This window comes from Takifugu flavidus, chromosome 22, assembly GCF_003711565.1.
Source record: "Takifugu flavidus isolate HTHZ2018 chromosome 22, ASM371156v2, whole genome shotgun sequence".
NCBI classification, from domain to species: domain Eukaryota; kingdom Metazoa; phylum Chordata; class Actinopteri; order Tetraodontiformes; family Tetraodontidae; genus Takifugu; species Takifugu flavidus.
In genome coordinates this window covers 8,839,934-8,898,883 of record NC_079541.1, presented here as the reverse complement: position 1 = coordinate 8,898,883, position 58,950 = coordinate 8,839,934, and the positions used below count along the sequence as shown (strand labels likewise).

The 58,950-nt window shown below is 44.4% G+C and overlaps 5 protein-coding genes and 1 long non-coding RNA gene across 6 annotated transcripts; 3 read left to right on the top strand and 3 right to left on the bottom strand.

The window, feature by feature from the left end:
• Positions 1-947: 947 nt before the first annotated feature.
• On the top strand, positions 948-15,560 carry slc26a5 (solute carrier family 26 member 5). Its single transcript, XM_057022133.1, has 18 exons — positions 948-1,097; positions 1,686-1,908; positions 2,564-2,703; positions 2,903-3,013; positions 8,260-8,441; positions 8,607-8,771; positions 8,873-9,108; positions 9,183-9,330; positions 12,230-12,343; positions 12,415-12,492; positions 12,869-12,964; positions 13,079-13,185; positions 13,306-13,372; positions 13,449-13,541; positions 13,998-14,081; positions 14,172-14,360; positions 14,438-14,492; positions 14,986-15,560. Exons 2-18 carry the CDS (start codon positions 1,769-1,771, stop codon positions 15,129-15,131), a joined length of 2,151 nt encoding a protein of 716 aa, XP_056878113.1. The 5' UTR covers positions 948-1,097; positions 1,686-1,768; the 3' UTR covers positions 15,132-15,560.
• Positions 15,561-15,947: 387 nt separating this feature from the next.
• On the bottom strand, positions 15,948-18,975 carry psmc2 (proteasome 26S subunit, ATPase 2). The gene is made up of 12 exons (XM_057022137.1): positions 18,726-18,975; positions 18,427-18,464; positions 18,256-18,337; positions 17,933-18,032; positions 17,650-17,781; positions 17,487-17,559; positions 17,220-17,315; positions 16,982-17,146; positions 16,821-16,908; positions 16,530-16,732; positions 16,343-16,439; positions 15,948-16,165 (listed from the first exon to the last, which is right to left on the bottom strand). The coding sequence occupies exons 1-12, from the start codon at positions 18,793-18,795 to the stop codon at positions 16,008-16,010; spliced, it is 1,302 nt and encodes a 433-aa protein (XP_056878117.1). The 5' UTR covers positions 18,796-18,975; the 3' UTR covers positions 15,948-16,007.
• A 137-nt stretch (positions 18,976-19,112) lies between these two features.
• dnajc2 (DnaJ (Hsp40) homolog, subfamily C, member 2) lies at positions 19,113-26,051 on the top strand. The gene is made up of 16 exons (XM_057022134.1): positions 19,113-19,331; positions 20,024-20,214; positions 20,344-20,419; positions 20,507-20,605; positions 20,709-20,931; positions 21,012-21,077; positions 23,340-23,431; positions 23,508-23,629; positions 23,782-23,931; positions 23,997-24,085; positions 24,252-24,321; positions 24,397-24,581; positions 25,162-25,262; positions 25,443-25,550; positions 25,635-25,795; positions 25,901-26,051. The coding sequence occupies exons 1-16, from the start codon at positions 19,277-19,279 to the stop codon at positions 25,967-25,969; spliced, it is 1,857 nt and encodes a 618-aa protein (XP_056878114.1). The 5' UTR covers positions 19,113-19,276; the 3' UTR covers positions 25,970-26,051.
• On the bottom strand, positions 25,817-31,127 carry pmpcb (peptidase, mitochondrial processing subunit beta). Its single transcript, XM_057022136.1, has 13 exons — positions 30,973-31,127; positions 30,558-30,695; positions 30,313-30,399; positions 29,088-29,217; positions 28,724-28,922; positions 28,571-28,650; positions 28,351-28,463; positions 27,462-27,605; positions 27,046-27,206; positions 26,891-26,976; positions 26,720-26,808; positions 26,428-26,503; positions 25,817-26,173 (listed from the first exon to the last, which is right to left on the bottom strand). The coding sequence occupies exons 1-13, from the start codon at positions 31,054-31,056 to the stop codon at positions 26,109-26,111; spliced, it is 1,452 nt and encodes a 483-aa protein (XP_056878116.1). The 5' UTR covers positions 31,057-31,127; the 3' UTR covers positions 25,817-26,108.
• Positions 31,128-31,338: 211 nt separating this feature from the next.
• On the top strand, positions 31,339-33,159 carry phax (phosphorylated adaptor for RNA export). The gene is made up of 2 exons (XM_057022138.1): positions 31,339-31,514; positions 31,662-33,159. Exon 2 carries the CDS (start codon positions 31,669-31,671, stop codon positions 32,824-32,826), a length of 1,158 nt encoding a protein of 385 aa, XP_056878118.1. The 5' UTR covers positions 31,339-31,514; positions 31,662-31,668; the 3' UTR covers positions 32,827-33,159.
• A 4,443-nt stretch (positions 33,160-37,602) lies between these two features.
• On the bottom strand, positions 37,603-40,042 carry LOC130519244 (uncharacterized). The gene is made up of 4 exons (XR_008948270.1): positions 39,898-40,042; positions 39,382-39,539; positions 39,150-39,242; positions 37,603-38,505 (listed from the first exon to the last, which is right to left on the bottom strand). It is a non-coding gene; the product is annotated as an uncharacterized LOC130519244 (long non-coding RNA).
• Between the last annotated feature and the right edge of the window lie 18,908 nt (positions 40,043-58,950).

Here is a 58,950-nt window from a genome sequence, read left to right as displayed (position 1 = left end):
ACCGCTGTCTGACCCATTAACATTGTATTATTATGTTGTATTGCAAGCTATTGGCGTTAAATCCGGATACCTCATCTTCCAGAAGGGGGCAGTATTGGGCAGCTTTTATGTGCTTTGCCCCAGCCAAGACGATAAAAGTAGTGAATGAAAGAATGGCGTTTCGAAATTTGTAAGATCGGTACGGTGCACTAGAGATCAATACATGGCATGTACCGCTAGAACAAACGAAGCATACCAAAAAAGAAAAAAATAAACTGTCCACATTAGAAAGTCCAAATTGTTCATTAAATGACATCAAAATATCCTCAGAGTAAAAACTTAAAACAAAAAAAACAGGCGTTTGAGGCAGACAGGTACGTGCCACTAAATTAAAGAGGGATGACACATGTAATGACACTAAAATAGTGGCACGTAACAATATGTGCCGCTGGCGGAGCGGTACGTACAAAATCCCACTTTGAGATCTCGGCACTGCTGTATTGGGCAACAACTTAGTTTATCCTAAAATTTGATAAGATGCAAGAAAAGGGTTTAGCTTTACACTATCATTTTCAAACTTGGTACGGATGGGGAACTTATTCCCGGAAACCACCACGGGGTCCCGTGACCTCATTGCGTCATAGTGCGACATTTCCGTTTTCTTTGTCTATCTACCGGTGATGCTCGAGTAGCACAAAACGCTCACTTCGACGTTTTATTAAAACCCAAAAAACTATTTTCTTTAGTATAAATAACCGTTCCGAAACCTTATGGATTACTTAAGTGATATGAGTGCGTTCTAAAGTTCTATTGCTACTATTTATTTTTATTCTTCATTTAAAAAACACGCTGAACTGCATGTTTAAATTTTTATTGAAATAGAATTATGATAAATATATAAATATACGTGTGTAAGCGCGCGCGTGTGCGCGCGTGTGTTCGCGCAACGAAACACAGAGAGCGCATGCGTAAGAATTTTACTTAAGAATCCTGTCGCCATACGATCTCTGCGCTGTCATTAACATTAGTTGCTATCTGTCCTGTTGGGGCGACTCTGACTGTCGTCTTTGGAAATTAAGCCGGCATCATTTTAAGAACGGAGCTGCGATTGCACGGAGGTAAAAGATCTACCTTTAAAACAGTTAGTGTGAGCAGTAATTCTGGGAGCTATCAAAGAAGCCTCCCTTTTCACTGTGGGTAGTTCATCACATTCAAACTCGTACCAATAATGTCATTTACATTACATTAGTAACAGTATATCAGTTTTGATGCACACTGACTTTAATAGCAATAAACTCTAATCAAAGGTATTATCCATTATATCTATATGCAACGTAAATTGCACATCGACTTACATGTATTACTTTATGATCAATGCCAGTGGGCTTTGATCATAAAGCAACCTCTACCTCTATAGTGCGTAACCTTGTCTTTTTACAAGTATCAACCTCAAGTTTTTGAGGTTCTTTCTTGTTAGCAATTCACATCTTTCTCTAAAAGTGTCTTGATGATCTAATCCGAATCAGCCTATAATCTGTGAACATCTATATGACATATAGTTATGTACATAAATTAGAACGTAACAAATGACATGTATCTCTGATACCTACCTAGAATATTAATCATAAAAGTAAATTATACGCAATTAAATTGTGCACAGAAACCAACATTTTAAGACATTTGTTTTCTGCTGTTTCCTTATTTAGATTGCATTTGAATCCATCAGAGAAATGACATAGAAGAAAATTTTATTCTTCAAAAAAAACAAGTTGGCACTCCGGTTCCTGCTATGGAAGAAGAGGATTCAGAATCTCAGTTGATGTACAGGATTGAGCGGCCGGTTTATGATGAAGCTTTCCTCCGGTCGCAGCTATTGCACCACAGACTCAAGTCCACCACACTCTGGAAGAGGCTTCTTAAACATTTCCAGTAAGTTTGAATTGTCCTTGTTCTCTGGTTACTGTGACACGGAATAACAAATGAATGGCCCCCAACAATTTGGTTTGAATCAGTTGTTCTCATTGTTCGAATTCAGTCGCCCTTAAATATTTAGTAATGGAAGTTGTGCCCTAATTTTCAGTGTGGAATGTTTATTGTACAGGTTTTTGATTTGAACTGGCACTCTTCGCCCAGAGTGCCTCACGATAAAATATATTACAGATTTGAGCATGTAAAAAAAAGCCTGAATGTTGCGTAATCGGTTATGCTTTAACTTATTATAATTCCTTCTGTCAGACTCTAGTCTTTGAGAAGTGATATTTCTCCATTTTCCCAAGGAAATTGCTGAAAGAAGTGTATTTTCCCCCAATGTTTATCCATAAAGATGTCAGTGTTTTGGCTATACAAGTGATTAGGGAGCATAAATAAAGACAACTTAACACAGTATTCTGAAAACATTCTTTAGATTGGCTCCAGGGTGGATTTTTGAATTTATTCTTGTAATTAATTGAATCCCTTAACTGCCCTTAAAAGTAAATTCAGGTTATTTTAGACACAGATACAAATAAACAATTGATGATGCACATAGAATCTGTAGTGTTTAACCCTAATATCTGTTTTTATAAACCCTTTGTTCCTTGCATAGGTGCTCTTCAGAGAAGGCTAAAGCAACAGTTCTGAACTTCCTGCCCGTTCTGAAATGGCTGCCATCCTACCCAGTCAAACAGTATTTGTTTTCTGATGTGGTCTCTGGTCTGAGCACAGGAGTTGTGCAGCTCCCACAAGGTGAGTGTTCTACAAACACTGATCGTAGTGGGAAAATGTTGCTTTTAATGACTGGTCCCAGCCCCGCCAGCTGGGCTCAATAAAACTGCTGCTTTACTTAACCAGCTTCACACTGGGTCTGTTTGGATATCTCAGAGGCTCTTGAGATTACGACACAGAAACAGTTTATTTACCTCTCCCTTGGTCTTTTTCTCTGTAGGTCTCGCCTATGCAATGCTAGCTGCTGTGCCTCCTGTTTATGGTCTGTATTCCTCATTCTACCCAGTAATGCTCTACATGTTCTTTGGTACATCCAGACACATATCCATTGGTAAGAAACTGAGTTTAAAACATTACTTTTAATCACATCCTAACCCCCTGAATAGAACTATTAAAAAACAGGATCTCATAATTATAAAAGAATTCTGCTTGGCTGCCTAACGTACAGTGTCTAATACGCAGATCAGCCTTTTCTGACCTCATGTTGACCTGACAACTCAACAAATCCATTTAATTCCTGACCTTTTTGATGTTTTACTCTTTTGTAATTGAATTGAAATAGGGCAACATCCCAAATTTCAGTTCAAATTACAGTTTTCAATAACTGATTAGGCACTCAAAATTAATCGAGCCTCCAAAGGTAACAGAACCTTGTAAGGTGACCTTGAGATCCTTGAAAGTTGACTATAAAATAAGATGTATGGTAATGGTGATAGTAAAAAATATGTATTTTAAAATAAGAATATTATTAGTAAATAAAACTAACAAACATAATGAACATGTTTTATATCTATCTGTCTGTCTGTCTGTCTGTCTGTCTGTCTGTCTGTCTGTCTGTCTGTCTGTCTGTCTGTCTGTCTATCTATCTATCTATCTATCTATCTATCTATCTATCTATCTATCTATCTATCTCATCATACTTTCATCTCCAAAGAAATGTCATTATATGTGATTCCCTTCATGTAATGTATACTGGAAACCATTTCATTCCGAGGCCCACTGTGGAATTTTGGATGCCATCGTTGTAAATTTCCAGGAAGCTGATGTGTACTGTGGTAAAAGAAAAAAAAAATCAGGAAATTGCAAAATGTGTGATTTGGAGGCTGTATTCAACAAGTATAGGTGGTACTGTATAAAGAACACACTAACTACTCGACTCCTTTACTATATATTACATTAAATGGCTAAAATATAGCTAAACTCAATAATTATGGGTTAACTGGCATTAAAAACTTTAAGCTCTAAAAACCTGTGTTCAATTTTCAGATTTTAAATTCTCTAGAAAATAGGATACTTATACTATTTACAGGAACTTGTGTTTTAAAGTTGTCATTCTACCAAACTAAAGATGAGGGTACACACAATGTTTTGTGTGGCAAAAAGACTATCTGCATTAAGCAAAGAGCTGATTTGCCATGAGTAAAAAGCTGCAGGCATCACTGCATCTGCCAAAGGTTTCACCTGGAGATGGCTTAAACTTTAGCAGCTTGAGAGGACATTAGAGTAACTGGCTGGTTGAGCTTTGTTCCCGTTGACGCTGCAGTAAAATCAGTCCATAATTCTGACATTATGGTGTCTGACAAAAGGAAAAGAGTGTCTAAATGACAAGTGTGTAACCAGATCCCAATAAACTAACATGAAATGGTCCATCCATCCATCCATCCATTCTCTACCGCTTATCCGGGTCGGGTCGCGGGGGTAGCAGCCTAAGGAGAGAAGCCCAGACTTCCCTCTCCCCAGCCACCTCATCCAGCTCATCCGGAGGGATCCCCAGGCGTTCCCAGGCCAGTCGAGAGACATAGTCTCTCCAACGTGTCCTGGGTCTCCCCGGGGGTCTCCTACCGGAGGGACATGCCCTGAACACCTCACCAGGGAGGCGTCCAGGGGGCATCCTGACTAGATGCCCAAGCCACCCCATCTGGCTCCTCTCAACGCGGAGGAGCAGTGACTCTACTCCGAGCTCCTCCCGGATGGCAGAGCTTCTCACCCTATCTCTAAGGGAGAGCCCAGCCACCCTACGGAGGAAGCTCATTTCAGCCGCTTGTACCCGTGATCTTGTTCTTTCGGTCATGACCCAAAGCTCATGACCATAGGTGAGGGTAGGAACGAAGATCGACCGGTAAATCGAGAGCTTCGCCTTTCGGCTCAGCTCTCTCTTCACCACAACGGACCGGTGCAGAGTCCGCATTACTGTGGACGCCACACCGATCCGCCTGTCGATCTCCCGCTCCATTCTTCCCCCACTCGTGAACAAGACCCCGAGGTACTTAAACTCCTCCACTTGGGGCAGGATCTCCTCCTTTACCCGGAGAAGGCACTCCACCTTTTTCCGGTCGAGAACCATGGCCTCGGATTTGGAGGTGCTGATTCTCATCCCAGCCGCTTCACAGGCGGCGGCGAACCGATCCAGTGATAGTTGGAGGTCACGGGCCGATGGAGCCAACAGGACCACATCGTCCGCAAAAAGCAGAGACGCGATCCTGAGGTCACCAAACCAGATCCCCTCAACACCATGACTGCACCTAGAAATTCTGTCCATAAAAATTATGAACAGAATCGGTGACAAAGGGCAGCCCTGGCGGAGGCCAACCCTCACCGGAAACGAGTTCGACTTACTGCCAGCAATTCGGACCAAACTCTGGCACCGATCGTACAGGGAGCGGACAGCCCGTATCAGCGGGCCCGACACCCCATACTCTCGGAGGACCCCCCACAGGACCCCCCGAGGGACACGGTCGAATGCCTTCTCCAAGTCCACAAAACACATGTGGACTGGTTGGGCAAACTCCCATGCACCCTCGAAGACCCTGCTGAGGGTGTAGAGCTGGTCCACTGTTCCACGCCCAGGACGAAAACCACATTGCTCCTCCTGAATCCGAGGTTCGACTATCCGGCGGACCCTCCTCTCCAGTACCCCTGAATAGACCTTACCAGGGAGGCTGAGGAGTGTGATCCCCCTATAGTTGGAACACACCCTCCAGTCCCCCTTCTTAAAAAGAGGGACTACCACCCCGGTCTGCCAATCCAGCGGCACTGCCCCCGATGTCCACGCGATGTTGCAGAGTCGAGTCAACCACGACAGCCCTACAACATCCAGAGCCTTAAGGGACTCTGGGCGGATCTCATCCACCCCCGGGGCCTTGCCACCGAGGAGTTTTTTAACTACCTCGGCAACTTCAGCCCCGGAGATACAAGAGCCCATCTCCAGGTCCCCAGGCCCTACTTCCTCACTGGAAGGCGTGTTGGTGGGATTGAGGAGGTCCTCGAAGTATTCCTTCCACCGATCCACAACATCCCGAGTTGAGGTCAGCAGCACACCATCACCACTATACACAGTGTTGACAGTGCACTGCTTCCCCCTCCTCAGACGCCGGATGGTGGTCCAGAACCTTTTCGAGGCCGTCCGAAAGTCGTTCTCCATGGCCTCACCGAACTCTTCCCATGCCCGAGTTTTTGCCTCGGCAACCGCCGTAGCTGCACTCCGCTTGGCACGCCGGTACCCATCTGCTGCCTCAGGAGTCCCACAGGCCAGTAAGGCCCGATACGACTCCTTCTTCAGCTTGACGGCATCCCTCACCGCTGGTGTCCACCAGCGGGTTCGGGCATTGCCGCCACGACAGGCACCAACCACCTTGCGGCCACAGCACCGGTCAGCTGCCTCAACAATGGAGGCACGGAACACGGTCCACTCGGACTCAATGTCCCCCGCCTCCCCCGGGACATGGTCAAAGCTCTCCCGGAGGCGTGAGTTGAAGCTTCTTCTGACAGGGGACTCTGCCAGGCGTTCCCAGCAGACCCTCACAACACGTTTGGGCCTGCCAGGTCTGTCCGGCATCCTTCCCCACCATCGGAGCCAACTCACCACCAGGTGGTGATCAGTTGACAGCTCCGCCCCTCTCTTCACCCGAGTGTCCAGTACATGCGGCCGCAAATCCGATGACACAACCACAAAGTCGATCATCGATCTGCGGCCTAAGGCGTCCTGGTGCCAAGTGCACATGTGGACGCCTTTATGTCTGAACAAGGTGTTCGTTATGGACAATCTGAGACGAGCACAGAAGTCCAATAACAAAACACCACTCGGGTTCAGATCAGGGGGGCCGTTCTTCCCAATCACACCTCTCCAGGTCACACTGTCATTGCCAACGTGAGCATTGAAGTCACCCAGGAGGACGAGGGAGCCCCCAGAAGGGGCACTCTCCAGCACTCCCTCTAAGGACTCCAAAAAGGGTGGATACGCTGAACTGCTGTTTGGACCATAGGCACAAACAACAGTCAGGATCCGTCCCCCCACCCGAAGGCGAAGGGAGGCTACCCTCTCATCCACCGGGGTAAACTCCAATACACAGGCACTGAGCTGGGGAGCAACCAGAATTGCCACCCCTGCCCGTCGCCTCTCGCCATCGGCAACTCCAGAGTGGTAGAGAGTCCAACCCCTCTCAAGAAGACTGGTTCCAGAGCCCTTGCCGTGCGTCGAGGTGAGGCCAACTATATCTAGTCGGAACTTCTCAACCTCGCGCACCAACTCAGGCTCCTTTCCCACCAGAGAGGTGACATTCCATGTCCCTAGAGCCAGTTTGTGCAGCCGGGAATCAGACCGCCAAGGTCCCTGCCTCCGGCTGCTACCCAAAACACAATGCACCCGACCCCCTTGGCCCCTCCTGCAGGTGGTGAGCCCACGGGAAGGGGGTTCCATGTTGCCTCTTCGGGCTGCGCCCGGCCGGACTCCATGGGCAGAGGTCCGGCCACCAGGCGCTCGCCAACGTGCCCCACCCCCAGGCCTGGCTCCAGGAGGGGGCCCCGGTGACCCGCATCCGGGCAAGGGAAACTTGGCACCAATGTTGTTCAGCATCATTAGGGGGTGAAATGAAATGGTATTTACTGTAATGGGATAGTAGGAGGATGACCATAACAGGTTAGCAAAGAAGCTACCAGTTGGAAACAGACAGTACTTGACTGCATGTTCTGGATGGTAAATTGGTGGCTGAAAAGCCAGTTTTTCCTGTCGCTAGTTGATTTCAGTGATAAAGAGGCGAGTGTGCATTGACTAGCGCAAATATGAATAGCATTTGCCCCCGAAACAAGACTTTGCTCAGAGAGAGACAATGTCCACTATTTTTTTAATCTTTTTTCTTTTTCCAGAGAGCATGCTGCTTTCCAAAATCTGCACCAGGAATAGATCTGTGAACCCCCCCCCCATTATCCTTTTAGGCCACAAATGGTCCTGGTGACTTGTGAAATAAGTGTAAAAAAATGACACTTATTTCAATTCCAATTAGAAGCAAAACTGAAACCTAATATAACAGAAACAAGTAAAACACTCCTGTGGATAAGTCTATCTCTGACATGAAGGTGAATCGCTGTGTGTCTGCTTCAAACATGCCTTCTATAAATAGTCAAATGGCAAGGGAAAGGCTCGGTTACAGCTCAAGCACAGTTTAGATACATACATTACAATAGAATCATATAAAATACACAGGACACACTGTAAATCCCACAGGCAGCTAAGCCTGAGATAGGAGGTTCTTACAATAATTTAGCTTTGATAAGATGTAAGAACTGTTTGTGTGTTTGCAGGTACCTTTGCAGTGATAAGTCTGATGATTGGTGGTGTTGCAATGAGGGAGGCCCCTGATTCAATGTTTTATATCCTGGGTGCCAATGGTACCAACTCTTCTTTAATCCTGGACAAAACAGCACGGGATACCAGACGGGTACAGGTGGCCGTCGCGCTCACAACCCTGGTGGGACTAATTCAGGTCGGTCTCAGAATGTTCCACCCATCCAGCATGGAAAACTGCCTCACGTTCCTTCTCAAACCACCAAATTTATCCGGTGGATGTGTGGCGAACGGTTGCCGCAGCCACGCTCCAACTGATGTTCTCAAAACAAAACTCTCCTCTCTCTGTTTTCTTCTGTAACAGTTGGCCTTTGGCCTTCTTAGGTTCGGCTTTGTGGCTATTTATCTTACAGAGCCCTTGATCCGGGGCTTCACCACGGCAGCCTCCATTCACGTTTGTGTCTCCCAGTTAAAATACCTGCTGGGGGTGAGAACGCGACGCTTCAGTGGACCCTTGTCTGCTATTTACGTGAGTTCAAAGCAGAAACCTTCCTATCCTTCTCGGATCTTGTCTACTTTTTAGATGAATAACCGTATGATAACATGCAACACTGTCCTGAATCGTCCCAGAGCTTCACGGCAGTGGTCGGTGACATCACCAGCACCAATGTGGCCACTGTCATCTTGGGTCTTGGGTGTCTCGTCGTCCTGTATGTGATCAAAGACCTCAATGAACGCTTTAAAAAGAAATTGCCCATACCCATTCCTGGAGAAATGGTCATCGTCATTGTGTCGACTGGAATCTCCTACGGTCTGTCATTATCGAGCGACTATAATGTGGATGTAGTCGGGAATATTCCAACTGGGTAGGCTGCTACCAAAGTTCCATTTCTTTCTTCCCCTTATTCTTTTTCTTCATTCGTTTCTCATGTGTTGTTAGGCTTCTCCCTCCCACAATCCCAGAGTTCTCTCTGATGCCACATTTGCTCGCAGACTCCTTTGCTGTAGCGATTGTGGGATTCTCAATGGGCATCTCTCTTTCCAAGATCTTCGCCTTGAAGCATGGCTACAGTGTGGACGGCAACCAGGTCAGCGAGAGTGTGTGTGATAAGGATAGAGGGCAGCAAGTGAGACATTTAACCTTTGAAACATTAAACATTATCGGTGAAAGCAAAATATTGTAACATTTGCAGTAGATATGGGTACATTTAAATCTTTTCTATATCAGATAAAAATCCAATCTTAATTTATACAGCCTCTGTTACAATCAAAATGGTCTCTCGGCACTTTTATAGAGCCCTCTGGGTTCAAGTCATGACTCTGGTTGTCCCAAAATGCGCTCCATTTTAGAATTATGCTAGCCACTGTGGTCTTGGTGGGAATGTTGGTGCAAGAGAATATTTCCCCGATATCCCGCTTCCACTTTGGCATTTTCTAGGTTGAGTAGAACATGCATAAATAAATGCCCAGAAAGTGAAAACGTCAGTACACTCGTTTATTTTCCATTACTGTGGCGAACAAGTGTCAGGCTGCTGCTTCTGAACATTATGGAATAACAGAACAGAAAGAAAAGTTGCATTAATGAGGCTTTCAAGATCACCAGGACAGCCGAGGATAGCTGGTTCTTCCTAAGTGTCCTCAGGAAGAAGAGGCGCTGGTGAGCCTTCTTGATGATGCTGGAGGTGTTTGTGGTCCAGGACAGGTCCTCTGAGATGTGGGTCCCCAGGAACTTGAAGCTGGAAACATGCTCGACGGCCATCCCGTTGATGTGGATGGGGTCCTGTGTGCCTCCTCTTGCCTTCCTGAAGTCCACGATGAGCTCCTTGGTCTTGCTGGTGTTGAGGACCAAGTTATTGTTAGCGCACCATGTGGTCAGGCGCTCTACCTCCTCTCTGTAGGCTGTCTCGTCGTTGTTTCTGATGAGACCGATCACCGTTGTGTCGTCTGCAAACTTGATGATGGAGTTGGATCCATGTACAGGTCTGCAGTCGTGGGTGAATAGAGAGTAGAGGAACGGGCTCAGCACACAGCCTTGTGGCACACCGGTGCTGAGTGTGATGGTGGTGGAGCGGCTGTGACCTGACCTAACATGCTGTGGTCTGTCGGTCAGGAAGTCCAGAGTCCAGTTGCAGAGGGAGGGGTTGATGCCCAGGTCTCCAAGTTTGGTGATCAGCTTGGAGGGGATGACGGTGTTGAAAGCTGAGCTGAAATCAGCAAACAGCAATCGTGCGTAAGTGTTCGTGTTGTCCAGGTGTGTGAGCAGAGTGCAGTGCTATGGAGACTGCATCATCTATGCTCCTGTTGCTGCGGTAGGCAAGCTGGTGTGGATCGAGTGTGGTTGGGAGGCAGTCCTTCAGGTGAGCCAGGACCAGCCGCTCGAAGCACCTCATTATGATGGGGGTGAGTGCTACCGGGCGGCAGTCATTGAGGCAGGTCGGTCTGGAATGCTTCGGAACTGGGACGATAGTTGTGGCCTTGAAGCAAGACGGGACCACTGCGTGGGCGAGGGACAGATTGAAGATGTCCGTAAAAATCCCGGCGAGCTGTTCTGCGCACGCCCTGAGCACACGTCCAGGGATGCCATCAGGACCAGCAGCCTTGCGTGGATTGATCCGGCTGAGGGCTGTGTAGACGGCGGTAGATGATAGTGTGATGGGTTGGTGGTCTGCTGGGAGAGGGGTCCTAGTGGCAGTGTCCTTGTCGTCCTTTTCGAAGCGAGCATAGAAGGTATTAAGCTCGTTCAGGAAGGTGGTGTCCATGACTGTGGGGCTGGAGTTGTTGGGTTTGTAGTCGGTGATGGCCTGGATGCCTTGCCACATACGCCTGGGGTCAGAGCTGGAAAAGTGACCCTCAATCTTGCGTTTGTAGGTGTGCTTGGCCTTTTTGATGCCCCTCCTCAGGTTAGCCCTGGCTGTGCTGTAGGCCTGGGCTTCTCCTGATCTGAAGGCAGTGTTGCGCGCCTTCAGCAGGAGCCGCACCTCCTTGTTCATCCATGGCTTCTGATTGGGGTATGTGGTGATCCGCTTCGTGGTGGTTATGCTGTCGATGGTGGTGGTGATGTGGTCCAGAACAGTGGAGGTGAAATTGTCAATGTCGGTGTGTGTGTGTGAGCCACAGCTGCCCTGGGGCGTAAACATACTCCAGTCCGTGTGTTGAAACCTGTCCTGGAGTACGGAGTCTGCTCCCGCCGGCCACACCTTGATGGTCTTCATTGATGGCCTGACGCGGTTGATGAGGGGTGAATACTTGGGGGTGAGGAACAAAGAAAGGTGGTCTGATTGTCCTAGGTGGGGGAGGGGTGTTGCCGTATAGGCACCAGCCATGTTTGTGTAGACATGGTCCAGAGTTTTGTTTCCTCTTGTATTGCAGGAAACATGTTGGTGGAATTTTGGAAGCACAGTTTTTAAGTTTGAATGATTGAAGTCACCCGCAACAATAAATGCAGCCTCCGGGTGGGCGGACTGTTGTTGGCTAATAGCCGCATGAAGTTCATTCATCGCAAGAGTGGCATTAGCATCCGGGGGAATGTAAGCTGCTGTTATGATGACGGATGTGAATTCCCGAGACAGATAAAACGGTCTACATTTAACCATTAAAAATTCCACGTTGGCTGAGCAGTGTCTCCTCAGAGTAACAGAGTCGGTGCACCATGTCTATATAGCATTACATAGCATTATATAGCATTATATAGCAAAATTGTCTCTAGGTAGAGGAGAGAATCAGCATAAATCATGCAAATACATTAATTACAAGATGTCAGTGTAAGCATTGAGTGGGTCAACGGGGTCAGAGGTCAGCAGGTCAGCGTACAGCTATGAAGTCAGTGATACCTGTAGATGGATATTGGGGGGGGGGGGTTCATAACATCATAATGTCTCTATATTAACCTTTCTTGTTCTATCCTGAATATTATGGAATGATATGTTGGGCATCAAACCTGGATCTAATGCAATTGCTGTACCACTAAGCGGCATGTTTTTATTCCAGGAACTGATTGCTTTTGGTCTCTGTAACTTCATCAGTTCTTTCTTCCAAACCTTTGCCATCACTTGTTCAATGTCGAGGAGCCTGGTGCAGGAGAGCACTGGTGGCAAGACACAGGTACCAAGCAAGATCAGCGCGTCCACCTGACTCTCTCTACGAAAGCGAGACATGCTATGTTCATCTTTCAGATTGCCGGACTGCTGTCATCTATCGTGGTGCTTCTGGTCATAGTGGCCATTGGCTTTGTCTTCCAGCCACTGCCTCAGGTAGGTAGTGCCGATGATGCAATTCGGAAGCTCAGTGTCGTAGCTCAAAGTCATGAATGGATTGTAATGACATATTCATGAAATATTAATAACGGGCCAAGAAAGATCCCATGGTGATTTTCTTGATTCCGGGAGGAATTTTGATCTTCCGAAGATGGTAGGTGATGATCGAGGCCAAGAGGCTTTCAGCTTACTGTGTTATGCCACCATACACGCACGCACAATACTGTGGATGTAATTTAAAGAAAGACAACTCAGATCTCGCTCCATGTGACTTGATTCTGATCGGAAATATAGTCTATAATCTGCTGCCTCCGTGAGCGATCCTTTCACTGAGGCTTTTCTAAAACGTTTCTTTGGTTTTTTTTGGCCACAGACTGCATTGGCAGCCATCATCATCGTCAACCTTGTGGGAATGTTCAAACAGTTCAAAGACATTTCTGTTCTGTGGAGGATCAGCAAAATCGAACTGGTTGGTCTGCGTCCGTCTGTTTATGACCGCATCCGTTAATCAGCAAAGAATCCTTAGCAACTACATCTGTTAATAAGGATTTTTACAGATCTACTTCCTGTTTTACTCCCTCAGGCCATCTGGCTAGTAGCCTTTGTAGCATCGGTGTTATTGGGGCTGGATTATGGTCTTCTGGTAGCCATCACATTCGCCTTAATGACAGTCATCTACAGAACACAAAGGTACTATTGAGATAAAAGGTGTGTTATCAGTTACCACCCCCCCCCAAAGGAAATAAAATGTAGTGGTGGTGCTCATCATAAACATGAATATACGGTAAGAAGTTTATTTTTGTTTTCCAGCCCTGAATCTGCCATTCTGGGACACATTCCTGGCACTGGTTTGCACTTTGATGTCGAATATGAAGAGGTGAGCTTGTCTGACCACAACCTGTGAGAGTCACGCTGAATCGGTCTAAAGTTCCGCCTGTTGATTTTGCTGCCAGGCTGTCGAATATGAGGGGATCAAGATTTTCCACTTCAGCTCACCAATCTACTTCGCTAACAGCGACCTTTATGTTACTACTCTGAAAGAGAAGGTAATTCCACCCCTTGTGTCTCTACTCACCAAGAGTTCATTAGTCACAGCAGTAAAGATCACTGTTACCAAACAAACCAGAACTATCACAATCTGGGGCTGCTAAGATTTTAACTAATTTGGGAAATCAATAAAATTAAAAAATCTCAATGTCATATATGGTCCCGGAGCTCCCGTCTTTGATGGGGCTTGTAAGGGTTGGAGCTTCCGAGTCGTCAAACTTACTTTATAATCCAATCACCAGACATGGGATAGTCTTATGATAGTTAAGCCATCGGATCAGTATCCAGACAGGAACATGCGGTTTGTGTTAGATGACTAATGCTGTGTAATTGTTGAAGGATCCACTGTCTTTAAATATCAGTAGAAATAAATGTCACAGGTTTATTATAATAAAGATGCTAAAAAGGATACAAACAGGTTTAAGTGACATTACTGCTGCCTCATGTGTTTCCAGACGGGTGTAAACCCTGAACTGTTACAGGCCAAGAGAAAAACCTTGAAAAAACACAGCACTCCATCACTGAAAAGGCGTGCCCAGGTAAAGGCTGCGCTGTCCGGTCGCACACATACATAGACTTTGTCGATGCTCCAGATATGCAGATGAGATTGTGCTATACTTTTTGGCCAGTTAACAGAGCAAAGTGAGACATCCAATACTCTGTCACCTAACCACATATTGGAGGAGAATGGGAACAGTCAGGTTGAGGATGCACTTGCGTCAGACTCTGGGGAGGGCTTTGGGCCCGTCCACTCTATCATTCTGGACTGGACGCTGGTTTGCTTCATTGACTCTGTGGGAGCTAAAGCCATCAAACAGGTTCAGCCGCACACTCAGGAATGCATTTGTGATCGTTGATGTTCAGGAATTTGGTCAGTCACTCACTTTCTCCACAGGTCATTAAGGAATATGCCGGTGTTGACATAAATTTGGTCATAGCTGGCTGCAGCAGTAAGTAAGGTTTTTCTTCCAAATATTCCTGCTGTGAAAAAAATACTAAGCTTATCCTAGCTTTACTAGCCTACACTTACTGGCCTGGATGATTATTTTTTCCCCATTTTTAAGGTACCTCTTCAACTGAATTGGTTATTGTAGTAATCAATAAATAACTTGTCATTGTTCAAGGTTTTTTTTTAGTAAATTTGAAAGGCCAAAATTGTAATGAGGTCATCTAGTGCGCCAGACGATTGCATCCCTGTCAAATCAGGTTTCCTTTTTTTGTTTACATATCAGTCTAATAAAAACAGAAGTGGGACATTTATTGTATTTTTAGTAATGCCCATAGAATGTGTATGCTAGCAACAAATGAATCAATGAAAAGGCTTGTTTCACTTTGATTTGCTAAATATGTACATGTACAGGTCAAGAATGGCTCACAATAAATTCAAAGCAGTGAACTATGAACTAACTTCTGTTGTGTTTGATGTGTCCTTCTGCCTTTTAGGAATCCTACTGTCTCAACTCGATGCCTTAGAGTTCTTCACCGGGCTGGTGACGGAGCAGACGGTGTTCCCAACCATTAATGACGCAGTGCTGAGATGTCAGAAGTCTTACTGGGAAGCAACTCAAACCGTTGAATCCAGCGTCTGACCTTTGTGTCGGTGCACAGGCAGATACAAGCTAGTTTGGAAGCTTTTATCCGGTCAGATTCTCAGGATTGTCCAACAGGCGTCCTCACCACTGTGAATTTCTGCACAGTTGATTGTAAAAGCTGTTATGTAAGTTCTCCCTGCCAAGAGATTTCATAGTTCTATGTTGAAGATGTACTGAATCTCCTGTGATCTCTTTCAACATAGATATTTTGTTAGTCAATCATTTTGAACAAAGTCTCCTGTATGTTTGTTTGTAACGGATCAGCTGTAACTTAACTGTTAGCTTTACGGTGTTCATGTTGCTGTCTGAATACCAATTTAGTACTGTACACCGTGTCATTGTTAATATTACCCCTATAATACATTGGATGTGTTTACACTGTGTCTGGCTAAGAAACAGCAGAGCTGAACTCAACATCCCGTTTATTGGGGATCAGTTTCCACTGTGAATGTTCCAAATATTTGTATGAAAACAATGTAACTAATACAAAACAATCTATCAATTTAACAGTTGAGTAGAAATAATGGAATTACTCTTTAAGGCATTAACAAAAGAGTAACCTACCGGTAATCTGGTTAGGAAAATGTCTTTATTGACTTGCTATATACAGCAGAAAGTGGTCACCTTTTAATTTCCAGCAGTCTCTTGCAGCTGGTTTGTTTTGCTGGGCTGCAGAGCACATGGTACACACATAGCTTGTGTTAATGAGAGCTTAGGGGAAAGTATTCTTTTTCACCTTTGTTGCTGAAAGGAAAATTCTCCTAAGTCGTGACAAGTACAAGCGGCTACAAGTAATCAAGCGGCCAGGCTCAATCAAGGAATAAAGTTTTCTTTAATGAACAACGATGAATTTTGACAGTAAAAGCCACACATTTAGTTGTATGTCATGTATCTGGGGGTGGCGCTGAACTTGGCGTAGGACTTTATGACTTTGTTGACAGCCTCAAGGAAGTCTTTCTCGGTTGCGATCTTCCTGCGGGCTCTGATGGCGAACATGCCGGCCTCCGTGCACACACTGCGGATCTCCGCACCTGAAAAACACAGCAAACTCTACTTTCAAGGAAATGCTGGGGACATGTTCGTCATGGGGCAAATATTCAGTTTTCGCTTTAGAAGAGTCTAAAAAGGTTGTGGTTGACGTGCAATACGCCACGAAATTCGGAGGATTCGGACAGGAGAAAAAAAATGGCTGGGACTGTTTAGCTTACCGGTGCTATTGGGACACAGGCGAGCCAGCAGCTCGAAACGAATATCCCTCTCCACACTCATAGAGCGAGCATGGATCTTAAAGATGTGTGTGCGACCCTGTGACATGAAAACAAAGGAAGCCAAAGGTTCATAATGACAAAAGCAACGTCAATCAGATTTGTGAGCATATATCTTGTAGACTTTCACCTCTAGATCAGGTAGGCTGAACTCAATCTTCCTGTCTAGACGTCCAGGTCTCATGAGGGCTGGGTCAAGAGTGTCAGGTCTATTGGTAGCCATCAGAACTTTAATGTTGCCTCGTGGGTCAAAGCCATCCAGCTGATTGATGAGTTCCAACATAGTCCTTTGGACCTCATTGTCTCCACCAGCACCATCATCAAAACGAGCTCCTGAAGAGTTCAAACCCGAAAGAAAACTATTAGCTAATTGCGACAAATATCTCTAAAGCAGGATGTAAGTACAAGGGTTCAGACTTGCCTCCAATAGCATCAATTTCATCAAAGAAAATAAGACAGGCCTTCTTGGTCCTTGCCATCTCAAACAGCTCACGCACCATCCTGGCTCCCTACAACAGATTTTCACATTCTGAAGGCCTTATACGATAGAATAAATGCAATTATAATATTCTTCACACTCACCTCCCCCACATATTTCTGAACCAGCTCAGAGCCAATGACTCTAATGAAGCAGGCATCTGTGCGGTTGGCCACAGCGCGAGCACACAGGGTTTTTCCTGTGCCAGGTGGCCCAAACAGCAGCACGCCTTTTGGAGGCTCGATACCAAGGTTGACAAACCGCTCAGGCTGGCGAGTGGCAGAAAAGAACATTAAAAATTCAAAGTGGAAAGGCGATGATTGGGTCAATTTTAACACTCACGTGAAGGAGGGGGGTCTCAACCACTTCCCTGAGCTTCTCAATCTGCTCTTTACATCCACCAACATCACTGTAAGTCACATCTGGCTTTTCCTCTACCTACAAAAAAAATAATTCTTTAATTTGAGAAACTGTACGGAATATGTTATTGTTTCTCAATGTACAAAAAAATCCTCAAACCAAAACAGCACCAGGTCTGTTCTGTTCATAAGAACCCAAAAGATACATTCAAAAATAAAAGACCTTTCCATTTGCCGAAACTATTCATACCTGCATCATAGTGACTGTTGGGTCAATCTTGGGAGGCAGAGGAATATGAATCTGATATTTGTTTCTGTCAACACTGAAAGAACAAATATACCTTAGCAAGTAGTTTCCCTCAAAAGAAAAGCTGACACTTTAAACCCAACGTAAGGCAAGTTACGTAACTCACCCAACTCTCATTCCCTCTTCAATGTCAGTAGGAGCCACCTGATCACTCAGGTCCACCACGAACTTTGCAAACTGTTTGACATTGATTATGTATTTCGGGTCCTCAGAGTCTGCATTGATAATCTTTGTGCATCTGTAAAATAAAACAAATATTTTGTAAATAGGAAGGGGCTTTAGAAAAACACGTTCACTAGGTTACACATGCAGCTTTGTGTGTAAGATGCAGAAATTAGTTGTGTAAAACAAGACATTGGAGACCTAATATGACCAAATATTTCATTTACCTTGCTACTTGCAGCGGCTGTTCACTTTGCAAAGTCTGTTTGTCAGCAGCCAGATCCCATAGTGCTGGTGGAGCCAGACCTGTGTCAGACTCCTTGATTCCTATGGATTATATCAAACAGAAATGCTTTTGGTCAGATTTTATTTGCCCCCACTTAAAAATGCACAATGCAGTTTTAATTGTGCCAATATATATCCATGATTTCACAATGCACAACCCCAAAAAGCTGAATGAATAGAAATGGTGCATTAAATATAGATGCACAGCCAGCACATGTCAGAAATGACCCTATTAATGTAAACCTTAACAGGTTTAATCGCCTACCTGTCAACTCGTTGATCTTCTTAAGAAGCTGCTGGATGTCATCTTCCACTTGTTTGATCTGTCTGGAGTAGGTGCTTTGACCCTGGTCACACAGGCCAAGCACAATAATAGTACAGACCAAATTCTGCACATTTAAAGCTATATAGTAAGTTATTGCATTTAATTACTCACGTATGTTTTCAACAAAGCGATGTCTCCTTCATCCAGAGCTGTGAGGACGAAAATAACAACGTCAATGAAAATGCAGACCGAGGCCCGCTAGCTTCGTTTTTTGATTTGAGCAACAAAAACAGCTACTAACATAAAAAATAACTTAACACATTTCCAAAGGTTAACAATTTAAGCTCATACAACCATCAACGACAGCAGTTTTTCTTCTGAAGAATAGGATTCGTATGAGCTAAGTGGCTAATGATGTCGTTTCTTTCTTAGCAAATACGTTAATTTTTATACTTTTTAGGTGGTCTTACCTCTGATGGGAGCATCCTCCTTATCCTCTTCTTTAGTTTTCCTCTGATCATCTCCTAAATAGTCCGGCATTGTAAATATATGCGCATAAAATGTCACAGAACCACCAGTCTGCTGCTACCCTACTAGAGCGTTACACAGCAGGTTTCAGTGTCCGCTTCTAATGCCGGAAATAGATGCCGGAATGATATTTAACGGCGGACTACAAGTCTCTTAAATTACACAACAATGCATATTTCCATTCTGTTAATCGCCATAAAATACCAAGAGTAATATTATATTTACGATACTATTTTACTGATGACTTTATTTCCAAAAAATTGAACAAGGTAAAGAAATAAACAATATTCCGGAACAACAGAGTAAGAAAGCAAGAGCGTGATATCGACACGGAGCAGTCAACAGTGTGACAACAGAGCTCGCTTCAGAATTTTGGCATTTGGATAGGGAGGCCCATGTGCTTTACAAATGAGTGGGCTTCAAACTTTAGCACTTTAGAAAGCTAACACTTCATATAGTTCTTCACTTGAATAGTTTTACAGACGATTGAACGATGTTGTTGGAAGCGTTGGATGGCGAGGAAACGGTTGTCTTTATAGCCGCTGCCGGTAAGTATTTTATCAGGCCAAAGAAGGGTAGCTAGCGACGCTACTCTGTGGAATGAAAATAATACCGCTATAATTGTTAGCATGCAGCTTGGAGTCTGTCCGGCAAATGGGATATAATTATATAATCTATTTTTAGCATGACCAAGTATGTTTATTCACTTTAAGAATTTTACTTGTTTTTAAACCACGTAAAAATAGCTGTTGTCCTCTCATGGGTGCAGCAGCTTCATTGATAGTTAAGAAATTTTGATATGTCATGTGGAAGATTTACCCTCTTTCACTGAGTTAAATCTTGATGGGCCTTTTTAGTACAGATAAAGAAGTTCATCCCATCTCATATTTTACTAGTTAGTCAAATAATTCCGATAAAACAAACGAAAAGTGTTTTTTAGTGTACAGTTTCTGGGCAGAGCCAAATATATTTATTAAAAGAGCACATTGAAAACAGAGTTTGCACTGTCCAAAATGTTGTAGTTAGTGCACTGACTAAAGATAATACACTTACAAATCAACAACCAAGATGACATCAAAAGACAATTGGCGATGTAACTCTGTATATGCAATGAAAATGTAGGAAATCCCAGTGTAAACAGGTGTGTTTTGAGCCTGGATTTAAAAATTGTAATTGAGGGGGGATTTCTAACGTTGGTTCTACAACCTACGACCAGTTGTCTGACTGTCCATCCATACAGCCTCTATGCAGGTGGAGGTGGAACCTGTGGGTCGATGGTTCGAGGCCTATGTGAAAAGGAGGAATAGGAATACGTCTGCATCCTTCCAGGAACTTGAAGAGGAAGAGGAATCCTCAGAGGAGTCAGAGGATGAGGAGTTACAGCTGGAGGAGGACCCAATGCTCCGAACACTAGACCCTAAAGACTGGAAGGTAAAGGGGTTTAAATTAGTTTCTGAAATCGGTCATTTCTGCTTTGTGAATAAGTTCAAAGTGTCAAAACGGTGAGAATTGTTATTCAACAGTATCTTTATTTTATTTTTTTACTGTTGTCCGTTTTAGAATCAAGACCACTATGCTGTCCTTGGCCTCACAAACGTGAGGTACAAAGCCACACAGAAACAGATCAAAGCTGCTCGTGAGTATGCTCCTTCCGTTTATACACTCTCCTATTGGTAATATAGAAACCTTTTTCCAAGCAAGGTTTATATTATTTTCTTAACAGACAAAGCAGCTGTGTTGAAACATCATCCAGACAAGAGAAAAGCTGTGGGAGAGCAGATAACAGAGGGAGACAATGACTACTTCACCTGCATAACTAAAGGTTTTAACTTTGGTCATTGTTCATTTCTGGATGGTTTACATTTTATATTCTGTCATTGATGTTTAAGAAAATGTTTTTTCCCTGCATTTTTTTTGGACCCCAGCTATAGAAATTTTATCTGACCCCGTGAAGAGGAGAGCCTTCGACAGTGTTGATCCCACCTTTGACAACACAATGCCATCAAAAAGTGAGGGCAAAGACAACTTTTTTAAGGTGTTTGGCCCAGTTTTTGAGAGGAATGCCAGATGGTCTTCCAAAAAACACGTGCCCAAACTTGGCACAATGGAGTCCTCCTTTGAAGAAGTGGATAGTTTTTACTCTTTTTGGTAAATGATTTTGCGTTTCCTATTAAACACAAAATAGAAGGATAAGTTTCTTATGTTGATGGTAATAATTTCTGCCACAGGTACAACTTTGATTCATGGAGGGAATTCTCTTATTTGGATGAAGAGGAAAAGGAAAAAGCTGAATGGTGAATTCTAGCACTGACCTGCATCATACACTGCTCAAAAAACTTAGAGGAACACTTTTTAATCAGAGAGTGCCTCACCTGCCTCCCCTGACCGCAAAAAAGAAAAAAAGTGTACATAAATAAATATTAATATTTTCCACTGATGTGTTAAAAATGCATTTGGAGTATGACTACACATTTCTGCCATTTTATTGAGTAAAAATTGCCGGATTTGAGTTTTTCCCGATCAAATCCAGGGCAGAAACCCCGGGGGAGGCAGGGGCAAATTGTGCCTCACGTCTGACTGCATGATCCAATACAAACTGGGTTGCATGACGTGTGCCAGTTTTTGTTCCTCAGCATATCGCTAATATGAACTTTACAGAAATAGTTGTTATGCACCATGACTTTCTGCAGTCTATGTAATGTCTTTTATGCATGTGTGAGAGAACTATTCCTGCTGATCGCACAATAAAGTGCAGAGAAAAGTCAGCAGGTGAGGCAGGCAGTACTCTGCCTCAACTCAAGGGGGCGTACGCAAGCTGGCAGGTGCTTTCTCGCTGCAGTGCTGGCTCATTTTAATAGGCAAACTTTATTAAAATTTATTGAAGCACCAGAATTTAAAGTTTGAAAAATAACAGAAATTTTTACTGTTGGTCAAAATTAAATCTCTGCACTTTAATTTGTTTACAGTATATATGAATTTCTTAAAACACAAGATGGGTGCTCTATCCATAGCTATAAAAGAAAGTTCTTTATAGGACAAATATGTTCCTGTGTATATGTTTGTGTTGGTTTGTGAATGTAATTGAAAGGGGAATGCTGATGGGATATGAAGCATTATCAGTAGTTGTATGCTGTTGGAAAAATGGTGAAATAAGATGCTTTTTTCAGTTCTTTATAAATCATAAATCTGACTCTTGAGGAGTCAGTGCCTCACCAGCCATGAACCTCACCGCACGAGTATAGCAACCTATCAGTCAAACTTCTGGGATATTGATCTGGTCAGTTAAGGAGCAGAGGGGGTTGTTAATGAAATCAACAATAGCAATGGCTTTCCAGGTTGAGGCCACTGATACTTTTTTCCCTCATCTCTTTTGGCTGATTTTTTTACTGACTGACTTTCTACTGCTGTAGTTCTTCATTTTGCTTGGATTAACATCTCTGTTGATAGCATGGTGCGGTACCTGGATGCTACAGAGGTTGCACAAGTAGTCCAACTCCTCCAGGATGGCACATCAATATGTGCCGTTGCAAGATGGTCTCAAGAGCATGGAAGAGATTCCAGGAGACAGGTAGTTACTCCAGGAGAGCTGGACAGGGCCGTAGAAGGTCCTTAAACCCTCAGCAGGATCGGTATCTGCTCCTTTAAGTTAGCAGGAACAGGATGAGCACTGCCAGAGCCCTACAAAATGACCTCCAGCAGGCCACTGGTGTGAATGTTTCTGACCAAACAATCAGAAACAGGTTCCATTAGGGTGGCCTGAGGGCCCGAGACGTGAAAGGGTCTGGAGATGCCGTGGAGAACGTCATGCTGCCGGCAACATCACTCAGCATGACCGGTTTGGTGGTGGGTCAGTGATGGTCTGGTTATGGTCTGGCATATCCCTGGAAGGACGCAGAGACCTATACGGTTAGATAATGGCACCCTGACTGGGACAGCAGTGGGACCTGGGTTCCTCCTGGTCCACGACAATGCCCGACCTCATGTGGGTAGAGTATGCAGGCAGTTCCTGGAGGATGAAGGATTTGAAACCATTGACTGGCCCCCACGTTCACCTGACCTAAACCCAATAGAACACCTCTGGGACATTATGTTTAGGTCCATCCAGTGCCGCCAGGTTGATCCTCAGACTGTCCAGGAGCTCAGTGATGCCCTGGTCCAGATCTGGGAGGAGATCCCCCAGGACACCATTTGTCGTCTCATTAGGAGCCCCGACGTTGTCAGGCACGCGTACAAGCACGTGGGGGCCACACAAACTACTGAGAATCATTTTGAGTTGCTACAATGAGATTTTGGCAAAATGGACCCGTCTGCTGCATCATTTTTGGGGTGTCTTTGATTTCCCCCCTCTATAGGGTGATCATTTTCATTTCTATCAAATTATGTGGCATCATTTTGTTACTAATACATCACCTACTTTTTATCAGGAAAGATATTCAAGATCACCCCCCAGTTTCGATCTGATGTGTTTTCGAAGTGTTCCTCTAATTTTTTTGAGCAGTGTATTTTCAGTGTTGGAGCAGCGTCTGATAGATATTCTTTTCACCCTTCTCTTTCAGTCGAGATGAGAGGAGATGGATTGAAAAGCAGAATCGGGCTTCAAGAGCCCAGAGGAAGAAGGAAGAGATGAACAGAATACGAACACTAGTTGGTACAGAGCTAACACGCTACAAGATGAAATATGAAGTGAATCTCATCTGAATAAAAGCTTTGATATGTGTCCACAGATACTGCATACAGTTGTGACCCTAGAATAAAAAAATTCAAGGAAGAAGAAAAAGCCAGGAAAGAGTCTGAGAAGAAGGCCAAAGCAGAGGCTAAGAAAAGGGAGCAAGAGGAGAAGGAGCGAGTAAGTGGCATTCTCTTCTGGAAGTATAAGGAGAATTAGTTTGGGGGCAAACTATGTTTTAAACTCGCGCACCATCTGCGACATAAAAATAGTGAAACGTGAGCATTCGATAAATGCTGGTGTTGAGCTTCCAAGGGGTTTAATTTGTTCAGGCTGTGCAAGCAGAATTGGAAGCAGCACGCTTGCTGAAGCAGAAGGAGGAAGAGGAGGCAAAGCAGGCCGCCCAGCAAGCAAAGAAAGAGAAGGAGATCCAGAAGAAGGCGATCAAAAAGGAGAGACAGAAACTCAGGGCAACCTGCAAGGTGTGATCTCATCAAAACAACCTTTGAACTTTAGTGCTGCATATTCATGGTCCCTCTCTTGACAGAACTGGAACTACTTTGCTGACAATGAAGCGGACAGTGTGAAGATGATGGAAGAAGTTGAGAAGCTCTGTGATCGACTAGAGCTTGCAAGGTACAATCACGGTCTTCAGATACAATGCCTTTGAAAGGCATCCACTCCCTTGAATGGTTTCTCCATTTGTTGCTTTCATACACAAAAAAAGTATACTGTATAAACTAACTTCTTTTTAAGAACAATAGCAACTTTTGTGTCATTTTTACAAATGTATTATTTCCAGTCTGCAGTCCCTAAATGAAGTCTTGGCCTCGTCCTCTAAAGATGAAAGCAAGGCAGCAGTGGTGAAGCAGGTAAACAAACACAGCAAAGCTAATCAAGAGCTATAGCGACTCAGAGTTTTCTGAATATCTTGGTCCACCCTCCAGGTCGACGAAGTAAACGTACAACTGCAGAAGGAGAAGGAGGCTGAGGTCCAAGCAAGGCAAGCAGCTCGTGGTGCTGACCAGGCTAGTGGAGGGGGGGGAAGCGTCGGAGGGAAAGGCTGGAACGAGGAGGACCTCCAGCTCCTTATTAAAGCCGTCAACCTGTTTCCTGCTGGAACCAATGCCAGGTAAACCCCAATGTGTTCCAAAAAGCTTCTAAAGCTTGTGTGCTTCAGCCCAACCATTTTATAATGATTAAGCACCTGCCTAAAAGGAAAAATTTATATTTAAAAAAAAAAAAAAAAAAAAGCATCCAGCCAGCTTTGATCAATGTTGTCAAAAGTACACACTTTGAGTCAAATTAGATGTGTAGAAATATTTGAGTGGGCAGTGGCAGTTCAGTCTGTTGGTAACTGGGCTGAGAAGCAGAGGGTTCTGGGGGCAGACAAAACAAGGAAGTTGATCTGGTAGTAGGGGAAAGTGGCAGAACACCTTCCACGCACTGCTGAGGTACCCTTGAGCAAGGTACCGAACCCACAAATGCTCATATAGGGCCCTGTGATGAACCAACAAGTCCTCCAGGGATGTACCCTGTCCTCACCCATATGTGCACTATCCCTGTGACCCCGATGGGGATAAAGGCGAGCAATAGATAAGTGTAAGTCTGAACCTTCTGTGTTTTTAACTTAGGAAGGGGGGAGGAATACAGATGTTGAACCACACACAAGATCGTGTTCGTTTTCATTCTTGGCCGTTTTTCTCTTCCAGATGGGAAGTTATAGCCAATTATATGAACCAGCACTCCACGAGTGGCATGAAGAGGACTGCTAAAGATGTCATTAACAAAGCAAAGAACCTACAGAGGCTTGGTAAATCTACAAAAAGTTGATCTGTAGATGAAAGATTTAAAAACATTTTCTTAGTGTTATGTCTAAAACTGAATTTATACAAATAGATGTTACAAGCCTATATGTATATTTTCTGCAGCTTTTTAAAGCCTTGGTATATTAATTGTAGTGTTCTGAACATAAGCATATGTCCCTCCACAGATCCTGTACAAAAGGATGAAATCAACAAAAAAGCCTTTGAGAAATTTAAGAAGGAGCACACATCACTGCCCTCGGAGGACAAAGCTGTTCCCTCAGAGAGGTTCGATGGTGAGCGTTACAAAGTTTGGAGACCTGGATCATTTCTCAAGAAACGCGCAAAATTTGAATAACAAATACTGTTAAACATTTCAGCTGCTGGTAGTGATCTCAACACTGCTCCCTGGACCTCAGAGGAACAAAAACTGTTAGAACAAGCCCTGAAATCCTACCCAGTGAACACACCAGAACGCTGGGAGAAGATTGCTGATGCTGTCCCTGGTCGAAGCAAGAAAGACTGTATGAAGAGGTACAAGGTAAGATAATGTGCAGCTCAGTCACAATTCAGGATTTATTCAATTTGATAAACTTATGGTAAGAGAACATGTGTTGTTGTACATGCTCCTGTTTTTCTCTGACAGGAACTGGTGGAGATGGTTAAAGCCAAGAAAGCTGCACAGGAGCAGGTGGCAGCCAGAAGCAAAAAATGACAAGAACTAGAAGAAGTATTGGTCTTATTTTAAAATTGTGTTTGTTATTATTTTATAATAAAACTACAGAAGAAACCTGAAACAGACCAGAGTTAAATAGTTTTTCTGTGATGCCCAGCTAATGGGTAATCTTGGGTCTTTAGCTTCTCATCCAGAACATCCCATTGCGGATCTTGTTGTAGTCTGGCAGCTGTTCAATTGGACCTGAGAGGAAAAATTGGATTTAATGACAATCTATTGCAGTTTAAATCCTTTGCTTTACAATGTAGAATGGCGCAACATTAGTTTACCATCTTTCTGATCACAAGTTGGCAAGAGATGTCACTAAATTAGCAAATGCAAGTTGTGACTCCCTTAACGCCATCAGTAAACTGGTCGATGTGCTTGTCTTTTTTTCCTTATAAAGTGCATTGCTTAAAATCTAACAACAGCTCCTGATTAATTTTTTTCATACATACCAACTGCTGCGATCGCAGGAGCCTTGTTGAACATGTACTTGGTGCACACATCCTTGATCGTCTTGGCGTCAATAGCCTGTGTTGCGTAGAAGAGGAAAATATAAAAATGAATTCAGTTATTGCTAGGTCAAGGTGATAGCAATACAAAATCCGCTACTGGGGAGAATAAAGTTGTGAACACTCCGGAATCCTTAAATAGCTATTTTTTTTTGGATTGGATTTCAAGACAAATCCTAGTTTTTAAAATGATGCTGTCAAATTCTTTATTTTTGGAGGGGGATTGCAGACTCACATCAATTCTTGCCTCTAGCTCATGCAGGGGGATCCTACGACTGTAACACAGAATCTGTCTGCCGATATCCTCGCAGATGGGTGTGGATCCTGGTTGCAGCAGTTAAAAACAAATCGTTTGAATCAACAGTAAGAAGCACGTGTGGTCAGCCTATCAGCAGGGCTCATTTACCATCAAGATGGAGCAGCATGTTGGTCTTGAGCAGGTTTTTTGCTCGTGCCACTTCATTCTCTGTCACAGTTGTGCAAAGAGACATCCTGCAAGATGGACAGTTCCATTTTTAGATATGTTCATAGAATCAGCTCTGCACACATGTTTGCACTGACCATTCCATCTGTGTGAAGTGCATCATGTCCTTGATGGTGCTGGGCTCGCACACAAAGTAGAGCCCCCACAGGCCTGTGTCAGTGTAGCAGGTGTTGAATGACTGGAAGCTGTGGCACATGTTTCCCTGACAGGCAATTTGAGCCAATTTACTGGACAAATTCTGTAATAAGAGAACACAAATCAACAAATTATCCTCACAAATCCAATTTAAGAAACAATTCTGAAGAAAATAACCTTACTGAAGGACATTGTATTATTTAGACGATATGAAAAATATAGTTTTCTTGATTATATCACATCCCTTTGCATTGATATAAAAGCTGTCTTCCTCTCAGCAGCCTAAACACTTTTATAGAATTTCACTAAATAACGTTTTGAATTCCACACAAATGTTTTCATTTTTACCAGTACTTACCACACCTCCACCAAATGATCGGTCCCAGTTTCCAATCAGGGTGTTTGCCACCATCAGAGGGATGGTATCAGGGTGGGACCATCCAACAGCCTCTACTGCAATGGCAATATGAGCCAAAGGCATCTTGTCATCACGCACGCGGATCTGACAAGAAGGTGTTTCAATTAATGCTACGTTGAGTTGATAAATGCCAAATGTAAGCCACGTTTGCATGTGTTACATAACAAAATGTATTACAGTGGGACCTCTACTTAAGAACGTCTCTACATGCGGAATTTTCAGGTTACGAAACGTCTCAACGGGAAAATATTTCCTCTTGTTACGAAAGAAATTTCAGGATACGAAAGGCAAAAACCGCTCCCGCTGCTACTGGCAGCTCGCGGAGTTTAGCGAACGCACACATGCTTGTAGCTGCTCTGCCATTGGCTATCGCCTAGCATCGTCCTGTCATCCCATTGGCTAGGAGGGACGTCAATATGTACAAGTTTGTGTGTATGCTAGCGTCGTCTTCGTTTAACTTTTATTTATTGTGGGTATTATTGTCCATTAGATGGCGTTGTTCCCACAAGTGTTAACGTTCGTTGCTAGTAATGACGGCTAATGTAAGATTAGCCTGTAATAAATTTCATTTTGTTCCTGGAGAAGCCTTGCACTGAATTCCTACATTTATTGTGCGGTAATCTAATTGTAACATGTATTTGTTACATGTTTTGATGCATTTTTATGATTTATAAAACAAATTATGTCCGAATTTTTGGGGGCTTGGAACGGATTAGGGCATTTACATGGAAAACGCGTCTCTACTTACATAATTTTCAGGTTACGAAACAACTTCCGGAACCAATTAATTTCGTAAGTAGAGGTCCCACTGTATAGCCTTTCACCTCACCTCGCTTCCTGTAAAGTGGCAGAGAGGAAGTGCTGGAGCTTCACCTTTATATCTACCAGGAAGCTTTCCAAAGTGATAGCCGGCCAAATCAATTAGCTCATTATGAGAAACTCCTGAGAAACACATAAATCAGAAAATCAGCCTTTGATTTCTGGACAAGGTCTCTCACCCCCCCCCCCCCCTTTAAATATGTAAGACAGAATTCTGAGGTGCAGAGTACCTCCGGCAGCAGCTAGGACTATTCTGGGGCCTTTGTAATGAGTAGTGATGTAATCCACCAGGTCTCCCCTGTTGATTGTTCTGTAAGCAATCAATTTAAAAACAGGTTTGATTAAACATGCACTGATGATGGTGCACACATCTTTGGGCTTACTTGATGTTTTCAGTAGGGCCTAGAATGGTCCGGCCCAAAGCTGTGGACTGATATGCGGTGGCATGCAGGTAATCGAAGACCACTTCCTGCAAGTTGGTCTCTACTTCTTGCATCTCTCTCAGGATCACCCCTCGCTCTCTCTCTATTTCTGCTTCCCCCAGTGTGCTGTTCTGGATAATGTCAGCCAGGATCTCCACAGCTGTGGAGGGTAAAATAGAAGTATTATTACATTTGGAGATATCTTTTTTCTACAATAAAAAAATACTTGAACACCATGTATATTAGAGGTAGATACATTTCCCTTGAGACATCATCCTGTTTATTTGCAAATAATTCTTTAATTCTCTTCCCTTCTGCATTTTACCTCGAGGAAGATCTTTTGAAAAAGCTTTAGCATAATACACAGTTTGCTCTCGGGACGTGTAGGCATTCAGGTGAGCCCCCATGTTCTCAATCTCTAGCTCCAAGTCCAGCTGGGAACGTTTTCTTGTGCCCTGTAGTACACAGAAAAAACAAAGCATATCATGTCTGTGTGCAATGAATTTAAATAATATAAGAGTTGCACTTTTTGAACTGAAACAACTCTTTTTGATGATATCCTAAGTTATTGAGATGGTCTGTCTCAGCTTTAAGCTTTGTTCAGTGCACCACCCCAGGTTAAACATCTAGAGGGATGTAGTGAGCCAGTACGCCCCACTGCAGAAGCCGTGTCCGATCCTGTTGACCTGGAGGCTCAGTACCCAAACCTGAGCTGCAGGACCAGCTGCCGAAAAAGAAGATCTGAAAACAGTGCTCAGAGTGATCCTCAGCGACTGCATGGAGCTGACTGGCTCTGAGCCAGGTGGTATTAATATTTGACCCACAAGTCCCACAAGCTCTCTGGTCAGTGGGCAGAGGGGTTGAGACCAACTCTGGAGCAGATGGACACATCAGGACAGCTACTGTCAAAGTTAAGGACAAGACCTATGTTCCGTCCTGACAAGAGTTCATCCCCAGTCTTCTAAATCAGACCAATTCAGACCTCTCTCCAAGCACAATTTTTCTCTAACTGGAATCATGGTCCATAATCTGCCACCTCAATTGCATCATATCCTGTTGAGGTGGCAAATTATGGACAATTATTCCGCTTAGAGAAACATTGTTGACTCAGTTGACTCTTATTCTCAAACATATCCATCATTATTATTACTATGTGGGATTAGAAGCGAAGGGATATTGGTTCAAACCCCGGTGAGGTCGTCGTACACCTAGTACACCTCCAGAGTATTGCCAATTAAGGTACTGAACCTCCAAATGCTCACATAGGCTCCTACAAGGAGCTGGCGACTCACAGCACACCTCTGTAACTATGTATGTCTCTCCATTGATTATGTCTATTAGTATAATATGTTCAGTGCACCATTTGGATTCTTTGTTTATACAAAATTAAGATCTCATTCAGCCTGTCTATTGTGGACACCCTGTCATAATTGCACATTCTGTAAATCCTTGCAGCCAATTACTCCTTTAACCAATAAAATAACTAAAAAAAACCCGGCTAACTGTCATATTCTAAGATGATGGAGTGCGATGACACAAGCAAATCTCACCTTAAATGCCATATGTTCAAGGAAATGTGCAGTGCCATTATTTCTCTCGTTCTCATATCGACTGCCAGCATCTATCCAAAGACCCACCTAGAGGAGGAAAGCTGTGATTAGAAAGATCCAACTTAAACGTTCCACAGTAATCGCCTGTGCTACACCCGGCATTTTAAAGCAACGAATGAGGCTGTGATCTTTAGGTGTCGTTTCTTGTGAGGGTATAAGCTCTTAAAACAAATAAATGGACTTACTGTACAGGTGCTAAGACCAGAGTCTTCAGAAGCCACCCGAAGACCGTTTTCTAAAGTGGTCACCTTCGTTTCTGGAAGATTTAGAGCCACCTGTTGAGCTGCCCGAGTAGCCAAGAGTCTGTGCGTTCGACCTAAAAACTGCAAGAGGACCGATCCAGTTGTGATACTGCATCAAATATAGATCCACGCAGCCGTTTGCATAACTCAACTCAGTAACTATGATTAATTAATTATTCAAACTAGCTGGTTTGATGGTTTACGAGTATCTCAGAGTCCAAATCATTAGCAAGCATTGTTTATTATACCCCACAGAGGTTGCTAGTTCACAGCTAGCAGGGCACACTTGAAATATTCCGTGTCAAATAATAAATCAAATAGTTTCTAGACAGTCGGGTAGTCACTATATTCGTCTTACCTTTCTTAAAGAGCTTGTCTTCAGTAATTGCCGATGATTTAGATATCTCCCGGCTAATATGAGGTGCTGTACGGACGCCGCCATATTGGTTGTTTTATAAAACACATTGTGCGCATGTGCGACTTTCAATGACGCATTCGGGACGCAACAACCACGAAGAAAGCTGAACATTGTAAAAGAAAAAAATATCCCGTACCTTTGTTGCATTAGTTATTTTCCATTATCTGCCAGAAATATAGCCTGATTACTTTTAAAGCGATTTTATTTAACATTTATAGTACTTCAATATTTCTTTGAATGTAGTCCTATTTACAACGAGTCAATTGGTAATTGAAGCAATCATTGTTTATCTCCCCCCAGATTTGTGCTCACTTTTATTTTGAAAGTGTGACATCCGTCGGGCGGAAGTAATCGCTTGGTGTACCGCGAATCTTCTTCCCTGTTTCAAGTTTGGCCATTTGACTAAAGACTTCACTGGAGCAATTTTTTGGGGAAACCCTTATGCATTACTTCACAGAAATCACAGACTCGTGCACTTAAAGGTACGTTCATTTTAAAGTCAATTCTTTGATTTCCTTTCGAGGCAAACATTGTTACCTGATAATTGTTCACACATAGCTTATGTCGCTAATGACTGGCCAACTTGAGCAGACGCTTTAGAACAGACGTAACTTGGCTTTGAATTTCAGGCGAGAAATGGCACATGGCGGTAATCTATTGGACGACGACCTGGAGGATGGTGAGCTCTCTGGTTCCTGCTCTGACTCTGAGATGGCAGCCGTCCCTGCCGCTGCTCGACCGCAGGTACCTCGAGCATTTAGCGGCAACAGAAGCGCCCCGGAGACGTCTGCCGTCGCGTACCGCAGCACCGTGAAGCCTTTAGATTCCAGCGACAGTGACTCGTCAGAAGAGGAGGCTTCGTGGCGTAGAAAGCGACAGAAAGTGTCCATCCGTCCTTCAGTCACCCCAGGAAATGCACCAGGAGGCCGTAAAGTGAACAACATTTGGGGAAGTGTGGTACAGGAGCAGTGCCAGGATGCGATTGCTGCAGAACTCGGTATATTTGGCATGGAGGGTGAGGTCAGCATGTCAAGCAGAAATGTAGAGACTTATAATTATGTCCTGGCCCGTAAGATCATGGAGAAAGAGCGAGAGCAGGATAAAGATGAGGTGAGCATGCTGGATGAACAGCTGCAGGAGTACATGAGCGGCAGGGTTTCAGACGGATGTCCAGGAGGTGATGCCAAGAGGAAGAGGTCAGCCAAGGAGAGGCTTGGCCCCAGGGCAGAGATGGACGTCAAAGGTCGCTATGAGATCACTGAGGATGATTCTGAGGATACAGTGGTAGATGAGATAGTGTACAGGCTACAAGAACCTAAAAAAGACCTCATAGAGCGTGTTGTTAAGGTCCTAGGTACAAAAAAAGCCATTGAATTACTGGGAGAGACTGCCACCCTGGAAGAATGTGGTGGCGTGTACACCCTGGATGGCAGCAGGCGGCGAACTCCAGGTGGCGTTTACCTCAACCTGTTGAAAAACACGCCAAGCATCACCAAGGCTCAGGTGAGGAAGATATTCTTGGATGAACAGCACAAGGAGATCAAGAACAAGAAAGCAGCGCAGAAACGGAAGCGCCACCTGTTGGCCAAGAAGATGAAAGATGCCATTGGAACGCTGAATCTGCAGGAACACGACGATGTTTCCAGGGAGACATTTGCCAGTGACACCAATGATGCGCTCGAGTCACTGGAGGAGGTAGCAGAGGAGGAAGAGGATAAAGGTCAGGTCGAATCTGTGGTGGGCATTGAAGAAACAGCAGTGGTCTACAACTCAGCAGACCTGGAGGTCTTCTGAGGAGAATCAGGGAGGAGTCCAGTAGAATGGGACATTCTGCACTGAAATAAATTGAGTTTAAACACTATTACTACTGTGTGTTGAATAACAGTGCGTTTTGTGTTTTAATATCCTTAGCAATTAAACAAATGTATACAGTTTAGATTGTTCCAGCATTTCTAGGATTTAAATTAAACATACAGCTAAAATTTTGCAGCTTGTACTACAGCTACAGTAATAGCGAATAACTCAATCTTTAACCAGAATTAAGTTTGATTATAAGATACTTATGCTTTTGAGTACCGGTAAGTCATTTTTGTATCTGGACGTCAAATAAATGTATTTGTAAATTTGCATGATTTGCTCTTTTTCCTGTCCTGAGCCACAAAGCCAATGATCCTGAGCAGATATGACAGGAAGTCATGTTAAAGACTGTAGATTTATAAAATATAAATGTATAGATTTCATAATCTTGGAGGAAACTATTAGAAAACATTACTGAATAAAAATATACAAGGCAGTATGGAGGAAATGCAATAAATTAATTAGAAAAATAAGGACAGCTTTTCACACAAAGCATTTGTAGGCAGTGACATACAGTGTTAAAAAGAGAATTCTAAGGTCCAAGTACTTCTACTACTTTAAACTTCCAAAATTAGCTCATATTTTTCAGTATTTATTGCTATTTTGGCCCCTTGTGAAAACTCAACCTCTTGCCCATTAGTTTCTGAGATTTTCTGCTTTACCATACATTATTTTTCATCAGATACTGTCAGACAATTATGTGTCTAGGGGTCAATTGTAGTTATTCTGGAGTAATTCTTCAACAAATATATTAGTTTCTAATAAATGAGAATTTAAAGGTGAACAAAAATACAAATAAGGTGTGTACAAACAAGCAGTGAAAATAATGTGTCAAATAAAGTACAAATTAAACAACTTAATAACGTATCATCTATTTTGCGGATTATGTTTTTAAAGAGGATGCTAATCATTTTTGTATTTATTTTTTAAGTAGGGAGTTTATTATCAGGGAGCAAACTAAGACAATTTAAATCACACCTGGTGTCCAGTAGATGGCAGAAAAGGTCTGCTATTAGTGCTGTATGTTCACTCAGTGAAATCGATTTTCGAGAAAAAGTGATTTTATTTTTTTAATTTAAGAAAATTATTCCACCAGTGACAACTAATAACAAACAAGAAACAAACTCAAGTTTTTCTCTTCCAATTCTGCTATTTCTACCAAGTCTTTGATGTTATTCCAAAAGAAGGTTCTTCTTTTAGACAATATAAACGAACAAGAAGCAAACTCCGCATATTTAAATCGACGACAGCTTCATTTCCTCTCTGGTGGTCAACTGCATCATAGGGCATGAGCCACAACTCCTCATTAAAAATAATTTCATAACATGTTTGAATACAAAAAGAAATCTCAAACAGTAGAATTTGCAACAAAAATCACTTTAAGTATCACTTTCTTTAGAGTGATCACCATGAAGTCCTGATATTATTTATGTTATTAAAACTTTTCAAACTATTGAAACTTTTCAAACTATCATAACACATGTCCTTGGTTATCCAGCACATACTGAAAACTAATATATAGGATGGTCATGTATGTGCTGGATGAAGAAATACTGCTACAGTAGTTGCAGCTGAATCAAAGGGACAGTATTGAGTTGCAGGTCCTGGGGACTGTGGAAGCCTATAAGGGGCCTGTGGATCTTTCAGCTAAAGCACCTTGAAAATGATCATCATCTCTGTTCATCATTTTAAAGGCCCAGCTGTGTGGCAGAACCCACTGTGTTTTCATATCTTCCAGCAGACCATGATGCTGTAATTAGTGGTCTGGATGCAGGTTTTTCTTTACAACTGATATTTACTGTTTGCAGAAGTTCACAGCGTGGAAATGTATCGTTTGAATGATCTGCTTAAGTGGTCGTGGATTGCAGGAGTGATGTTCCGCCATGTCTTTTTTTCACAAGGACTTGGTGCATGCACTCTATGGTCTCAGGACCTCTGTATCTGTCACCTGGCAACCAACTTGTTGCCTGGATACAACACACTGTTTCTTATTTCCATTTGATCAAACAGGGTGAACGACTTGTATCTTTTGAGAGAGAGGGGGAAGTGCCACATGATGTCAGCACTCTGAACAAACAACAGGTCTGTGTTTGCATGTTTGTGTGTGCACATGTGTGTGTTTTAGTACTTGCCACATATTGGAGTAACGTTTGACCAAAATCTCTCCTTCAACTCACACATTAAAATAATCTCTAGAAGTGCCTTTTTTCACCCGAGAAACATTGCAAAGATCAGGAAACTACTGACGCGACATGATGCTGAAAAGTTAGTCCATGCATTTGTTACTTCCATGCTGGACTATTGTAATTCTTTAATATCAGTGGAGCCTAAATACTTTTTCAGTTAATTAATAAGTTGTTAGTTCATTTATTTGACTCAGGTGTGCGTGGAGGATTTTACGTTAATATTGCGTATATGCCTTAATTGATATTTCCGGTCATTTACGTATAAAAGACTGCGTATCATACAGGGTGGGGCGGTTGTCATGGAGTGGTGCCACACAGTTTCGCGCTCGCTCGTTAGCTAAGTTTTTTGCCTTTTTTGATTTCAAACCATCCGAATTTGTTTGTTTTGTTTGTTTGTATGTCATGATGGATCTTTTGTATTATGTTCAATGTTTTTGGAGTAAGACATGAGAACCGGGAAATCGTTTGGAGTGCTTTTGTGGACGAGAGGAGAGCGTCGGGCTAGTGGCTTCAACCATTGGGGACCTACATTTAGTCGAGAAACTTGCTCTTCGTGGAGTTTTGGAGTGTGGAGCTGTCTAACTGGAGGATAAAAGAAGGAAAAGTCACGGAGACCTTTGGAGGAGGAAAGTTACAAGCTGCATGAGGGAGCTCGTCAGCCTGGCGTCGGAGGTTAATTGATCCAAGTCTGCTCGTTGAGATACGTGAGTAAACGAGGAAGGATCGTTGTTCGGCTGAATAACGAGGTGAAACTCCGTGGTGTTTCAGCGTTTTTATTAAAGTGGAAATAACTGTTCATGGAGGAAAATGATGATTAAAAATGACTGAGAAGGGCATGGAAGATCAGAAGTCTAGAAAGATCCAGGCTCGCAAGCTCTCACAGCTAACTAGCTTAACCCATTTAATCCCAAATTTTTCCCAGACACAAAAATATCCAAATCGTGTGTCATTTGAAACAATCATAATTTTAGAATTTTTCATGAAAGTTTTATGATCGGTCACAGTTGTGACCGGTGGGATACTGTGTTGTATCAACCATTGGACAGACTGAATATAGGTCTATTTGACCTGTGCAGTGTGTGTGCGCGCGCGAGTGTATAAAATCCTTATATCAAAGGCTAGTTATTATCACTTTTAAAAGTTCCAGCATTGCCTCTAAATGCTTTGTAGTTTGAATATTTAATATATAAGCCTTATACTATCCGCTAGCAATATGAATACTGGGAGCACCGTTATGAAAAACAAAAAGAATGTGTTTCAACATTGTGCAACTTTAGTGCAAAATTCATTTGAACGCATTCCTTTTTAGTGCAGTATACATTGAACACACTGAACATGAAGGTAAACATTTAGGATAGAGGTAGCTGGCTGAACATGCTTTCAAGTATAGGCCTAGACTGACTGACTGACTGAACAGAATAAAATAGGTTGTAGAACAAAGAGCAAAGCAACGCCTTGAATGACTAAAAATAACATCTTTTCCTGGAACATTTAGGACATTTTTTTTTTTTTTTCAGCTTTTCTTCCTAGACTCCAAAGTAATGTTTGATTATAATTGTATGCTTGTGAACTCTATGTCCGACTGCATTCTCCTGTTTTTCTTCTACACTCCATGGTACAGCTTGACGCACTCAATGTGCAGTGGTACTTTGCATTTCTCACATGCATAGGTTGTGCGTTTCTCACAATGGCGACATCTCTGGAACCGGTGCATCGTGTTAATTGGCCAGTGGGAAGCTTTGTCGTATCTTGCCTGATCAACGGTAGCACTCAGTAGAGATCTCCTTCCAAGGCTCAGTGGTTTCGTTCCAAACCTTTGCAGAAAAGACTGTGCGACTATCCTTGAAGGTGAGCAGGTCGATGGTCCCTCCAATAAAATGCAAAGATGGGCCACCACCACCACTTTGACCTGATTGAGATATGGAATCGTGAAACCTGTAGGTCGTGAAGGTCTACACCACCCATGTGCTCATTGTATCGGCTGATGCATTTTGGTTGTTGGACATTGTCAAAGGCATGTCGATGCCTGTTCCATCTCTTGACAGAGGTCTTGGTGTATTTTTCATCCATGTTTCTTGCCACTGTGACAATGTTATTGTCTTTCCAACGGACCAGCAGCTTCTCTCCTTGGCACTGAACCTCAGAGGTTCCCCTGGGTAACTTCATGAAGGCATTCAGTGGCGTGAATGGAAACAAACAGGCGGTTCTGCCTCATGGTTCCAGCATTGTAAAATCCAATTGGTTATCATTACTTAAAAAAAGCATGCAAACCGATTGCACTTAAAATAACAAGTAAAGAGAACTAGTTATTTTAAGTTGTACTAACTAGCACTTCCTTCGTAGAGTACACTTACAAATTAGTTTAAGCAACTAAAACAATCAAGTAGTGTACTTGATAACTTGGTTTAGAATACTCTTGACTTGGTAAAGACTACTCAGAATTACAATTTTAATCTACTAAATGATTGCATGTTAAATTTACTCTCTTCAGTCCATATAACACTTATCTAAGTTGGACTGACTTGGCATTTCTAAGTTATATATTTACTTGAACAGCAATCTGACTGACTTGCTAAAACCATGCAAACGCGACTTCAGTAATCTAAGTGGTTCAAAAATATCTATACAGGAATGAAAAACAGGCTCCAATCTCCTAAAATCTGAATTACATAATAAATCGAGGTAATAACAGTTGAAAGTTCAAATATCAATTGTTCTTTCCATTTATATCAACTTTTTTAAAGATTGCCTTTAATGACATCCACAAACACAGCTTTAATACTGTAATAAGTTTATAGACCACAAGAACCAACATGCTGACAAGTGCACTTCTATATTCCTGAATAATGTTACTCAAATCACTAAAATATTTATTTAAAAAGTACTTTAGAAAAAGTATTCTTAATAAAAAGTATTTAAAAAAAAAAAAAAAAAAAAAAAGCCATCAAGTGCAAAGTGGCTTGAGTACAAAAACCTGAGAGGGTAATGACTGGCAATGGATCTCACCTGTGTCAAACAATGTACATACATCAACAGCCTCTAACTTGCTGATGAACCCGTGGGCTGACAATTTTAGTGGAGTGTCTTAAACTGAATCCACTCGTACATTTGCATTCTAACTCAAGAGCTTTTTAAGACTTTGCAATTTTGGCGGGAGCTTGCTCTCTCCCAGGCCAAGCATCACTCTTTGAATGAAGCCGAAAGTGTTTCATGACTTTTGGGTAGTCTAAATGTAAAGCATATGACAATCCAAACATAAGGCAAAGTGCCTCAGGTAGGTTCTGGACATCATTACAATACCTCCCTCAACAATGATGGCAGTAGATATGGGGTGAAGGTGGAGCTGATTTGGAACGAGTTGCTCATCTTCAGGGACAACAGTCAGCACCCCGACAGATACTTGTGCCAAGGTCTCATCAGTGTCACAATCCTGTGATGAAACCAAACATTACAACAGGGAAATGTCAATTCAAAACTGTCACCATTTCAACTGTCCTGCCGACACTGCCTTCCAGCCTTGTGCAGTAAAGGAATACTAGGACGATTTGGGAGTTAACCCTTTCGCTATCATTTTCATAGACAACATGATCGATATCTTGTGTCTGTACGTGCAGTAGCTGGCTTTCAGCTCTTAACATCATGGCTTAGCTCAGTGCAATGGCAATGAATAGAAGTCAGTGGTTCGGTAAAAGTGAACAAAATATTCACTGCCATGATTTGCGCCAAGTTGCAATGCTAACAGCTGGAAGCCAGCCACTGGACTATATCAATCTAGAAAACACTTACTTTTTTTATTTTTAGGCATTTCTGCTTTATTTGATAGTGACTGTGGAATCAGGTCTCTCCATGGGTCAGAGAGGCAGACACACTCTCTACATTTAAGTCTAGCGTAAAACCTTCCTCTATGACAGAGCTTTTAGTCAGGGCTGGTTCAGGCAGCCCTCTCACCCTCTTTCTCTTCTTATCTCCCCATGTCTTACTACTCTGCTCTTTTCCTCTCCCCCTCTTTTTCTTCCCCCCCCTTCATTTCCCCATAACTGTGTGCTCCTTTAGGATGCCCATAATATAACTTACAAAGCAGGTGTTGTAGAAGTCACTGGGATCATCACCAAGTAGAACAGGGAGGCCTCGGAGTACCATGGTGCGCATTGCTGTCACATCTGGATTCTAGAAGTGGATCTTGAACAAATTAAGCTCAAGATAATGCAGCATTCAAAAACTACAGCACCAAACAATTTTTGCAAAAAAAATCACTATTTGAAGTCACCTTACCATGAGAAATAGACAAAGCCTTTCATAGACTTACCCCGGCATGAACTTGCTGCACCAACTCTGTCAGGTCTGCCCCACACTTACTTTCTTTGCCATGAAGATCTCGACCAAGCGTGGTGTGTGGCGGTCCAGGTCCTCAAATAAGTCCCCCTGTAGGTTCTTGGTGACTACCCTGTTGAACTCTGCATACACCTGCAACACACAGCAAAAAAGCATGGTGAGTAAATAGGGTTGGGCCAGTGTGGAAAAATACACTCACAACCGTTAGTTTAATTTTATTACAACAGTAATTAGCAGACTGCCATTTTGTATTTAGTCACGAGGCAGAATGACAGAACTACAGAAGATGGGAAGAGTATTAGCACATTGAACAAAAAAACAATAGGTGGGGGGGGGGGGGAACTGGGGAAAGTCATAATTCTGAGGGGAAAGTCAGAATTTCTCAAATGTGACTTTTCTCTGAATTCTGAGATTAAAGTCTGAATTCAGAAGAGGTGGAGTACTGCAAAAAAGGCTCACAAAGGAAAAACTTTTATAATTATGTCAGTACTTGTCTCTCTGTAAAAAGAGCGGGCCACCGCTCCTTCAAAGTTTTCACTGGAGGTCCGGCCTCTACAATTTCTCTTCTCCGCAATGGGAAGGTCTGGTCCATCTTTGAGGCGATGACGGCTCCACTGGGGTTCCTTTTTTTTTTTTTTTTCTTTTTTTTTTCTCCCTCCATTTCTTCAACCAGGAGTTTTCTCTCAGCCTCCAGGCTATCCTCACTCTGCCCCTCAGGAATGTCCAGTAGGTAATTAACCTCAGAATCAGATTTATTTATTGCCATTGTTCATGTATTACACAAGCTAGGAATTTGTCTCGGTGTGACGCTGCAACATTCAACATAGAGAAGACAAACACTAGAATAAGATAACATATGAGGCCTTTCAAAGCCATTTGTGGTCTTCCTCCTTTCCCAGCATTTATCGCAACCTCTATACATCCTGCTCTTTTTAGTTTACCACCATAGTTCCCCATTTTGAATTTCAAACTATGCTTCCAGCCAGAACACCCATCTGGTGAACCTGGCTCCCTCAAACAGGGATGTTTACTGATGAGTGCAAGTGCCACAGATTGGAGCCGCTCAACACTTAGGTAGGTATCAAATTTGTAAATTGTTTCAGCAAGCTTTTCCAGACTGCCATGCTTCACATCTTTTGGTGGATTCCAGTGCATTTTGTCTCGTAGATACACAAGATTGGCTTGTCTCAGTCTAAATTCCACATCAACAGAGAAATTTGGAATATTAAAACTCTGGCCATGGCTCTTGTCTTATTGAAGTTGAGCTTCGTGAGGACAGAATCTGTCATCGGAGGCACAGGCGGCATCAGATGTGCTGGTGGTGGTGGCAGTCACCACCAGTGGAATCAACTTCACAGTAGCTCTTGTAGCTGGCAAGTCCCCTATATCTTCAAGGTTGCAGAGGGCATTATCAAAGTCCGGATCTTCATACATAACACTGAAGCCATACTGCAGCTTGCATTTTTCCTTGATTTTGGTCTTCAGTTCCTCGACCGTTTCTGGTTTTTCATCTAGTGGCACTTTCTGTATGTCCTGTTCCGTTATGATGACTCTGTTTGTAGCGTTCCATGGTCCTAGAAAAAGTGAACATAATTTAAGTCCATAGTCTACATACTGTCATTCAGCATGATATGTAACGCTTAAGTGTCACATACGTTGCGGGTAGCCAATGCAGCGATTCTAAAACCGGTGTGATGTGCTCCAGTCCTCGTCAGCACCCGTGGAGCTGAGTTTTGTAATAATTGTAGGTTAGAGATGGTCTTTTTGGGAAGACCAGAGAGCAGGGCATTACAATAATCTAGATGACAAGAGATAAAAGCGTGCAATAGCACCTCCGTGCTGGCCTGAGAGAGAAACGGGCGGACTCTGGCTATATTCTTCAGGTGGTAAAAGCCTACCTTATGTGTGGGATAAAACTAAGCTCAGAGTCAAAGATCACACCCAGATTTCTTACAGATTGAGATGGTTTAAAATTCTTTAATTTTGGTAAAAGTTTCTCTGACCTTCAGGACCAATAACTAAGACCTCTGTTTTGTCCTGGTTGAGCTGTAGGAAGTTTTCTGCCATCCACGACTGGATATCTAGAATGCCGTTAAAAAGGGCATCAACTGGCCCTGTGTCACCAGGAGCCACGGCGATGTACAACTGTATCATCAGCATAGCTGTGGAAGCTGATGCCGTGGCTCCTGATGACGTTCCCAAGAAGAAGCATGTAAAGATTAAAAAGAGTTGGACCTAAGATTGACCCTTGGGGAACCCCACATTTTGTCTCATGGATTCTTGAGGCGCATGTATCCATACTTACAAAGAAGCTTCGATCAGTAAGGTAGTTGAACCAGTTAAGAACAGTACCAGAGAGGCCGACCAGGTTCTTCAGTCTATTTAATAAAATATGGTGGTCTACTGTATCAAAGGCGGCGGTCAGATCCAGCAGAACCAACACCATGAGCTTTTTGTTATCCAAGTTGCACCTGATGTCGTTTAAAATCTTTAAAGGGGCTGTCTCCGTACTGTGGTTCATCCTAAAACCAGACTGATGCCTCTCTAAAATATCGTTTAACTAAGTGAATGTTTTTTTTTTTAAACTTAAACAAGTTTTTCTAAAATTTTACTTAAAAATGGTAAGTTGGATACAGGCCGATAGTTATTTAAAACGCTGGGGTCTACAGTCATGGCCAAACGTTTTGAGAATTACACAAATATTACATTTTCACAAAGTCTGTTCCTTCAGGGTTTTTAGGTGTTTGCCAGATGTTTCTATGGTATAATGACATGCAATTAGAAGTATCAAAAGCTTTTATTGAGAATTACATGCAATAGGTCAATATTTGCAGTGTTGACCCTTTTTCAAGACCTCTGCAATTCTCCCTGGCATGCTGTCGCTCAACTTCTGAACCAAATCCTGACTGATGGCCGTCCATTCTTGCATAATCAATGCTTGGAGTTTGTCAGAATTTGTGGGTTTTTGATTGTCCACCCGCCTCTTGAGGATTGACCACAAGTTCTCAATGGGATTAAGATCTGGAGAGTTTCCTGGCCAAGGGCCCAAAATCTTAATGTTTTGTTCCCTAAGCCATTTTGTTATGACCTTTGCTTTATGGCAAGGTGCTCCATCATGCTGGAAAAGGCATTCTTCATCACCAAATTGCCCCTGGATGGTTGGGAGAAGTTGCTCTCGGAGGACGTTCTGGTACCATTCTTTGTTCATCGCTGTGTTTTTAGGCAAGATTGTAAGAGAGCCCACTCCCTTGACCGAAAAGCAACCCCACACATGAATGGTCTCAGGATGCTTCACTGTTGGCATGAGACAAGACCGATGGTAGCGCTCACCTTGTCTTCTCCGAACAAGCCTTCTTCCACATGCCCCAAACAATCAGAAAGGGGATTCATCAGAGAAAATGACTTTACCCCAGTCCTCAGCAGTCCAGTCCTTGTAACTTCTGCAGAATATCAGTCTGTCCCTGATGTTTTTGCTGGAGAGAAGTGGCTTCTTTGCTGCCCTCCTTGACACCAGGCCTTCCTCCAAAAGTCTTCGCCTTACTGTGCGTGCAGATGCACTCACACCTGCCTGCTGCCATTTCTGAGCAAGCTCTGTACTGGTGGTGGCCCGATCCCGTAGCTGAAACAACTTCAGGAGACGGTCCTGCCGCTTGCTGGACTTTCTTGGGCGCCCTGGAGCCTGTTTGGCATCAATTGAACCTCTCTCCTTGAAGTTCTTGATAATCCTATAGATGGTTGACTGAGGTGCAATCTTACTCGCTGCAATAAACTTCCCCGTTAGGCCCTTTTTGTGCAATGCAATGATGGCTGCACGTGTTTCCTTGCTGGTAACCATGACTAACAGATGAGGAACAAGTGTCAAGTCACTCAATCCTGAGAGATTGATCTCCAGCCTTGTCCTCATGAACACCCACACCTGTCCTCATGAACACCCACACCTGTTAACTTGAAGTCGGTGTGTAACTACGCAAAAACGATGTCGGACTCCGTAGCATTCTCTGGTCCCCTCCCCAATCTGGCCAGCGATGAAATGTTTAGCCGCATGTCATCGCTTCGTCGTTGGCTGTCACGGTGGTGCCCCGATAACCAGGTGGCCTTTATAGACAATTGGAGCACCTTCTGGGGAAAACCTGGTCTGATTAGGAGAGACGGTGTCCATCCCACTCGAGATGGCGCTTCTCTCATCTCTAGTAATCTGGCTAATTTTATTAGACCCAAAGTGACCTGACAATCCAGGGTCCAGACCAGGACGCAGAGTTGTGGTCTTACACACCTCTCTGCTGCTTCCTTAGAACCCTCATCCACCAACAATAACATATTTAACACTATAGAGGTAGTCTCTGTTCCACGGTTAAAAGTTCACCAAGCACAGAGCAGAGCGGTCAATCACCAAAATCTTATTAAAATTAATACTGAAGCACAAGTTGGAGAAACTAATATCACGATTAAGTGTGGACTGTTAAATATTAGATCTCTTTTGTGTAAATCCCTGTTAGTGCACGACCTGATAGCGGATCATCACATTGATTTATTTTGTCTTACTGAGACCTGGCTTCAGGAGGAGGAGTATGTTAGCTTAAATGAATCTACTCCTCCTACCCATCTTAATTATCATATTCCACGTGTTACTGGTCGAGGAGGGGGAGTGGCAGCAATCTATCACTCCAAGTTATTAATTAATCCCAGACCAAAACATGGCTACAGCTCATTTGAAAGCCTGACTCTTGGCATCACTCATCTGAACTGGAGGACAGAAAAGCCACTTCTGTTTGTAGTAGTATATCGGCCCCCTGCTGGGCCACATTCAGAGTTCCTGTCTGAGTTCTCTGACTTCTTATCTGACTTGGTCCTTAGAACGGAAAAAGTCATTATCATTGGAGACTTTAACATCCATATGGACGTTATAAACGACAGCTTTAGAAATGGCTTCATTTCATTACTTGAGTCAGTTGGTTTCCTCCAGCAGATAAACCAACCAACTCACAGCTTTAACCACACCCTAGATCTAGTCCTGACTTATGGTGTTGAGGTAGAACATGTGTCAGTGTTCCCTCGGAACCCAGTCCTGTCAGACCACTCTTTGATCACTTTTACATTTATGATTAAGGATTCTTCTATGCTCAGAACAAAGTCTTACTATAGCAGATGTCTTTCAGATAATGCTGTAGCTAAGTTTAAGGAAGTGATCCCTGTGCTGATCCCAGGACCACCATGTGTTTCCCCAGGGATCAGTCATTATAATCTGAGCCCTGCTGAGGTTGACTCTATTGCTGAAGGTGCAGCAACCTCACTGAGAATCACGCTTGATTCTGTTGCCCCCCTGAAAAAGAAAATGGTAAATCAGAGGAGGTGTGCCCCCTGGTATAATTCACATATCAGGACCCTCAAGCAGAAAGTGCGAAGACTGGAAAGGAAGTGGCATTCTTGTAAGATAGACAGCTACCATGTAGCCTGGAAAGACTGTCTATCCGTTTACAAAAAGGCCCTTCGCAAGGCTAGAACAGCTTATTTTTCTTCTTTGATTGAGGAAAATAAGAACAACCCCAGGTTTCTTTTCAGCACTGTGGCCAAATTAACCAAGAGTCAGTGTTTTAGATCCACGTATCCCTTCTTCCCTTAGTGGTGAAGACTTCATGAGCTTCTTCACTGATAAAGTTCTAGCTATCAGAGAGAAAGCTAACCAGGCCATCCCTACAACTGGACCATCACCAGATGTGCCGACTGTGGGAACATGCAGGGTCTCCAACGAGCCCTTAAGCTCCTTCAGCCCTATATATTTTTCTGAGGCGTCATCGCTAATTCAGAAATCCAAGACCACTACGTGTCTCTTAGATCCCATCCCAACACACCTGTTGAAGGATGTTCTACCACTGATAGGCAGTTCTATCCTGGACCAGATCAATGGTTCTTTAGTGTCAGGTTATGTACCCCGGTCCTACAAGGTGGCAGTGATTAAGCCGTTGCTTAAAAAACCATCACTGGATCCTGATGTCTTGGGAAATTATAGGCCAATATCCAACCTTCCTTTTATCTCTAAAGTTCTAGAGAAGGTGGTGGTGACTCAGTTACTGGAGCACCTGCAGAGGAACAGCCTGTTTGAGATGTTTCAGTCAGGCTTTAGAGCTCACCACAGCACAGAAACAGCACTTCTTAAAGTCACTAATGATCTTCTCATAGCTTCCGATCATGGACTGGTCTCTATGCTGGTTCTGCTGGACCTCAGTGCTGCTTTTGATACAGTTGATCACAGCATCCTGTTACAGAGACTGGAACATGTGATTGGGATTAAAGGGACAGCACTAGACTGGTTTAGATCATACTTATCTGATAGATACCAGTTTGCCCATGTCCACGGCGTTCCCTCCTCATACAGTAGGGTTACCCATGGAGTTCCTCAAGGTTCCGTACTCGGACCAATCCTCTTCACATTGTATATGCTTCCCTTAGGGAACATTATTCGGCAGCATGGGATAAATTTTCATTGTTATGCTGATGACACTCAGCTCTATTTATCCATGAAACCCGAGGAGACAGAGAAGTTAGTGAAGCTCCAGACCTGTCTTAAAGACATAAAGTCCTGGATGTCTTCAAATTTCCTCCTCCTTAACCCAGGAAAAACTGAGGTCATGGTGTTTGGTCCTGAACCTCTCAGGGATAGATTTGATCACATGATCACTCTAGATGGTATCTCATTAACATCTAGTCTCTCTGTGAGGAATCTAGGAGTAACTTTTGATCAAAATCTCTCCTTCAACTCACACATTAAATTAGTCTCTAGAAGTGCCTTTTTTCACTTGAGGAACATCTCAAAGATCAGGAAGCTACTGATGCAGCCTGATGCTGAAAAGTTAGTCCATGCATTTGTTACTTCCAGGCTGGACTACTGTAACTCCTTATTATCAGGGTGTCCAAACAACTCTTTAAGAGCCTCCAGTTGATCCAAAATGCTGCAGCCAGAGTTCTGACAGGTATTGACAAAGAGATCACATAAGTCCTGTAATGGCGTCGCTTCATTGGCTGCCCGTTAAATTTAGAATAACTTTTAAAACCCTTCTTCTGACCTACAAGGTCCTCAGAGGCCTAGCTCCATCCTACCTGGAGGAGCTAGTGATACCTTACCAGCCCAATAGACCGCTCCGCTCTCAGAATGCTGGTCTACTTGTGGTTCCCAGAGTTTCTAGGAGTAGAATGGGGGGCCGAGCATTTAGCTACCAGGCCCCCCTGCTTTGGAACCAGCTCCCTGTCCAGGTACGGGAGGCTGACTCCATCGCTACTTTTAAGATCAGACTCAAAACCTACCTCTTTGAAAAAGCTTACTGTTACTAATTCAGTAGTTCCAGTTACTATCATAGACAGACAAATTATCATACTAGGGGGTCGTCTAATCGTTAGGTAACATCTTAGCTATGCTGTTATAGGCCAAGGCTGCCGGGGTCCGGAAACATGATCACCTGACAGGCCTCTGTCACTCCACTGGGTCATGGTTTCCTCTCCTTTTCCTCTCCTCATCAAGCAGACTAGTTATGCTGATTCTTGTGTAGTTTTTCTGCTTCTCCCCCCCACCCCTCTATCTATTTGCAGGTATCACTGCCATCGGAGCTGCATAATGACCGCCGGCCCCGTTGAAGTGATTGTGCATATTTTTTGTGTGTGTTTTGTGCCTCTCTTCTCCCTCTCCTCTCCTCTCCTCTCCTTCTCCTTTTCCTCTCCCTCTCCTCTTCTTTCCTCCCCTCTTTCCCCTCCTCTCCTCTCCTCTACCTCCCCTTCACTCTACCTCTCCTCTACCCCTCTCCTCTCCTACCTATCCTATCCTCTACCTGTCCCCTCCCTCCTCTCCTCTCTCTTTACCCAGCCGGCCATCAGCAGGAGGGTCCCCCTACATGAGCCTGGTCCTGCTCAAGGTTTCTTCCTGTTAAAGGGGAGTTTTTCCTTGCCACTGTTGCTTGTCTGGGGTCAGGCCCTGGGATTCTGGAAAGCGCCTTGAAACAATTTTGATTGTATAAGACGCTATATAAATAAAGTTTGATTTGATTTGACCTGTGTTAATGTGTGTGTGACACCTGTGTTTCATTGAAATTATGTTAGCTGGTCCTTTTGTGGGCAGGCTGAAATGCAGTGGAATGTGGTTTTAGTGATAAAGTTCATTTTCAAGGCAAATAGGGACTATGCAAATAATTGCAGTTGAGTGTGGATCACTCATAACATTCTGGAGTGTGTGTGTATATACAAATTTCAATTATAAAAATTGAAACTGCAGACTTTGTATAAATTAATTCATTCTCAAAACTTTTGGCCATGACTGTAGATTGCCTTCTTCAGAAGGGGCTTCACCACCGCCGTTTTAAAGGAGGTGGGGAAGACACACGTCTGAAGAGAGAGTGTGTGTGTGTGGTGTGTGTGTGGTGTGTGTGTCTCACAGACACAGTGAGAGTAAAGTATTTGATCCCTTGCTGATTTTTGTTGGTTTGTGTCACTAATAAAGACATGATCATTCTATACTTTTAATGGTAGATGTACACTCACCGGCCACTTTATTAGGTACACCATGCTAGTAATGGGTTGGACCCCCTTTTGCCTTCATAACTGCCTCAATTCTTCGTGACATAGATTCAACAAGGTGCTGGAAGCATTCCTCAGAGTTTGGTCCATATTGACATGATGGCATCACAGTTGCCGCAGATTTGTCGGCTGCACATCCATGATGCGAATCTCCCGTTCCACCACATCCCAAAGATGCTCTATTGGATTGAGATCTGGTGACTGCCATTTGAGTACAGTGAACTCATTGTCATGTTCAAGAAACCAGTCTGAGATGATTCCAGCTTTATGACATGGTGCATTATCCTGCTGAAAGTAGCCATCAGAAGTTGGGTACATTGTGGTCATAAAGGGATGGACATGGTCAGCAACAATACTCAGGTAGGCTGTGGCGTTGCAACAATGCTCAATTGGTACCAAAGGGCCCAAAGAGTGCCAGGAAAATATTCCCCACACCATTACACCACCACCACCAGCCTGAACCGTTGATACAAGGCAGGATGGAGCCATGCTTTCATGTTGTAGACGCCAAATTCTGACCCATCCATTCTCTACCGCTTATCCGGGGTCGGGTCGCGGGGGCAGCAGCCTAAGAGAAGCCCAGACTTCCCTCTCCCCAGCTACCTCCTCCAGCTCATCCGGAGGGATCCCCAGGCGTTCCCAGGCCAGTCAAGAGACATAGTCTCTCCAATGTGTCCTGGGTCTCCCCGGGGGTCTCCTACCGGAGGGACATGCCCTGAACACCTCACCAGGGAGGCGTCCAGGGGGCATTCTGACTAGATGCCCAAGCCACCCCATCTGGCTCCTCTCAATGCGGAGGAGCAGCGACTCTACTCCGAGCTCCTCCCGGATGGCAGAGCTTCTCACCCTATCTCTAAGGGAGAGCCCAGCCACCCTACGGAGGAAGCTCATTTCAGCCGCTTGTACCCGTGATCTTGTTCTTTCGGTCATTACCCAAAGCTCATGACCATAGGTGAGGGTAGGAACGAAGATCGACCGGTAAATCGAGAGCTTCGCCTTTCGGCTCAGCTCTCTCTTCACCACAACGGACCGGTGCGGCGTCCACAGTAATGCGGACTCCGCCTGTCGATCTCCCGCTCCATTCTTCCCTCACTCGTGAACAAGACCCCGAGGTACTTAAACTCCTCCACTTGGGGCAGGATCTCCTCCTTTACCCGGAGAAGGCACTCCACCTTTTTCCGGTCGAGAACCATGGCCTCGGATTTGGAGGTGCTGATTCTCATCCCAGCCGCTTCACATGCGGCGGCGAACCGATCCAGTGATAGTTGGAGGTCACGGGCCGATGAAGCCAACAGGACCACATCATCTGCAAAAAGCAGAGACGCGATCCTGAGGTCACCAAACCGGATCCCCTCAACACCATGACTGCACCTAGAAATTCTGTCCATAAAAAATTATGAACAGAATCGGTGACAAAGGGCAGCCCTGGCGGAGGCCAACCCTCACCGGAAACGAGTTCGACTTACTGCCAGCAATTCGGACCAAACTCTGGCACCGATCGTACAGGGAGCGGACAGCCCGTATCAGCGGGCCCGACACCCCATACTCTCGGAGGACCCCCCCCACAGGACCCCCCGAGGGACACGGTCGAATGCCTTCTCCAAGTCCACAAAACACATGTGGACTGGTTGGGCAAACTCCCATGCACCCTCGAAGACCCTGCTGAGGGTGTAGAGCTGGTCCACTGTTCCACGCCCAGGACGAAAACCACATTGCTCCTCCTGAATCCGAGGTTCGACTATCCGGCGGACCCTCCTCTCCAGTACCCCTGAATAGACCTTACCAGGGAGGCTGAGGAGTGTGATCCCCCTATAGTTGGAACACACCCTCCGGTCCCCCTTCTTAAAAAGAGGGACTACCACCCCGGTCTGCCAATCCAGCGGCACTGCCCCCAATGTCCACGCGATGTTGCAGAGTCGAGTCAACCACGACAGCCCTACAACATCCAGAGCCTTAAGGGACTCTGGGCGGATCTCATCCACCCCCGGGGCCTTGCCACCGAGGAGTCTTTTTAACTACCTCGGCAACTTCAGCCCCGGAGATACGAGAGCCCATCTCCAGGTCCCCAGGCCCTACTTCCTCACTGGAAGGCGTGTTGGTGGGATTGAGGAGGTCCTCGAAGTATTCCTTCCACCGATCCACAACATCCCGAGTTGAGGTCAGCAGCACACCATCACCACTATACACAGTGTTGACAGTGCACTGCTTCCCCCTCCTCAGACGCCGGATGGTGGTCCAGAACCTTTTCGAGGCCGTCCGAAAGTCGTTCTCCATGGCCTCACCGAACTCTTCCCATGCCCGAGTCTTTGCCTCGGCAACCGCCGTAGCTGCACTCCGCTTGGCACGCCGGTACCCATCTGCTGCCTCAGGAGTCCCACAGGCCAGTAAGGCCCGATACGACTCCTTCAGCTTGACGGCATCCCTCACCGCTGGTGTCCACCAGCGGGTTCGGGCATTGCCGCCACGACAGGCACCAACCACCTTGCGGCCACAGCACCGGTCAGCTGCCTCAACAATGGAGGCACGGAACACGGTCCACTCGGACTCAATGTCCCCCGCCTCCCCCGGGACATGGTCAAAGCTCTCCCGGAGGCGTGAGTTGAAGCTCCTTCTGACAGGGGACTCTGCCAGGCGTTCCCAGCAGACCCTCACAACACGTTTGGGCCTGCCAGGTCTGTCCGGCATCCTTCCCCACCATCGGAGCCAACTCACCACCAGGTGGTGATCAGTTCACAGCTCTGCCCCTCTCTTCACCCGAGTCTCCAGAACATGCGGCCGCAAATCCGATGACACAACCACAAAGTCAATCATCGATCTGCGGCCTAAGGCGTCCTGGTGCCAAGTGCACATGTGGACGCCTTCATGTCTGAACAAGGTGTTCGTTATGGACAATCTGAGACGAGCACAGAAGTCCAATAACAAAACACCACTCGGGTTCAGATCAGGGGGGCCGTTCTTCCCAATCACACCTCTCCAGGTCACACTGTCATTGCCAACGTGAGCATTGAAGTCACCCAGGAGGACGAGGGAGCCCCCAGAAGGGGCACTCTCCAGCACTCCCTCTAAGGACTCCAAAAAGGGTGGATACGCTGAACTGCTGTTTGGACCATAGGCACAAACAACAGTCAGGATCCGTCCCCCCACCCGAAGGCGAAGGGAGGCTACCCTCTCATCCACCGGGGTAAACTCCAATACACAGGCACTGAGCTGGGGAGCAACCAGAATTGCCACCCCTGCTCGTCGCCTCTCACCATCGGCAACTCCAGAGTGGTAGAGTCCAACCCCTCTCAAGAAGACTGGTTCCAGAGCCCTTGCCGTGCGTCGAGGTGAGGCCAACTATCTAGTCGGAACTTCTCAACCTCGCGCACCAACTCAGGCTCCTTTCCCACCAGAGAGGTGACATTCCATGTCCCTAGAGCCAGTTTGTGCAGCCGGGAATCAGACCGCCAAGGTCCCTGCCTCCGGCTGCTACCCAAAACACAATGCACCCGACCCCCTTGGCCCCTCCTGCAGGTGGTGAGCCCACGGGAAGGGGGTCCCATGTTGCCTCTTCGGGCTGCGCCCGGCCGGACTCCATGGGCAGAGGTCCGGCCACCAGGCGCTCGCCAACGTGCCCCACCCCCAGGCCTGGCTCCAGGAGGGGGCCCCGGTGACCCGCATCCGGGCAAGGGAAACTTGGCACCAATGTTGTTCAGCATCATTAGGGGGTCCTGGGCTACGCTTTGTCTGGTCCCTCACCTAGGACCTGTTTGCCATGGGTGGCCCTACCAGGGGCATATAGCCCCAGACAACGGAGCTCCTGGGATCATTGGGACACGCAAACCCCTCCACCACGATAAGGTGGCAGCCCAGGGAGGGGCAAATTCTGACCCTACCATCCGAATGTCGCAGCAGAAATCGAGACTCATCAGACCAGGCAACGTTTTTCCAATCTTCTAATGTCCAATTTCGATGAGCTTGTGCAAATTGTAGCCTCAGTTTCCTGTTCTTAGCTGAAAGGAGTGGCACCCGGTGTGGTCTTCTGCTGCTGTAGCCCATCTGCCTCAAAGTTCGACGTACTGTGCGTTCAGAGATGCTCTTCTGCCTACCTTGGTTGTAACGGGTGGTTATTTGAGTCACTGTTGCCTTTCTATCAGCTCGAACCAGTCTGGCCATTCTCCTCTGACCTCTGGCATCAACAAGGCATTTCCGCCCACAGAACTGCTGCTCACTGGATATTTTTTCTTTTTCTCTGTAAACCCTAGAGATGGTTGTGCGTGAAAATCCCAGTAGATCAGCAGTTTCTGAAATACTCAGACCAGCCCTTCTGGCACCAACAACCATGCCACGTTCAAAGTCACTCAAATCACCTTTCTTCCCCATACTGATGCTCGGTTTGAACTGCAGGAGATTGTCTTGACCATGTCTACATGCCTAAATGCACTGAGTTGCCGCCATGTGATTAGCTGATTAGAAATTAAGTGTTAACGAGCAGTTGGACAGGTGTACCTAATAAAGTGGCCGGTGAGTGTATTCTATCATGGAGAGACAGAATATCAAAAAAATAACTTTAAAAAATTTTAATTTGTTTTTCATTGAGGGTAATAAGTATTTGATCCCTCTATCCAAAAGCACTTAATATTTGGTGGCAACGCCATTGTTTGCAAGCACAGCAGTCAAACATTTGTTGTAGTTAACCACAAGGTTAGCACACATATCAGGGGGAATTTTGGCCCACTCTTCTTTGCAGATCCCCTCTAAATCATTAAGGTTGGTGGGCTTGTCACTTGGCAACTCGGACCTTCAGCTCTCTCCATAGATTTTCAATTGGATTGAGGTCCGGAGACTGGCACTGCACGGTACATGGCTCCGTCCATCTTCCCAGTGATGCGGTGAAGTAGCCCTGTGCCCTTGGCAGAGAAACACCCCCAAAACATAATGTTTCCACCTCCCATGCTTGACGGTGGGCACAGTGTTCCTGGGATCATAGGCAGCATTTTTCTTCCTCCACATGACGACTAGAGTTTAGGCCAAATAGTTCAATTTTGGTCTCGTCTGACCACAGAGCCTTCTCCCAATCACTTTGTGCATCTTTGAGGTGATCATTGGCATACTTTAGGCGAGCCTCCACATGTGCCTTCTTAAGCAGGGGTACCTTTCGGGCACTGCAGGATTTTGATCCATTGCGGCGCAATGTGTTGCCAATTGTTTTCCTGGTGACTTTGGTCCCAGCTGCCTGGAGGTCATTCACTAACTCCTGCTGTGTGGTTGCAGGCCGATTTCTCACTGTTCTCATGATCATTGCCACCCCACGAGGTGAAATCTTCTGTGGAGCACCAGACCGAGGTCTATTGATGGTCATGTTATACTTTTTAAATTTTCTCACAATTGCACCAGTAGTTGTTTAATACCCAGCAATTTGCTAATGTTTTTGTAGCCCATTCCCGATTTATGCAGGTCAACAATCCTGTCTGAGGTCCTGAGAGAGTTCTTTGGTCTTACCCATGGTGGAGAGTTTGGAATTTGTCTGATTCTGTGAACAGTTGTCTTACATACAGGTGATTAGTTAGACCTGGTGTCTTCAATTCAGGTAACAAGTTGTTTGGGAGCGTCTAACTGGTCTGTGAAAGCCAGAACTCCTAATGCATACGGTACTAGGGGATCAAATACTTATTTCCCTCAATGAAAAACAAATTAAAAAATTCTTTAAAGTTATTTTCTTTTTGATATTCTGTCTCCATGTTAGACTACATCTACCATTAAAAGTATAGAATGATCATGTCTTTATTAGTGGACAAACCAACAAAATCAGCAAGGGTGTCACGTTCCAGTCTAGGGTATGGAATTGTGAACCAGGGAAAAGTGAAGGTGGCACGAGGAATAACGCAAGATCAATAAGTGAATTATAGATTTAATGGCAAAAGTGGGGTTGATACAAAAATAAATGAGCACTTAAATTATAGAGGTCTAATCAATAGTTACAGGCACATTGCATGGCAAACATTACAAAAGTGGCTTCTCCACAGAAGCAGGCGAACTGCAACCGACGGGCTGCGTATCACAAAACGAAGTGGAAACTGGTAGCGCTGACGTGGTGAGTCACGGAACAGAACGAAAACGGAGCCAGAAGGATTCGTTGGGTGGCACCCCAGGGTTTTTAAAAGGACGCCAATCTCGAACCAGCCAATCACAGACCATGGCGCAGCACCTATTGAAACAGAAACACAAAACACGGGGGCGGGACAAAACGGAACCAAACGCACAAAGGGATCAAATACTTTTTACTCTCACTGTACATCATTGTCAACTGACCAGTACATGTGTCTTCTTGGGACAGAGCTGTATCCACTTGCAATTAGGATCCCATAGAAGGTGAGGAGTTCATCCATACATAGGTTCAGTTGCTTTCCCTTGGTCTGGGTGGAGTAGAGGTTGGACATTTCAACTGTGATCTCTCTCAGGGTGGGTGGGTGGATACATCAGTAAGAAAACATCCACTGGGTTGGAGCAGCTTTGTTTTACACATTCTGCAGCATTTGGTCTGTATACTGTGTATTCTGGACTAAGAGCAGTGGAAGGCCTCTTGGATCGCTTAAATACACTCTTTATTTTTGACCACTTGCAGTTTTGCCCTTGGTTCTTCTGGCTGACTTGGCTGAACCCTTTGGTGCTTAGAGGCCCTTGCGTCTTCTGGCTGGCCCCTCTGGTGCTTAGAGGCCCTTGGGTCTTCTGTCTGGACCCTCTGGCGCTTAGAGGCCCTTGGGTCTTCTAGCTGACCTTCATTGTTATGGCAGGAGGTGGGGGAGCTGGAACAGGGGAAGGAGGTTGGGGAGGGGAAGGGGGTGTGGTGAAAGGGAGGCCATCATTCCAATCATGTTCTGTTTGCATAACTTCTGCATGTGCATTCAACAGCCTTGCTGGCAAATGACCTGTTTCCCCCTCATAGTCCATGTCAGACCCATCACTGTCACAATCACTGAGTACAGCATCTTTTTCATTTTGAGGGATGATTGCAATGCTGGATGCCTTGTCTGGGAACTCATCTTGATCCAACAAATCAAGAACTTGACTCAAAGTAAATCTAAAAACGCAGCAGAAAGTTTGGTAGCTGTGTGTGTGTGTGTGTGTGTGTGTGTGTACGCACAATGGGTTATCCCACCGGTCACGATTAGAGTAGATTTAACTTTATTGTCATTACCTGAAGAGAGGTGGTGTTTCTTCAGAGTCCTCAGGAAGAAGAGACGCTGGTGAGCCTTCCTCACCAAACTGGAGCAGTTAGTCATCCAGGTGAGGTCCTGTGAGAGGTGGGTCCCCAGGAATTTGAAGCTGGACACACGCTCCACCGCTGCTCCGTGGATGTCCGTCGTCCTCCTGAAGTCCAGGACGAGTTCTTTAGTTTTATTGGTGTTGAGCAGCAGGTTGTTGTTTTGGCACCACGTAGCCAAGCAGTCCACCTCCTCCCTGTAAGCCTACTCATCGTTATCCTTGATGAGGCCAAGCACCGTGGTGTCATCTGCGAACTTGATGATGGTGTTGGAACCATGTAGAGCAGGGGTGGCCAACCAGTCAGAGCCTAAGAGCCACATTTTTTACTGCGTTACCGCAAAGAGCCACATCATACACATGGTCACACATGAACCTCAACTCATCCCTTCCTCACACACACACAGACCTCTGCTTAGCCAGATTTATTGTAAATGTCACACACCAACATGATGACAGAATTTGACTTCTACAGACCACGGGCCAGTCACTCAACAATGAACATTGTGTGCACTGTCTCACACACACAAACTCTCAATTCATGTCAAGTTATTTTTGGGGGTAAAGGTTTTCCTTTTCTCTTTTATTTGCCCTTATTTTCCAACTTGAAAGGAATTGCAAGATTGAAGGTTTAGTAGGGTTTCACTCAGAGGCAACAGTCTGGGTTTCTGTTTTCTTTTTCCCTTTATTATATTTTCATCAGGGTGACTTTTAGTTTACAGACAGCCCAAGATCACAACAGGTAGCCCAGTGGCCACTAGGTGAAAAACCTTGAAATAGAAAAGAGAAATATAAACATATGAAATTGCTTAACAATAAAGAAATGAACATATTTAAGAAATTCAGACATATTACACATAAAACCCAATAGTTATAAATCTAAATGTGCAAAGTTGCAATAATGTAACCAAGGAAGTAGGCTACACCATAATTTCACTAAGACAACCAGGGTTAATTGTGTTTTAGTCGCTACAAACTACAACAATATTCCTGTTTGGGCCTGCACCTCTCACTGAACACCAACATCCTAATTGTAAACAGTGCTGTTTGTGAAAGTGAACGTTCTAACTCAACAATCAGTGCAGTCACAATACAATATTACGTCTTTCTTCCGACACACTGAAATTTAAGGCTTAAAACAAATTAAAATGGTGCTTACCAACTGTCCCTCCAGATCTTGCGAGCAAACACCTCGAGAATTGTCTCATTGCTTTTCTAACTTGGGAATGAGGACAATTGGAAACACCTTGCAGGTGTGGAAGGCACGCCTCTGCGTGGTGATGTCACAAACCTTTCCCTATCCTACTTGCAATTACTTACCCACCACCAGGGACCACTAAAGTGCCAAGCAAGTAACAAGGGGTTTGGCTTTACACCTCCCACTCGATCACACAAGATTAAGTCCATCAGGACCCCTGCTAACGCCGCAGCACAGGTTCTGAGCACGCGTCCAGGGATGCCATCAGGGCCCGCAGCTTTGCGTGGATTGATCCTGCTCAGTTCCGCTCTGACATCAGTGGTAGAGAAAGTTAAGGGTTGGTGGCCAGCAGTCAGCTCTACCTTGCTTGTTCATGATTGTCCTTCTCAAACCGAGCATAGAAGTTGTTTAGCTCATTGAGGAAGGAAATGTCAGTTGAGGGGAGGAGAGGGGTTGATGGGCTTGTAGTTGCTGATGACCTGAATGCCCTGCCACAGATCAGGGGTTGGAGTTGGAGAAATACCCTTCTACCTTGAGGTTGTAGCCATGTTTGGCTTTCTTAATACCCCGCTTCAGGTTAGCTCTGGCTGTGCTGTAGGTTTGTGCATCTCCCGATCGGAAGGCGATGTTACGGGCCTTCAGCAGGAGACGGACATCCCTATTCATCCAAGGCTTCTGATTAGGGTACATGGTGATCTGTTTCTGGGTGGTGACACTGTCTATGGAGGTGGAGATGTAGTCCAGTACAGATGAGTCATAGCATTCAATGTCTATGTGAGAGTCACAGGTTGCCTTAGTGGCAAATGTATTCCAGTCTGTGTGTTTGAACCGGTCCTGCAGCCCGGAGTCTGTCCCCTCAGGCCACACCTTTATTGTCCTCACTGTGGGTTCCACCCGTTGAATGAGTGGTGAATACTTTGGGGAGTGTCAAGGATTTTCTTCAGTTAACACAAAGTCAAAATGCTGCTTTTTAAGAGTTTAATAAGTCAGTCAGAATACATGCAACAACAGCATGCAGAGAGATCTCTGCCCAGTGTAACAAACATGTCCCTTTTATAATGCTTAGCAACTACGCCTTTCTCTCAGTACTTTTCCATCTACTTACTTCATCGTCACAAGGTTAGCATGATAAACTGTAGCATTTTGAAGGTTGCTGACTCGCACATCTTCATCTTCTAAGGAGTCTTTGTTCTACAACTCGTGACATCTCGTACACCTGCACAAGCATCATCAAATGAACTCGCTTGACCTTACTGGTTTAAATGATCTATGCTAAACAAAACAACATAAAAAATAATTTCCTTTACAGGAGAGAAAGAGAGGTGGACTGACTGTCCAATGTGGGGGAGGGGTGTAGCTTTGTAAGCTCCAGGTATGTTGGAATAAACATGGTCCAATGTTCTGTCTCCTCTAGTGTGGCAAGAGATATGTTGATAAAATCTGGGAAGGACTGTCTTCAAATTTGCATGGTTGAAGTCCCCCGCAACAATAAAAGCAGCCTCAGGGTGTGTTGTCTGCTGTTTGCTAATAGCTGCATGTAGTTCTTTCAGTGCAAGCTTAGCATTAGCATCCGGTGGTATGTAAACAGCAGTAACTATGGCTGATGTGAGTTCTCTTGGAAGGTAAAATGGTCTGCGTTTAACTCTGAGAAACTCCGCATTAAGTGAGCAGTGACTCTCGGTGATAACGGAGTTAGTGCACCAAGCTTGGTTTATATAAATACACAAACCTCCGCCTCTGGTCTTACCGGAGCCGTCTGCTGTCATGTCGGCACGATGAATGTGGTGACCAGCTAACTCAATAGCACTGTTGGGAAAACTGCTGTTTAACCACGTTCCTGTAAAAATCATAACGTTTGAGTCCATAATCCGTCCACTATTGTTGCCGGTGACATGTTTGAGTTCTATGACCACATTAAACAAAGTTGAGTAATTGCAAATGCACATATCAATACTAGACACCTTAAACATGATGTGTACCAAAAATCTATGTCCTATCTTTATGTTAACATATTTTACTAACCTTTTCTTTGGGAGATTTCTTGCCGCCATCCTCTTCTCTTGGCACAAACAGGAAGTAAACAGCTCTGGTCATGTGACAATTTACAGTAAACGTGCGACACTTTATTTCAATATCTGCTGGAAATGCATTGATGGATCATTCAGTAACATTTTTATAGCCTTAGAAATGAAACATTTTTTTACGTCACTATTGTGACCTGTGGGATTAAATGGGTAAAGCAAATTGAACAGCTAATGGAGGATGATGTGAATGTGGACACTGTAGAATAAGCTTTGTGTTGACTTCAGTGGCTTGCAGATGGAGTTTTTGGAGATAAACTCTTGCCTGCAGAAATTTATGAAAGAAGAGGAATTTGTGGATGATCAAACTAGCTGGTTTGATCCAATAAATCTATGGACATGTTTTTCTGGAAATGTGAGTAGTGGATGAAAGTTGGTTTGAGGTGTGTTGAGCATGCTGAAGAATGTGACAAACATAACACCCGCAGACAGTAGATCAACAACTACAAAAGTGACCACTAGA

Coding starts and splice junctions, on each gene's coding strand:
- phax (XM_057022138.1), top strand. CDS start 31,669: ATGGCACATGGCGGTAATCTATTGGACGACGACCTGGAGGATGGTGAG.
- dnajc2 (XM_057022134.1), top strand. CDS start 19,277: ATGTTGTTGGAAGCGTTGGATGGCGAGGAAACGGTTGTCTTTATAGCC. Junction 24,086..24,251: donor GATCGACTAGAGCTTGCAAG/GTACAATCACGG, acceptor TATTATTTCCAG/TCTGCAGTCCCTAAATGAAG. Junction 24,322..24,396: donor AGGCAGCAGTGGTGAAGCAG/GTAAACAAACAC, acceptor TCCACCCTCCAG/GTCGACGAAGTAAACGTACA.
- pmpcb (XM_057022136.1), bottom strand. CDS start 31,056: ATGGCGGCGTCCGTACAGCACCTCATATTAGCCGGGAGATATCTAAAT. Junction 28,651..28,723: donor GGCCCTACTGAAAACATCAA/GTAAGCCCAAAG, acceptor GATTGCTTACAG/AACAATCAACAGGGGAGACC. Junction 27,606..28,350: donor GCCACTTTACAGGAAGCGAG/GTGAGGTGAAAG, acceptor CCTTCTTGTCAG/ATCCGCGTGCGTGATGACAA.
- psmc2 (XM_057022137.1), bottom strand. CDS start 18,795: ATGCCGGACTATTTAGGAGATGATCAGAGGAAAACTAAAGAAGAGGAT. Junction 18,465..18,725: donor GGAGGATGCTCCCATCAGAG/GTAAGACCACCT, acceptor TCGTCCTCACAG/CTCTGGATGAAGGAGACATC. Junction 17,147..17,219: donor TTGAGACCCCCCTCCTTCAC/GTGAGTGTTAAA, acceptor GCCACTCGCCAG/CCTGAGCGGTTTGTCAACCT.
- slc26a5 (XM_057022133.1), top strand. CDS start 1,769: ATGGAAGAAGAGGATTCAGAATCTCAGTTGATGTACAGGATTGAGCGG. Junction 8,442..8,606: donor CCCTGGTGGGACTAATTCAG/GTCGGTCTCAGA, acceptor CTTCTGTAACAG/TTGGCCTTTGGCCTTCTTAG. Junction 14,361..14,437: donor GAGCTAAAGCCATCAAACAG/GTTCAGCCGCAC, acceptor CTTTCTCCACAG/GTCATTAAGGAATATGCCGG.